We start from the raw sequence: 60,948 nt of genomic DNA, 5'->3' as shown, positions 1-60,948 counted from the left end.
TAGATAGATAGATAGATAGATAACTAGACAGATAGACAGACAGACAGACATACAGATTTGTTGTTTTTGCATTAACTGCCAGACATGCACCACAAAGAGAAATGGCGTGTAGATTGTAACAAGACATCCTCAGATACTCAGCGGCTCTCTCACAGGTCGTCTCCTGTCGTTCACAGATAATAGACCTGAGCAAGACACTGCTGGGTCAAGCGGCATTCGAGACACTGATGAAATTGACATTCTACGGTCAGTTTGTGGCTGGAGAGGACCACAAGTCCATCAAACCCCTGATTCGGAGGAACATGGCATTCGGAGTGGGAGCCGTGCTGGACTACAGCGTGGAGGAAGATCTCTCAAAGGAAGAGGCCGAGACTAAAGAAATGGAGTAAGTGTTTTTGTAATGCGTCACTGTGTTATAATGCAAACTCCACACAGAAAGGACCTAGACCTCACCACCTGGGAATCGAACCCAGACTTAATTCTGTCTTGAAAATATGTTTCTTACATTTACTTTGACTTTTATTTGATTGCAGACAGGATGAACCTGAGATAGTTCATGTTTTATCTGCTCAACTTCATTTCATTCATTAATTAATAAACATCCATTCCTGCATTTCAGGCCTGCAACACCTTCAAAAAAAATTGGGACGAAGTGTTTCAGCTTTTATTTTGTCCCATTCTTCCTGCAAACAAGTCTTAAGATGTGCAACAGTACGGGCTTGTCGTTGTCGCAAAATTCTCCACACATTCTCTATTGGGGACAGGTCAGGACTGCAGGCAGGCCAGTCCAGTACCCGTACCCTCTCCTCCGCAGACATGCCTTTGTAATGTGTGCAGCAGATGGTTTTGCATCGTCTTGTTGAAAAATGCTGGACGTCCCTGGAAAAGACGACGTCTTGAAGGCAGCACGTGTTGTTGTAAGATCTCAGTGTGCTTTTCTGCATTAATACTGCCATCACAGAAGTGTTAATGACCTTTACCAAGGGCACTGACACGCCCCATACCATGACAGACCCTGGCTTTTGGACGTGTTGCTAATAACAGTCTGAATGGTCCAGAGCACACTGCGTCCATTTTTTCCAAAAAAGACCTGGAATGCTGATTCATCTGACCACAATACACATTTCCACTGTGTGATGGTCCATCCTAGATGCCTCAGAGCCCAGAGAAGTCGACACCGCTTCTGGACATGGTTAACATAAGGCTTCTTTTTTAAGGTTTTGCTTTTGCACCAAACCATGATTACAATCACCTGTTTAGAATCACATAATTATTTAGTTTTTTCACCTCATTACTGGCCCTAAATCGCCCCCGTCCCAACTTTCTTTGGAATGTGTTGCAGGTTTGAAATGCAGGAAGGGATGTTTATTAACAAATGAAATGAGGTTGAGCAGATAAAACGAGAAACATTTCAGGTTCATCCTGTCCGCAATCAAATAAAAGTCAAAGTAAATATAAGGAGCACTGTGTTTTTATATTATTTGCATTTTCCATCCTGTCCCAACTTTTTTTTATTTGGGGTTGTACCAAAATCAGAACCAATTTTATAATCAGCCCTATACACACACACACACACACACACACACACACACACAAAGCCACCATGATGAATAACATGAGCTCTACCAGGTAACTCTACTGGCCTGGTGCACCCAAAACTTTCAGACAAACTTCACTACACACTGATATACAGCATAATAACCCCGGTCCTAAAGGTGTAGCGCTGAGCCATTTTCATACTAAAGCAGCACACATCTGAGGTGCAGTAAAAGCGGGATGTGAATAATAAGGTCTGAGAGTCGAGGGTGCAGTTTGTTCAGGCATTATAAAAATCACTCCCATCTCCTCTGAATGTTCTAACACTTCAGTGAGTAGTAATCACAGCATATGTAGAAAACCCTCATGACAGCAACCAGCAGTTTTTGGGTCATTATGAAGATTCCCCCATGTTTTCGACTGCACACAAACGCTGTTACCTGCCAACTGAGCTGGCACTGCAGACGGGTAATCTCACTTGGCTGAACGGATGCTAGAAACGTGATGTGCGTTGGCTTCTCTGGTGCCAACCTGTGGCTATTAAACATGCTGGAATGTTGCTCAAGGGACAAAACAACAGGCAAAGTAATGAGGACCAAACTACAGCTGGAAATGAATAGAGAACTGAGACCTGCTGCTCATGTAGTTAATGCCTACTGCACCCGGCTGGCAGAAATCTGGGCTTTTAACACACAATCTATTCAGATTTAACACATGGTGCGGAAAATACTACAAGTAGTATAAGGAATTATACTTCCATCTAGGGACCCCAGTCTGTTATCTGTTCTCCACCACACTTCACATCCGGCATTATGCATTTAGACAGGTAGTGTTTATGTATCTGCAATATCCAGACTGGTATGACATTACTTAGGTGTTATTTACTAATCCAAAGAAGGTATTTTCAGCGCAAAGGTCCAACAAGTGGCATGCTTTACACCAATGTAGCCAACACACTCACCCACTCACTCACTCACTCACTTTCTAAGCCACTTATCCTAATCAGGGTCGTGGGTGGGAGGGTGTTGGAGCCTATCCCAGCTTTCAATGGGCACAAGACACAGATAAACATCTTGGACAGGGCGCCAGTCCATCGTAGAGTAGACACAGAAATACTCACACACACACTTATACCCAAAAAAGCTACCGTGCCGCCCATAGCCAACACCTATTTTACCATTGATTACCGTGCGGCATGGTGGCTTGGTGGGTAGCATTGTTACCTCACAGCAAGAAGGTCCTGGGATGTTACTGTGTGCCTTGCGCCCATTAAAAGCTGGTATAGCTTGGTATTCTCTTGGTGTGATGGTGCAGTATGAGATCCTAAGTTGCTGGAGGTCCAAGCTGATGGAAGTCCAATACAAACTCACACCAATGTCTTAAAAGCTTTCCTTGGCCATCTTGGGGGGTGGAGACTGACTGAGATCAACACAGGATCAGCCGGTGGTTAAGTCAAAATACTCTATAAAGTTGCTAATCAGGGGTCCTGGATGGATGGTTTGATGTAAAGGTTTTGTGAGAAAGCAATGGTTGCTGATTGGTTCTGAGTGACCATTGGTGTTCTGGGTGAAATTGTGACCCCTGCTCTTCATTCCATACATCTTACACAGCAAAATAGAGGAAATATAATGAAATTATAATGATAAATGAGAAGGCCTGGCCTTTAATTATTATTTCAATCCATCCAATAGTATTTACTAGGGTTTGGGTCACTGCTTTGTGCAGATTACAGGAGTTCCTCCACACCTAACCATCAAACCATGACTTTACATCCATATGGAATAGGTAAGGGCCTTTGGTTGGCCTTTCCAAATGAGTGCGGTACAGCCTTTAAAAACACACACTACATAAACAGCACAGGAATATTTTAGCTACACATGGTCAGAGAGATTCTAGTCTCTACAGTCCTGCTGTAGTACCCGTATGAAACTACAGAAGGCACTCATCCACCACTGAGCCAGGCCTGAACCGCAGCGTTTATTGGAAATGCTTTTTACGAGCACTGTAGACCCAGGCTGACCGCCGGCTAATAAAAGCTAATTTATGTTCATCATGGGAGAGTCCGTGCTTCTATCAGTATTGCATTACAGTGCAACCCGGCGGGCTACGTAACCATGTTACATGGAAGTGAGAGCTCAGCTTTTCAGCATTACCAAGAGTGCAATAGTGAGAGGATGGAGAGTGTGGCATCTGCTGCTGATTTGGCATCTAGGATCTGCTGGTCATTTTGAAATAGATTGGAATTTTTTTTGACTGCATTACCTTATTAAAGCACTTGTTAGAAACATGTGCGGTGTTTTATTAAACTATTCTATTTCTCACATCCTCAGAGAGTTCTTTGCCATGAGGTGCCATGTTGAATATCCAGTGGCCAGTATGAGAGAATTGTACCCAAAACACCAAATTTTAACAGCCCTGCTCCCAATTTACACCTGGGACCTTGACACATGACACCAGGGAGGGACAACGACACATTTGGGCACAATTTGGACATGTTCACTGTGGGGTGTACTCACTTATGTTGCCAGCCATTTAGACATTAATGGCTGTGTGTTGAGTTATTTTCAGAAGACAGTAAATCTACACTGCTATACAAGCTGTACACTGACTACTCTAAGTTATATCCAAGTTTCATGTCTATAGTGTTGTCCCATGAAAAGATATAATGAAATATTTGCAGAAATGTGAGGGGTGTACTCACTTTTGTGATACACTGTATATACAGTATATATACTGTATATCCACTTACCATAGAGAAGCACTTTGTAGTTCATCTGTTTCTCTACATGCTCTGTTAGCCCCCTTTCATGCTGTTCTTCAATGGTCAGGACCCCCACAGGACCACCACAGAGCAGGTATTATTTAGGTGGTGGATCATTCTCAGCACTGCAGTGACACTGACATGGTGGTGGTGTGTTAGTGTGTGTTGTGCTGGTATGAGTGGATCAGACACAGCAGCGCTGCTGGAGTTTTTAAATACCGTGTCCACTCACTGTCCACTCTATTAGACACTCATACCTAGTTGGTCCACCTTGTAGATGTAAAGTCAGAGACGATCGCTCATCTATTGCTGCTGTTTGAGTTGGTCATCTTCTAGACCTTCATCAGTGGTCACAGGACGCTGCCCACAGGGCGCTGTTGGCTGGATATTTTTGGTTGGTGGACTATTCTCAGTCCAGCAGTGACAGTGAGGTGTTTAAAAACTCCATCAGCGCTGCTGTGTCTGATCCACTCATAGCAGCACAACACGCACTAACACACCACCACCATGTCAGTGTCACTGCAGTGCTGAGAATGATCCACCACCTAAATAATAAAAAAGTATGTAGAGAAATAGATGGACTACAGTCAGTAATTGTAGAACTACAAAGTGCTTCTATATGGTAAGAGGAGCTGATAAAATGGACAGTGAGTGTAGAAACAAGGAGGTGGTTTTAATGTTATGGTTGATCAGTGTTTATTTGCTGTGCAATTGTTTACCATCAGATATAAGCCGAGCTAAAAGTAGCTGATTTTGGAGCATGAGTGCTTATCTTTCACAGCAGGCTCTAAGCCCATGGTGATTTAAAGGTTGTGGTGAGTGGCATTCATGTCCCAGCAGCTTTAAATGATAGACCCCTTTTTTAAGGGTTTTTTAATTACATCTGACCATCCTGAAAAACTTCCTCTTAGTCTAAGGTGGACGTTTGACTTTTCTCATTAATCCTAGCACAAAAACCAGAGCTGGGATCTCTTATACATCGTATCGAGTCTCAGCTCTGACTGCCGGTTGGGCTGAGCGGCCACATGAACAACGATTGGCCTGTTGTTCAGATAGGGGTGGGATTAAGCCGGATAGGGTCTCTCTCATAACTAAGGCAATTATGACCTCTGCTGGAGATGGGAAAAGAGTGCTGTCAGAGTGTGTCTCTCCGTACACAGTGTTGATCTGCTTCACACACAAAGTGTAGGTGACAAGATGCATACAGCTTCTGCCCACGTGTCAGAGGGGCATGGGTTAGCTTTGTTCTCCTCAATCAGAGTGGGAATCGGCATTGGTGGAGAGGAAGCATGACACAATCAAGCAATTTGATGTGCTAAAAGGGAGAAAAAGGGGAAAAAATGCATAAACAAAATATATAAAAACTAGAACTTAGGCTTGAACTATTCATTCATAGCGTGTTTTGTCGTGTTTTGTCATATACTCCTCTGTTAATTGCTGATTTTGTATTAAAAACATAAAAAATCTTGATCACAGACCATCAATAAAACGTGTTTTAAGCATAAACGCTGGTCACCGCCCAGACAGGATTTACAGCTAAGTGGAAATATTTTATTGTTGTGGTTAAACCAGTACTCACAAACTACCCCAGCATAAAACCAGCACTGACCATCTTAGTCCATCAATAGATCAGTATTTGGCCATAATGAACAACAGTTTCACGTTCAATTGTTGCGTGAACCATTTTGATGCGTATCTCTTTCCTTCTTTTCTATTAGATCGTGTGTATCAGCATCAGAAAAAGAAAACCCTGGTGAGTGTCAACTTATGTCATATTCCACACTGTGTGGGTATAAGCTGTCAGGTTGTATATTTGTGAAGTGATAATGTGCGCTATTGGGCTTGAGTATGAAGACACCTAACCATGAGCTGGTTGGACATTTTATTTCGAAAAGGAGTTGGCTTTTTTGACTTAAGAGCTTCAGCTCTTCTCAGTAGACATGTGTGTGAGAATGTGTGCACATGAAGTTAAAAGGTGCATTAAACATCAGGCACTGATGTTAAATGATGTTAAAGACCTGGCTCACAATCAGCGTTCCAGTTTTACCCAAAAGTGTTTAATGGGTGTAAGGTCAGGGCCCTTTTCAGGTCACTGGAGCTAATTCACATGAAAAGTCAATCCATCATGTAATAATTATTAGGGGCACATTACTGCTGGAACTGTAAAAAGTCTTCCCCAAACTTTTATGTGCCTGGTAGCAATGTGTGATGCTGAAACATCTAAACTCAAACTGGGTTGTCCAAATGACATAATAATAATACACCGATCAGCCATAACATTAAAACCACCTCCTTGTTTCTACACTCACTGTCCATTTTATCAGCTCCACTTACCATATAGAAGCACTTTGTAGTTCTACAGTTACTGACTGTAGTCCATCTGTTTCTCTGCGTGCTTTGTTAGCCCTCTTTCATGCTGTTCTTCAATGGTCAGAACCCCCACAGGACCACCACAGAGCAGGTATTATTTAGGTGGTGGATCATTCTCAGCACTGCAGTGACACTGACATGGTGGTGGTGTGTTAGTGTGTGTTGTGCTGGTATGAGTGGATCAGACACAGCAGCGCTGCTGGAGTTTTTAAACACCTCACTGTCACTGCTGGACTGAGAATAGTCCACCAACCAAAAATATCCAGCCAACAGCGCAACAGCATGGGCAGCGTCCTGTGATCACTGATGAAGGTCTAGAAGATGACCAACTCAAACAGCAGCAATAGATGAGTCTTGTAGTCTCTGACTTTACATCTACAAGGTGGACCAACTTGGTAGGAGTGTCTAATAGGGTGGACAGTGAATGGACACGATATTTAAAACCTCCAGCAGCGCTGCTGTGTCTGATTCACTTATACCAGCACAACACACACTAACACACCACCACCATGTCAGTGTCACTGCAGTGCTGAGAATGATCCACCACCTAAATAATACCTGCTCTGTGGTGGTCCTGGTGAAAGCAGGGTAAAAAGGTATGTAGAGAAACAGATGGACTACAGTCAGTAATTGTAGAACTGCAAAGTGTTTCTATATGGTAAGTGGAGCTGATAAAATGGACAGTGAGTGTAGAAACAAGGAGGTGGTTTGAATGTTATGGCTGATCTGTGTAATATAAAGACAGTGTGTTGGGTGGCATGATGGAACGTTCGGTAGAGTAGTTAGAATGGTACTCAGATCTTTGGTCACTGTTTCTGAAGAGTTTGGCATGTTTTCCCAGTGTACCTGTGGGTTTACTTCTTGTTTTTAAATCTTAAATCTCCAAAAACACACAATTAGAGGATCTAGCTGCTTGGCTCTCGTGTGAACGAGTACATCATTGAGTGCCCTGTGTTGGATTGATGCTCTGTTCAGGGTCAGAGAGCATTCCTCCCCTCCCACACATTCAGTGTTTCCAAGCAGTGGGAACTAGATAGATCTGGATGAAGATGTTATTAAAGATGAATGAGTAAATAAATGAAGTTTGTTGTTTAGATACCACCAAGCCAATACTTATATTTATATAACTTGTATATTTATATGAATAAATAACTGAATACATGAATAAATAAAACAGCACATGCAGAAATGAGCCGTCACTATATTTTGTGATTGATTTAGTCATGATTTGTCGTAAACTCATCTGGTAATTGCTGATTTAGTGTTCAAAACACAACAAATCTTGATTATTGACCATCAATAAAACGTGTTTAAAACATAAATGCTGGTCCACTGCCTTTTCACACAGGATTTACAGCTAAGCAGAAAAATTTTATTGGTGTGGTTAAGAGCTTTCTAGAACCATAAACCGGTGCTCACAAACTACCCCAGCATAAAATCAGCACTGACCAGTTTAAACCAACAATAGATCAGTATTTGGCATTAAAACCACCAATCCAATACTGTAACCCCCCATAAATAAATTAATAAACAAACAGCACATTCAGAGAGGAGCCATCACTAAAACACAACACAACAAATCTTGATCAATGACCATCAACAAAGCTATAATTTTTTATTGTGGTTTCAGTATGATTTGTCTATATTGTAGGGTGGCACGGGGGCTTAATGGGTAGCACTGTTGCCTCACAGCCAGAAGGTCCTGGGTTCGATCACCAGGTTGGGCGGTCCGGGTCCTTTCTGTGTAGAGTTTGCATGTTCTCCCTGTGTCCGCATGGGTTTCCTACGGGTGCTCCGGTTTCCTCGGGGTAGTTATAGCCTAGCTGTTAAGGTTCTGGGCTAGTAAGTAGAAGGTTGCTGGTTCAAACCCCACCACCGCCAGGTTGTCACTGTTGGGCCCTTGAGCAAGGCCCTTAGCCCTTAGCCCTCAATTGCTTGGACTTTATACTGTAAGTCGCTTTGGATAAAAGCGTCAGTTAAATGCTTAGAATCTAAATCTCCCACAGTCCAAAGACGTGCAAGTGAGGTGAATTGGAGACACTAAAGTGTCCATGACTGTGTTTGACATAACCTTGTGAACTGATGAACCTTGTGTAATGAGTAACTACAGTTCCTGTCATTAATGTAACCAAAGTGTAAAATATGATGTTAAAATCCTAATAAACAAACAAAATTGTCTATATTGTAAAGACCTGAACTGAAAACATGCAAACCCATATCTGTTGTGGTTTCAGGAGCGGATCATCGGGAGAGGAAGTTCACTGCCCATAAGAAGTTTGGTGATCGGCGACACGGAGTGACGAGCGCTCGCACATATTTCTACGCTGATGAAGCCAAATGTGACCAGCACATGAAAACTTTCATTAACTGCATCAAAGCATCAGGTGACAATCACGCAACCAGGATGTTCCATATCATTAACATTTGGAATAAATTCACACAGCACGTCAAAGTGCTTCAATGTAAAGCTGCACATTCATGTTTTTAAACACGCTAGCACACCAGAGCTGACATTTGGAACTCGTCGGTTCGAAACTCAGCTCTGCCATCCAGTTGGGCGGCTACATGAACAACGATTGGCTGCTGTTCATACAGGGTGGGAAGCCGGACCAGGGTTCTTCATAACTGATCCAGTTACGACCTCTGCTGGCTGGTTGATGGCGTCAACACAGAGTCGAGGGATAATGCGTTGTCAGCGTTGACAAAGCTGATCCGCATATGAACTCGCCTCGTGCAGGTGAAAAGATGCAGTCGGGTACTGCACACGTGTCGGGGGGGGGGGACGTGTTTCAGTCTCGCTCTCCTCAATCAGGGTGGAGATCAACATCAGTAGAGAGGAAACGTAATGCAATCAGGTAATTGGATACGACTAGATTGGGAGGAAAACTGGGAAAAATGCAAAATGAAATACTAAATAAATAAATAAAAACAAAAACTGTTGACCTAGAAGTCAGACTTTCAGTCTAATGAAATAAGATAAAGAGACCAACTCACATAAGAGTATAACATGCTGCTTATTGCTAATATATTGCCACTAAATTGCCAATAAATGTCTATTTCTTAAATTAAAATACAATTAGGGTGGCTCGGTGGGTAGCACTGTCGTCTCACAGCAAGAAGGTCCTGGGTTCGATCTCCAGGCGGGGCGGTCCGGGTCCTTTCTGTGTGGAGTTTGCATGTTCTCCCTGTGTCTGCGTGGGTTTCCTCCGGGAGCTGCGGTTTCCTCCCACAATCCAAAAACATGCAGTCAAGTTAATTGGAGACACTGAATTGCTCTATAGGTGAATGGGTGTGTGTGTATGTGACTGCCCTGCGATGGGTTGGCACCCCGTCCAGGGTGTTACTGTGTGCCTTGCGCCCATTGAAAAGCTGGGATAGGCTCCAGCGCCCCCATGCGAACCTAATTGGATAACCGGTTAAGAAAGTGAGTGAGTAAAATACAACTACATATTTAGCATAGGAGTCTTAATTATGGCTGTTCAAAGAATTTGGGGGGATGTTCACATGACGTGATTGGCAGAAAGACTGTAACTGTGTTTTTTCAGTCTTACGAAGATGTCTTAAGTTGGCCATTGCACCTTTAGATATGATGTTTGTTCACTTTTCAGAAGACAATTTTGCATGCAGCGTTTTGTGTATTATAAAACAAGGTCAAGTAAAGCAAAATAAATAAAAATATGTAATTAAATTCTCCTTAAAAGAAAAAAAAATCATGTATAGAGGTGGCAACCGGAAAAAAGGAGAAAATAATATTAAAGATTATGCAAATAAATGTGTCTTTATGAAGAAGACACAGAAAATGCATCTTGTCTAATCTAAAACTTATTACTGCACCAAAATGAAATATGTGAAATATTAAATACCAGGACTGTTTTTCAGACACCACAAAAGTAATAATTAAATAATAAACTGAATGTAAATTTATAAATAAATAAATAACACCATGGTCTGTTATGCTAACCCAGCACAGAATCTCACCTGTGCTTCCAGACGACCTGGTATCAACACAGACATGACTGGCTATGTCTAAGGGGGTGAACAAAGCGCTGTGATGGGTTGGCACCCTGGACAGGGTATTTCTGCCTTGCGTTTGTGTTTCCAGGTGGAACCAGACCTGCTGAGATCCTGACCAGGATAAAGTGGTTGATAAAAAAAAGTATATATATATATATATATATACAGTATATCAAAGATACAGAAAATAAACAACTATAAAATCTATGAAACACAGCCAGTGTTTGATTGCACTCATATATTATTACAGCATTTATAGACCACATTTTGGTCCTCAGGTGGAAGTTCTGTAGACGGTTTTTCAGCCATTAAGATGACTGCACTGGGACGTCCACAATTCCTGGTAAGAATGAGATTTTTGATTAAAACTAAGTTGGTAAATTTCGTTGGCTTTGTACTTGTACTATGCATTTCGTTACTTTGTACTTGTACTATGCACAATGACAATAAAGTTGAATCTAATCTAATCTAATCTAATCTAATCTAAATGCAGCACCTTCTTATACTCCGTCTCTCTGCTCTGTAGCTACAGTTCTCTGAGGTGCTGGTCAAATGGAAACGTTTCTTTAGTTTTCTGGCAGCGCAGCAGGGGAAAGATGGCCGAGAAGTGCTGGAACAGAAACTGGACCTGGATCAGCTACAGGTACAGACCGGGGTCATCCTGGGGTCACTAAGTCTGGAGGTGACAACCAACTGACAATCAATCACAAACTCACTCATTTTCTTAACCGCTTTATCCAGTTAGTCGCAGGGTTGGGGGGTGGGGTGGCACACAGTAACACCCTGGACGGGGCGCCAGTCCATCGCAGGGCAGACACACATACACACACACCCATTCACCTGTAGGGCAATTCAGTGTCTCCAGTTAACCTGACTGCATGTTTTTGAACTGTGGGAGGAAACCGGAGCTCCCGGAGGAAACTCGCACAGACATGGGGAGAACATGCAAACTCCACACAGAAGGGACCTGGACCGCCACGCCTGGGGATCTAACCCAGGACCTTCTTGCTGTGAGGCGACAGCGCTACCCACCGAGCCACCGTGCCGCCCAATCGCAAACTCGTTCAATTTTAAAAAAATGCAAGTAGGTGGATTGGCAGGGAGTGGGGCTGATTGGGGTTCAGTTCAGCCCCCTTTTAAGCACATACTACCAGAAGCAGAGCCTCTCAAGCAGTCATATAGTTTTTATAAGAACATTATATTTTGATTTAATCAAATTCAAAGAGCGGAGGTTCTGAGATTTTAAGTTTGCTAATGCTCAAGGACTCCACTACACCACAGTGAGTGTCACTATATCTGAATTTACACAATTTGGAAACTTAGCCAAAAAAAGCTAGAATATACAAAAGGGGTTTTAGCGTTCTGCTAAAATTTCAGATTCTCATCCAGAAAGTTAATAAAGACTCCACAAAAATATTTATAGTACTGCAAATTTAAACTGTTCCAGAGACTTGGGTTCAAACCTTCTGTATACCTCGATTAGGCATAACATTATGACCACCTTCCTAATATTTGGTGTAATATTGTCCCACTTTTGCTGCCAAAACAGCCCTGCAACTGTGATGCACTGTGTATTCTGACACCTTTCTATCAGAACCAGCATTAACTTCTTTAGAAATTTGAGCTACAGTAGCTCGTCTGTTGGCCACACTGGCCAGCCTTCGCTCCTCACGTACCACTGTTCCTTCCTCGGACCACTTTTGATAGATACTGACCACTGCAGACCGGGAACACCCCACAAGAGCTACAGTTTTGGAGATGCTCTGACCCAGTGGTCTAGTCATCACACTTTGGCCCTCGTCAAACTCGCTCAAATCCTCACGCTCGTCCATTTTTCCTGCTTCTAACATCAACTTTGAGGATAAAATGTTCACTTGCTGCCTAATATATCCCCCCCACTAACAGGTGCCGTGATGAAGAGATAATCAGTGTTAATCACTTCACCTGTCAGTGCTCATAATGTTATGCCTGGTCGGTGTAGTCAATGTTTTTTAATGCATCTACTGTAGATTTAAGGACTGTATTGATTAAATAATAATGCCTTGTGATGGCTTGGCACCCTGTCCAGGGTGTATTCCTGCCTCGGTGCCAGTGCTTCAGGGTGGCTCTTGACCCACTCGACCATGATCACGCAATGCAATCTGACATAAATAGAAATATTTGCCCTACCAAATGCCTTTTATTACATATTGCATTACTCAACCTTCATGGCAGTGCAGATGGTAGAGTGGGTGCTGTACACAAACATGGGTCCTAATGATCTGAGTTTGATTCTGGTTTTTGGCCACTGTGAAGAGCATGAGTTTGCTAAGTTTGCTTTCAAAAACATGCAAAAGGTGGAATGCATACATGAGCACATTTAATATGTGATACCCTTTCCCTGCCTTGTCACCAGTGTATCTGGCTGGTGTCAGATTCACTGTGAGCCTGACCAGGATGAATCAGTTAGTAAAAATGTGAATCATAGCATTAGTGTCTGCATCTGTTCTCTCCTGCAGGCATGTTTGACTAAACTGGGAGCAAAAGGTGACATCTGTGACTGGTTGACCAGTGAGAAGCTGTGCTCATCAGGGTGAGAACTCAATCCTAAGCATCCATCATTAAACAGTGTAAAGAAAGGCTCAGCCAAAGGTTCCCTTAGTATCACACCTAATGCTCTTTAACACGCTGAGAATAATCAGATACATTTGAATTAGAAGTAGTAGAGACTTAATAATTTGGCTTTTTCAGATTCTATATGTATAAGACAGGTGTGTGAATGGGTAGATGTTTTAAAGTGTGTGTGTTTGCCACACAATGTGCACACAAGTTAAACCTGGGTGCAAAAGGGTCTTCCAAATGGACAATGAGCTCAAGTATACCTTCAAACTTTTTGGCTAAATAACTTAAGGACAACAAAGTGAAGGTAATGAAGTGTCCATTATAAAGCCCTGACCTCAGTCCCATGGAAAATACATGGACAGAACTGAAAATCATGTCCGAGCAAGAAGGCCTACAAACCAGACTCAGTTACATTCGTTCTGTTGGGATGAATGGACCAACTTGAGCTCCCCAAAACATTTGACCCAAGTTAAATAAATTAAGGTCAACACTTCCAAATACTGACCGTGTATGTAAGCTTAATAAGATATGATAAAATAAATAAAAGGTGAAATAATTCACAAGTTTCACATTCTTAAAATGTAGTAGTTATCCTTACTGACCTAAGACAAGGAACACATACTTGGATTAACTGTCAAGAATTGTGAAAAACTGAGTTTAAATGAATGTGGTAAGATGTATGTGAACTTGGAATGTGACCGTAGCTGTAGTATATGAGACGGCATTTGGAACACAAAAGCTCTCCTCTGCACCGTGTGCAGCCTGATACAGCAAATTTCATGCTAATACATTCTGTGAATGTGATGCTTCTCATCAATTTCATGTTTTATATCCCCATTCTCATTGGGATGGGGGAAGCCTTTCACTTTGTACATTTATAGTATAATGTACAATATAATAGTCAGGCAGTTTCACACTCTGATATTAAGAAATCAGGTACCAATCAGAGACATTACTATGACCATGTGGTAGACATCTCTCAACCAACTCAACTTGGCCATTAAGGCAACCTCAAAGGACAGCAATTTGTACATATAAATACTGATAATGATCCCACTTGTTCTTTGTCAGTTAATTTGGGATTTTATATAGATATGTGTGTATAAAATAAAAACTGATATATATGGAATGAAAATGATATATATGGAATGAAACTTATTATATATGGAATGAAAACTGATATACAGTATATATATATATATGGAATAAAACTGATATATATATAAAATAAAACTCGATATATATGGAATGAATACTGATATCAGTTTTTATTTTATATATATATATCGGTTTTCATTCAATCTATATCTGTTTTCATTTATATATACAGTATATATACAGTATATCGAATGAAACTGATATATATAGAATAAAAAGATATATATATATATATATATATATATATATATATATATATACAATATATCGGTTTTCATTCCATATATATCAGTTTCATTTTATATATATCGAGTTTCATTTTATATATATCTGTTTTCATTTTATATATATCAGTTTTCATTTTGTATATATATTTATATATACATATACACATATGTGTATTTAGTGTCAAATTATATCATAACATCTGTTAAGGACAGACCTGCGATTACACCATAACATCGTCAATCACAAAAGCATAATGCTTGCATAATTAATGGTGGCAACGTTTTGATGTAATAAAACACCGTTCAAAGAGAAGAAGGAAAGTTTCAAGCAGTTTGTGGCTTATATAAAAGAGAACAACTTGTGTATATCCAGGGCATTATTTAATACCATAAAATAATTTCACATTTTTAGTTTGCATTTATGACTCTTAAAACATAATAAATAATTAGATGAAGCAAGCTAAAGCTACAATGCTTTGTCAGAGCTAAATTGCTAAATAAACCAAAACTGAGAATGCTTCCTTTTTACTTTTTCAGTCCAAACTTGGTCTAATTGGTGTGAAAAGAAAATACACATTTATAGACTGCTTAATATTGTACTAGAGCAAAAAGCTAACTAGCTTCTAAAAGGTTAAAATAAGTTTTAAAATGCTTTAAATAGTTATTTTTTAGTTAGTAATCAGATCAGATTTGTTAGTAATCAGATCACCACTGCCAGGTTCCTGCTGTTGGCCCCTTGAGCAAGGCCCTTAACCCTCTATTGCTTAAACAGTACACTGTCACAGTACTGCAAGTTGCTTTGGATAAAGGCGTCTGCCAAAATGCCTAAAACGTGACCTATTACAGGGTCGGTTTTTGCTTTAACCTACTTCAGGTGGTTCATGTGGTAGCTGGATGGTTTGGTTTAATGTGTAAACACTGCTGAGAAATGGGTATTTTCCTCTTATTATGCCAACTTTGGCAGTGTACAGACAATAAAACAATTATTTCATATAACAAAAAGCCACATTAACACTCAAGCACAATGCTGGATGGATTCTTTTTTAATTGTTGTACTTTGTACCATTTCAGTTGTGGAACTATCTAGCATGCCAAGAAGCAGCTTGGACAGATTGGCAGTGAATGCAAATTTTATGTGTAAAACAGCGCATATATTCAGAGCTAATTGAAGGAGTGAATTGCACTTCTGAAACTTGAAAATAATAATAATAATAATAATACATTTTATTTATATAGCGCTTTTCAAGATACTCAAAGACGCTTTACATAAGACAAATAATCAAAACAAATACGTACATACACCATACAAATCATAGTACAAAATCAAAATAGTACATCAACATCAAGAATAATTAAGATAAAAACAAAGAGAGCAGCATAAGACAGTTCATTAAAAATTAGCTAAATTATGAGAGAGAACAACAAATATAGAACAATTTCTTAAAATTAGACAGAAACAGGACAGATTTACATGCAATCAGGAAACTGAAAACTTTACAAGTTTTAGGATCTAGGACTTCACATTTCTGTCGTGATCTAAGTATAAAAACTATTAAAAAGAATAGCAAAAATAAAAGCATTTATTTTGTGTTGTTACAAGTTAAATGCCACTCTGAATAGATGAGTTTTGAGAAGTGACTTGAATTTGGACAGGTCAGGACAATCTCGTAGGTGTTTGGGGAGAGCATTCCATAAAGATGGAGCAGCTATGGAAAAGGCCCTGTCACCCCAGGTCCGGTGCTTGGTCCTAGAGGGTATGGACAGTAGGTTAGCCTCAGAAGAGCGAAGGCTACGGGAGGGAATGTGCTGATGGAGCAGGTCGGTGAGGTAGGATGGGGCCTGATTATGGAGAGCTTTGTGAGTGAATAGAAGAATTTTGAATTGAATGCGTTGAGCAACGGGAAGCCAATGAAGTTTTTGGAGAACAGGTGTAATATGATCACGGGAGCGAGTATGAGTAAGGAGGCGAGCAGCTGAATTCTGGATATACTGAAGTTTTTTTAGGATTTTGTTAGATGTACCATAAAGGATGCTATTGCAATAATCAATTCTGGATGTAATAAAAGCATGAATCAAGGTTTCGGCGGCAGAAAAGGAGAGTGATGGACGTAGACGTGCTATGTTTTTTAGATGAAAGAAAGCAGTTTTGGTGATGTGATTTACATGGCGGTCAAAAGAGAGGTTGCTATCAAAAATTACACCAAGATTTCGGATGTTAGAAGACGGAGACAAAGTGTCATTATCAATGGTAATTTGAAAATTTTTTGTGGTTTTTGCCAGGGTTGTAGGACCTACGATGATCATATCTGATTTTTCACAGTTTAATTTGAGGAAATTAGCTTTCATCCACAATTTCATTTCAGTGATGCAATTTGTCAGAGTGGAGTGAAGTTCAGTATTAATGGATTTGGAGGAGATGTAAAGCTGAATATCATCAGCATAGCAGTGGAAATGTAAACCATGCCGACGTATGATGTCACCAAGGGGGAGCATATAAAGAATAAACAAAAGGGGACCTAACACTGAGCCTTGGGGAACGCCTTGGGACAGTGGAGCAATGGCAGAACTACAATTGTTGATATTAACAAACTGTTGTCTGTTTATGAGATATGACCTTAACCACAAAAGGGCAGTACCAGTGATGTTGACAGAGGATTCAAGGCGGGACAGAAGAATGGAGTGATTAATGGTGTCAAAAGCTGCAGTAAGATCAAGGAGGACGAGAATATTAATTTGTCCAGAGTCTGAGGAAAGAAGAAGGTCATTTGTGACTTTGAGGAGGGCTGACTCAGTGCTGTGCTGGGGGCGGAAACCAGACTGAAATGATTCAAATAGATTATTGGAATTTAGGTGATCTTTGAGCTGTGAGGCAACAACACGTTCCAGTATTTTCGACAGAAATGGAAGATTGGAAATGGGCCGAAAGTTACTCATAATGTTAGAGTCAAGTCCAGGTTTTTTAAGTATGGGAGTAACAGCAGCCAATTTGAGTGATTGAGGGACTGAGCCAGAACTAAGAGAGGAATTGATTATCTCTGTGATAAGTGATGAGATAACTGGAAAACAACCCTTAACAAGTTTTGATGGAGCAGGATCCAAAACACAAGTGGAGCTTCGCATCCCTGTTAAGATCTCAGATAGGTCCAAAAGAGACACAGGTGAGAACTGAGACAGAGGCTGGGTAATAAATTGAGATGAGATAGGCGGAGAAACAGAGATGACAGGGGAAACTGTCAGAAAATTGTGGATATTCTCAACTTTTGTTTGAAAAAATGAGAGGTAAGAGTTACACTTGTCAACTGTAAAGGAATTGGTAGTATTGTCAATTGGTTTGAGAAGTTTATTTATTGTGGAAAAGAGAGTCTTAGGATTTGTTGATCCAGCATGTATGAGTTCGGAATAGTAAGTGGATCGGGCTTCCGTAAGAGCGTCTTTGTAATGTTGAAGATAATCAGAATAAATCTGATAATGTACTGTTAGACCGGTTTTCTTATAAAGTCTTTCAAGCTGGCGTTTACGGGATTTCATTTGGTGAAGCTCAATTGTGTACCATGGTGCGGAATGACTAAATGAAACAAATTTGGTTCTCAAAGGAGCCAGCTCATCAAGACATGAGGCGAGTATGTCATTATAGTAATCGACAAGGTCAGATGAATTACTAGACAGTACAGGACAGACAGACATCTTTTTAACAAGAGAATCTGAGAAAGCAGAGGGAGAGATATATTGAAGATTCCTGAAGGATATTTTACGTTTAGCTCTAGTGATGGGCCTAGTGACCTCAATGTCCATGATGATTGTCAAATGATCAGAGACAGTAAGGTCATGGCTGGACGGCTGATGAACTAGGACACCAGTAGAGCAGACAAGGTCAAGAGTATGACCTTTTTTATGAGTTGGAAAATGTATATGTTGTGTGAAATTAAAACACTGTAACAATTCCAAAAATTCCCTGGCAAATTTACAGTTGTTGTCATCAATATGGATGTTAAAATCACCCATAAGCAGTACAGAGGATGAGAGGGCACTAAGCTGGGTTAAAAAATCTGAAAAATCAGAGAGAAAGGAAGCGTTTGGCTTTGGCGGACGATAAACTACAGCAGTGACCAGAGGAGTAGGCCCTGACAACTTGAAAGCCAGGTGTTCAAAAGAAAGAGCAGCAGGAAAAGACAAAGTGGTTATTTTAATATCATCCCTATAGACTGCAGCAACACCACCACCTCGCCCTTCCATACGAGGTTCATCAATATACGAGTATCCCATTGGCGTGGTCTGATTTAACGTAAAATAATCCAAGGGTTTATGCCAAGTTTCAGTGAGACAGAAAAAGTCTAGTTCACTGTCAGATATAAATTCACTGAGTACAGTACTTTTTGTGTTGAGTGAACGAACATTAAGCAATGCCATTTTCAAGTGGTATTGTTGTGTAGTTGGCTGTGAGGAACGAGGAAGAGAACGGAGATTTGCTAAGTCCACTCCGCGTTTCCCATCCCACTCCGTGGACAGCGTTGTCATGGAGACTACACCGCTACTGGTGTGCAAGGCAGCAGCGCTCTGATGACGTGTTTGCGGAGCGACAGTGCGCACGGCTGACCAGAAGGATGGAATAGCGTTACCGTTTCGAAGATAAACAAGCTTTCTCCGGGAGCCCCTGTGAATATAACGAGGCCGGCGAAGGAGTCCAAGCTGTTTGATGACTGAAATACACGATGGAGTAGTGCAGTTGTTGAACTTCATCAGCTGGTCAACGGAATAGTTCAACATCGTGCCGATCCCAGGAAAACTCATCCACCGTTCACCACCGGCCGCAGACGCGATGTACAGTAGAAAGAACAAAAAGTATCAAAAGCACAAATAAAAGTATCAAAAGTAACATAAAAGAAATAGATCCACAAGGTGTGTAAAAAGATGAAAACGAAAAACGATAAAAATACAATAAAATACGGTAAAATACGGTAACGGTAGCGGCAGCCAAATGCGCCAGCGTCCACCATCACCATGGCAAAATGATGATTAAACGCGAGGCAAACTAAAGCCCCAGTGCCAAGTACCAAGTGCGGGCTAATTTGTACAGTAATTTGGTCAGTACAGCAAATGGAGAGTGATTTTAATCTTTCAGGTCCAAAGTCTATCTTACAAAGTGTCACAGAAAAGTACATTTCTACTGTAACTGCCGGTTTAAACATCACTGTATCAGCTAAATACTGAAACCTATTTAGAATAATCTACATAATAATAGTCTCCAATCTTTTAACTTTGTTGGGTTGCAAATGCCAGCTACCACCTATCAGCCCACCAGCAAGGTACAACCAAACTAAACTGTCAACCTCAGAGAGATAAAGAAAGCTTTTGTTAATGACACCCAGCTGCTTGTTGTTCCTGCAATAATGAGGACTAAACTCTGATTGGTTGGGTATGGAGGTCTGCTCAGGTAATGCAAAAGCTGAAGGACCCACCCATAATTTCTACCCAAGCCTCTTCCTAGTGTGGTTTGCGATTTTAACACATTTAGAAGTTCATTACCTGTCACGTTATATGAAATCATTTACAAATATCTTGTCCGGTGTAATATGACACACTGGGGCTGGCATGTGTATTCAGTGTCAAATTATATCATAAGATTATATAAAATGACAGACCTGCGATTAAACCGTCACGTCATCAATCACAAAAACATAATTCTGTTGATTTATCCTACCAATCGAGATGCCCTACTGAGCATGCACACATCTGTTTCAACTCGTTTAGGGAAACACATTTAATTTTGTGCTATAATAACATATAGATCTATCGAGATGTGCTGCCTATAGTGTATGATAACATACAGATCTATCAAAATGTGCTACCACTACTTATAATAAGATAGGCATCTATTGAGATGTGCTTCCTATAGTTTATGATAAGATATATTTATTTATCAGGATTTTAACGTGTTTTACACACTTTGGTTACATTAATCACAGGACAGGTAGTTACTGGCTACTCAAGATTCATCAGTGTAAGTCTTTAATGTCAAACACAGTCATGGACAATTTTGTATCTCTAATTCACCTGACTGTACGTCCTTGGACTGTGGGAGGACCTGGACCGCCCCACTTGGGGACTGAACCCCTGACCTTCTTGCTGTGAGGCGACAGTACTATCCCCTGAGCCAACAGATGGATATAGACCTATTGAGATGTGCTACCTATAGTATATAATAAGATACAGATCTATCGTGATGTGCTGCCTGTAGACTAGTTTTAATAAGCATAATTCGATAAAACGTACAAATATTTACTATATCTATAAATTTGCTATGGTAGGACATTTCGATAAGGTAGGACAAATTGACAGAACACCGGCATAATGGATTAATGGTGGCAATGTTATGACATAATAAAACACCATTTAAAGCGAATAAGGAAAGTTTGAAGCAGTTTGTGGCTGGATAAAAAAGAACAACTAGGAATGCCAATTCTTTAAAGTAAACATACGGTAAGAAGGATATTTTCCTCTCCGTTAGCATCGGAACGGTCAGACTTACCTCAGTAAAGTGGTACATAATTTAATGTAAATAAGTTAATATTTTAAACGATAGCTTGTTGAATAACATGTTCATATAACCAAGTCACAGTGTAGTAGCTGTTAGCTGTAGTTGTGTTATCCTCTGCTGTCTAATACTGGTTGATTTCTCCACTCTTCTCTGCTCTGATTAACTTCCTTCATCCAAAAACATGTCCAAGATGGATGTGAGTGAATGATTGAGTGAGTAAATGTAAAATTATATCCTGCGATTGTCTGGCGCCATGGCAAAAGAGTGTATTCCTGACATGAGCCTGCTGATTCCGGGACCTGGTGCAGAATAAAAGGATTCATAAAAGATAAATGAGTAAGTAAATGTGATAGAACAGTTTGACAGTGTTACCTGTTGGTAAGTCACAGACTAAAGACTGTTAGTTATTAGTGGATCTGATTTCTCATCAGTTCTTATGATGTGTACGATATCCTGAAGTGCTTTTTACTGTACACACAAATATTGAGGCTGAATTTGTATCTTTTCTCTCATATAAGAACCATCGACATGCTGGACTGGTACAGTCTGATCGATGAGAGAACGAAGATATCCGATCTTCTAGTGGTCCCCAACCTCAAAGTATGTGCCAGCAAGACACCGATATCTTAAGTGGGGCTGAAATAAAGAGAATTATCAAATTTATTTATTTATTTTGCCATTTACTGGCCATCACAAGCCCAGAGAAGCTCTTTGACAGTTTGACAGTAATTAAATTTAAGGTAGACCACCAGACCACCCTGCGTTTTTAATGCATACGCTTACTGCTACCTGCTGTCATGAAATTACAAGAAGTCTTTGTCAGGTAATCAGAATGAAAAATGTGAATATATTTTAATAGGGTGGCACAACGAAGGGATGCACCATAGAACGAAGAACAAAAGTTAAAACAATAGTATGACTTGTCCATCCCATTGTTGCCTCTGTGCTTTGTTGAGGTATGCAAATATTTTTATACCTGGTGCCAAATTATCTGTAACGCTGGGCTAGGACAGAGCAAGGGGGCGGACACACACGCAGAGATGTTATTAACAAAATGTTTAATAATAACAAAACAAGACAAATGAACACAAGTCCACACAATGCTAAACATACTAAGCTAAATGCTAAGCTAATCTAAACACATGAACATAAACCTGAACCCTAAGCTAAACAAGAATTAGACTAAGACAAAACATGAACAAGAGCATAGACTAGATAAGAGCATGGACTGATGGACGGACGGACGGATGGACTGACTAACAAGAGCATAGCATAACAAACCAAACCAAATTAAATCAAAAGATACCAAACCAACATGACAAGCGCAAGGTCATATGCCTCCTTATATGGGTGCACCCAATCAGCAGAAGACCAATCACAAAAAAGGGGCGTTGGCTCAAGACTGTGAGCTCTCCCAGGGACAAACTCCACATGCTCAGGGAGCACAGAAAGGCTGCATTCGTGACATTATGACTAAGAGGACGTGACCTACTGTATGTGTTGTCTCATATTTATACTCTAGCACCCCTGCCCATATTTTCGTGGCTTGAGATCTACGATTTTTAGTCGACTGGTCATTGTGATCAACTTTTAAATGCGCTTCAGTTCCAATATCGACATTCAGCATTACAGGGCAAGTGACTGAAAAATCACACTGACCTTATTCTGATGATTTGCTCTCGAATGGTGTCAGTCAGATTTATGTAGTCTGGACAGTAGCTGCTGATGCCAATTCTCAAGCAGCTTCCAAGTGTTCATCAGTAAACGTGGGCCGATATTTAGACTTAATTATTTTCATGTGGAAAAAGGCTGATTTACACAGGTAGGTTGATCCAAAAATGCTGTGAAATATGTGGCACATTTTCATACGTTTGGATATTTTTCCTCATCCAGCAAGTTCCAAAATTGTCCAGCAGAGGCGCTCGACTTCATACAAATGTCAGATTCAAAGTTAAAATTTCTCTGTCAGCTTCTTTATTTTATCTGCATTTTATATACTGCCCCAACATTTTCTGATTTGGGGTTGTTCATTTAATTACAACTTTTATTTATTTAATATTATTAGTTGTTGAGCTAACTGACCATTTCTAACCCATTTTTACCAGAGGTGCCGATTTTCTGTGTTTTACCAGTTATAACCTTGACTTGATCTTTAAGTTCCATTTTTCTCTCCCTGGATAAAACAGACAGGCCAGTTGGAGCCTCTTCTGAGGAAATTTACAGAGGAAGAGGAGAAGCAGATGAAGAGGATGCTCCAGAGACTCGATGTACTGGCTATAGTGAGTCTCGGGGAAGAAAGCTGTGTTTTTCAACCGCTTAAGGGTTTTACACAGCCCCTTCATGCTTGTTATAGGTCAACAGGTTCTGCTCCGGTGGTTCGGCAGCCAGGCTGATTTGCTGGGGAACAAGGGAACAATGGCCACAGGGTCAGGGCGGTCTGTTATTACAAGTCAGCGGGAGGTCAGGAGTAGTTACCTCTCGGCCTGTGCGCGGCGAGGATTACAGAGCGGGTTCTGAACACAAGGTCACAGCGACTGCATTATCCAGGAGCCAATTTTAATTTACTAGGAGAAATCAATTAATAATGTACAAAATGATTAAAAATGAACCAGTCGATGGCATTTCAGAAATTAATTGCATTTCCTTTTAAAGTGCTTGCAGACCTGCAGCTAAACCCATCTTGTCGTTAGACTGGCTTTAACAAGATGTAAAATAACTGTTCTTTACATGGTTACTTAACCTTTATGTTCCTTTGGGGTCAGAAATCTACAGTACATTAATAAAAGAATGACAAATCCTATTATCTTATAATGGTATACACCGATCAACCATAACATTAAAACCACCTCCTTGTTTCTACACTCACTGTCCATTTCATCAGCTCCACTTACCATATAGAAGCACTTTGTGTATTTCTCTACATACCTTTCACCCTGTTTTTCAATGGTCAGGACCCCCACAGAGCAGGTTTTCATTAGGTGGTGGATCACTCTCAGCACTGCAGTGACACTGACATGGTGGTGGTGTGTTAGTGTGTGTTGTGCTGGTATGAGTGGATCAGACACAGCAGCGCTGCTGGAGTTTTTAAACACCGTGTCCACTTACTGTCCACTCTATTAGACACTCCTACCTAGTTGGTCCACCTTGTAGATGTAAAGTCAGAGACGATCGCTCGTCTATTGCTGCTGTTTGAGTTGGTCATGTTTTAGACCTTCATCAGTGGTCACAGAATGCTGCCCACGGGGCACTGTTGGCTGGATATTTTTTGTTGGTGGACTATTTTCAGTCCAGCAGTGACAGTGAGGTGTTTAAAAACTCCAGCAGCGCTGCTGTGTCAGATCCACTCATACCAGCACAACACACACTAACACACCACCACCATGTCAGTGTCACTGCAGTGCTGAGAATGATCCACCACCTAAATAATACCTGCTCTGTGGTGGTCCTGACCATTGAAGAACAGGGTGAAAGCAGGTTAAAAAGTATGTAGAGAAACACATGGACTACAGTCAGTAATTGTAGAACTACTAAGTGCTCCTATATGGTAAGTGGAGCTGATAAAATGGACAGTGAGTGTTCAAGCTTTCCTTTTTGTCTTTATAGAGCTTGCTTTGTGTGATAAGGGGCACAGTCATGCTGGAACAGGAAAGGATCTTCCCTAAACCGTTGCTGCAATGCATATCATTTTCATTGTGGAATTGATTTATTACACCTGTAAGCAAATTAAAAGGGGTAAAGTGAGTCCAGATGTGAGGGCAGTTGTAGCCTAGTGGTTAAGATACTGGGCTAGTAATTGAAAGGTCACTGGTTCAATCCCCACCACTTCCAGGTTGTTGCTGTTGGGCCCTTGAGCAAGGCCCTTAACCCTCAATTGCTTGAACAATATACTGTCACGGTACTGTAAGTCGTTTTGGATAAAAGCGTCTGCTGATGTTTTATGGAGAGGCGGTGGTGATTCTGCCAAGGTGCTGAACTATTGATCAGAAGGTCACAGTTTAAGCCCCATCACTGCCAAGTTGCCACTGTTATTCCCCCGAGCCCATTTTTCTTGATTACTTGCATTGCCGCCTCGGATAAAACATATCAGCGTCTGTTTAATTGTGTTAAATGTGTTGCTTAGCACGCGGTGGAGAACGGCGTGAGGTTGATGGTGGACGCAGAGCAGACCTATTTCCAACCCGCCATCAGCCGCCTGACTCTGAAGATGATGCGCATTTTCAACAGAGACAGACCTGTCATCTTCAACACCTACCAGTGTTATCTCAAGGTTAATCACACACCCACTGACATTCACTCACCAGCACACACACACACACGGGTGAAAATAAAGAACAATATATTAATATGAATAGGCTAATATAGTCTGGGGCTTCATTTGTAGATGTAATCTATGAGGACTGAAGGAAAATGAGATCTACTCTGCAGTCTGTGCTTCAGTAATGGTTCTATAATACAAGTATGTGGTGTTTGAGAAGGCTGTGGAGGGTGCTTAAGGTCATTCGCAGGTCCATCACCATGCTTGAATAACTTAAATCAGGGCTTTTCATATTTTTTCCAAGCGACATACTTTTGTCCATGATTTTTACTGTGACCCAGGCAACACAAATGATGCATCAAAACAAAACACAAAAATAAATATAATTAATTAATATAAATGGTGGCAATCTGGTCCCACTGTGGTTTACGATGTAACATAAATCCTCCACAAGGGGGCATGTGTGGAGGGAAGTTCATTATGTGTTTATGTGCCTGTTAAAAGGAGTTCATTTAACTACTATTATTTTTATCTTCAACCCATTTTTTTTGGCTTGTGACCCACCCAGGGTTTGAAAACCCCTGACTTAAATAATACATTATATAAACATCCTGAAATTAAGGAACTTTAGCAAAGAATATTTGCACCATAGGGTGCACCTGGTCCCATTATTACATATCAACCACTGTACAATATTTCATCAAGCATAAATCCTTCCAGATGTATAAAATCTGATAAAAATGGACCTATTACTTATAAGCATATAATGATGGGTCATTCAGTTATGTACTATTGTTGATTTGATGTATTTACGAACCCCCTACTTGACCTCTTTGAAACTCTGTTAGTTGTCTCATTCTGCTATACTAAATGGTAAGCATATAGTCTTTATTTAAAGCTTTACCACCTATTACGATACAGCATCATATCCTAATAAAATGGCACATATACATTAAAGAAAGACAAGTACACACGCCTGAAACCATAAAAGAAATTCTTACACAAGACAACACAAGAAGCCGCTCAGGTGGCACAGCAGTAAAAACACACACTGGAACCAGAGCTGGGATCTCGAATACATCGTATCGAATCTCAGCTCTGCCTGCCGTCTGAGGCTGAGCGGCCACATGAACAAAGATTGGCCTGTTGTTCATATGGGCGGGACTAAGCCGGATGGGGTCTCTCTCTCTCATGACTGGTGCAATTATGGCCTCTGCTGGCTGATTGATGGCGCCTGCACAGAGATGAGAAAAGAGTGCTCTCAGGGTGTGTCTCTCCGTACACAACGCTGAGCTGCACTGCACTTGTCAAAGTGCAGGTGATGAGATGCATACGGCTGCTGCCCACATGTCGGAGGGGGTGTGGGTTTGCTTCGTTCTCCTCAATCAGAGCAGGGATCGGTATTGGTGGAGAGAAAGCATGATGCAATCGGGCAATTGGACGTGCTAAAGGGAGAAAAAGGGGAGAAAATGCATAAAGAAACTATATAATGAAACTATAAAATGGGCACAAAATATAAATACAAGATAAAATAAGCAGACAGAATCATAATACCTATCGTGGCATAAAATGACGTTAAACATGGCATTAAAATCCCAATAAATAAATACATTTACAGCTACACTGTCATGTAATTAACAAAAGGGGTGCACAATTTGGGCAAAAGCATCTTTCTACTATACAGCCAAAGTATGTGGATGACCTTCCCCTCAAGAGCATGTCCATAAACTTGAACTTGGACACCGTTTTCTGGCTAAAACCACATTTATGCCTCTGCGAAGGCTTCTCGTGGATTTTGGGGTGTTTTTGAGGGGCAAAAGTTAATTCATTTGGGAGGACAGGATGAGAATGTGGATGTAGATGAGAATGCCTGGCTCACAGGGCTCTGTCCAGACTTAGTCATGGTGGAAACAGCCTTCCCTAAACTGTTGGCATAGGGTTGGAAGCATGTTTTTGTATAGTTGATTTTATACACCTGTTAAACCCTCTGAACTCAATAATTAGCAGGAACATCCACTAACAGTACCTTTGGCCATGTGGTGTATTCTTACCAAGGGTGCTCAGGTGGCACAGTGGTAAAATATGCCAGTCAACTACTGCTTAGATCCAAGGTTCGAATCTCACTAGGCTATCAGCCGGTCAGGCATCTTTACAGACGTGGTTAGCTCTGTCTTATGGTGGACTTGTTAGTGTCAGTCCAAAATCCTTAAAAATAAGAAGGGTTGTGTCAGGAAGGGCATCTGGTGTAAAACTGAACCAAGTCAGATATGGGGACCAAAATGTGGCACTGTGGTGACACCTAACAGTACAGGAGCAGCCAAAAGATGATGAAAAAGAGTATTTTTTAAAAGAATTGCAGTTGTGAACATTCTGTTCCTGCAGGAAGCCTTTGAGAACGTATGTGTGGACGTGGAGCTGTCCAGGAGGGAGGGCTGGTGTTTTGGTGCCAAACTGGTAAGAGGGGCGTATATGAACCAGGAGAGAAGCAGAGCGAAGGAGATCGGGTACGAAGATCCTATCAACCCAGACTACGAATCCACAAGCCACATGTACCACAGGTCTGCATAACTTTACTGTCACAACAGTGCTGTTAAATCCTTAATTCTGGTTTGCACTATATGGTCAAAAGTATGTGGACACCAGACTATGAACTTGTTGGACATAACATTATACAACCACTGGCATTAATATGAAGTTGTCCCTCACCTTTCCACCCCGATTGCAGTTTCTGATCCTCTAATGAGTTTTTCCAGAAGCTTTTGGAGTGTTTCAGGAATTTAAAAGGTCAGGCAATGATGTTGGATGAGCAGGCCTCACTCACGATAGCTGTTCCAATTCATCCCAAAGATGTTAAGTAAGGTTAAGACCAGGGCTCTGTGCAGGATACTGTAGTTTACATTTACATCTTCAGCATTTAGCAGACACTTTTATATCCAAATTGACTTACAGGACTGTGACTGTATATTGTCTAAGCTATTGAGGAGCTAGTTTGCTTAAAATGCTAACTCTGTGCAGATGTTTGGACTACGTACTGGAGGAGATCGGGAGGAATGGAAGAACCAGTGTGATGGTGGCATCGCACAATATCGACACAGTGAAGCACACCATCCAGAGGTACACATACACATTTGGATTAGCTCTGATCCTAGTGATCTCTTTACATAGACACATTTTACATCATTCTACACTCCTGAGAAGAAGCCATGTCTAAATTCTTAAAGGCCTTAAAATGCTCTTACTGAGGCGCCTTAATTCTGAGTGACAATCTGACTGAATAAGCTTAGTAAGATAAAACTGTGGTGACGTAACTTGTGTCTAAATAATCTGCCTTAAGTTTGATGTCTTATTAGAATCCTCTCTACATGGGCAGCTGATCAGGTAGGCAGTAGGCAGCCAGGCAGCTCACCAGGATTTCAGACAGACCCATGGACTCCACAAGACATCTGAAGGAATCCCACTGCTCTGTGTCCGGCTCAAATGGCAACATTTAATTTGTTCCTGACAGACAGACAGACAGACAGACAGACAGACAGACAGACAGATAGATAGATAGATAGATAGATAAATAGACAGACAGACAGATAGATAGATAGATAGATAGACAGACAGACAGACAGACAGACAGACAGACAGACAGACAGATAGTTTATTTATCCCAAAGGAAATTATTGAAAGTTTTTAATAAACAGAAGTATGCTGTTCACATTTTGGAAGATGATTCTTATGTTTTGGCTCAGCAGTGTATAACACACACACACACACATACACTTTCTTCACCAATAAGAAATGTTCTGTGCCCTGAGTAAAGTAGTTCTGCCCGAGTCTCAGCAATCAGATCCTGCGATTTATCACCGGCGGCAGCTATTAGATCAAAGAATTTTCTAAATAAGCCGGATGAAGCCGGATGATAGATGCTACCCGGCGAGGCGGTTATAGTGTGCAGGAGCGTCTGGTGAGTGCTAATCTCGTGATGCGATGGTTCCTTTAGGGTTCCACTCCATTTCCCAGAGCGCATGTCACTGACAGAGTCACCGGTGTTTAATAAAACCTCTGGGACGATGGTGGCCTAGTGGGTAGAGCTTTGGGCTATCAATTGAAAGGTTGAAGGCCTGAATCCTGGCTCTGCCATGCGGCGCTTCTAACCCTCTGAGCTCCGGGGTTGGTGTACATTGGCTGACCCTGCTGTCTGACCCTCGCTTCTTAACAAGTCGGGATATGCAGAAGGAGAAACTCTAGATTGTCTCTCTCTGCGTCCGAAATCGCATACTTATATTTACATTTTCAGCATTTAGGAGTCGCTTTTATCCAAAACAACTTACAGTACTGTGACAGTATACAGTCTAAGCAATTAAAAGTTAAGGGTCTTGCTCAAGGGCCCAACAGTGGCAACAGGGGAACAGTGGGGCTTGAACCAGTGACCTTCCAATTATTAATCCTGTACCTTAACCACTAGGCTACAACTGCCCCGATATGCAAAAGCAGTATGTGAATGTGGGTGGTGAGTCCGAATATGTAGTATTTAAATTCATATCCTCAGTGCCACCCAAAAAACACTCACTGAATGCACACTAAACAGGGTTCACCTCTAGGTAGGTGGAATTTTGTTTGTTTGTTTATTAGGATTTTAACGCCATGTTTTACTCTTTTGGTTACATTCATGACAGGAAACGGTAGTTTATCTTCACACAAGATCCATCAGTTCACAAGGTTATATCCAACACAATCATGGACAATTTAGTGACTCCAATAAACCTTAACTTCATGTTTTTGGACTGTAGAAGGAAACCGGAGCACCCGGAGTAAACCCACGCAGACACGGGGAGAACATGCAAACTCCACACAGAAAGGACCTGGACCACCCCACCTAGGGATCGAACCCAGGACCTTCTTGCAGTGAGGTGACAGTGCTACCCACTTAGCCACCGTGCCGCCCTGACACCCAAGTACCTGGAAGAAGCTCATTACAAACAGTGACCAAAAATGAGAATCAAACCTGGGGTCTCCGGGTCTCATGTTGTTGTGTGGCACCCACTCTACCAGCTTTGTCACCAAGCTATTCCAAATTGTGTTGAATGCAGTTAAAGTGCAAGTGGGATGCTCTAGCAGATGTGTGACTACTTCTATACTTCTGTGCTCAGAGCTTGAGTGTGTTTATCTCCAGTCTGTCATGACAAAGCAGATGAATGGAAATCTTGCCTAGTCAATGCATTTTTGGCAGTACGACCATGTTTATGACGCATGAGTATCGTGTCTAATGAAAGTGCAAACAGATTCAGTTCAGATTCAGACTAATTTGTAGGCATTTTCGACCCCTTCGAGAGTACAGATGTATAAAATGATTGTGGTTCAACAGGATTGTGTTTGCACCGTTTGTCTCACGATGTGATCCTAGCTTTATTGTTGCTTTTTTGTTTATAGGATGAATGAAATGGGACTTGCACCCACTGAGAAGAAGGTTTATTTTGGCCAGCTGCTGGGAATGTGCGACCAGATCAGCTTTCCTTTAGGTATCTTCAACACATACACACACACACACACTGTTATGCAGGTAACACCGTCCACCTCTGGGCTTCTGTGTTTTCCACTCGTTTATGAGATTGGATCCTAGCAAATAAGGGTTCTAACATCTAAAGACCTTCATCTATCTCACACTCCTCCACCCTACACCCTGTAGATTTTATGCCCACAGGATCGTACCATACGTTGCTATTTCTATCATTTCTATCAACATACAGTGTGAAACGGTCCAGATATGGACTCCAGAAGACATCTGAATGGATCCTGTGGTATCTAGTTCCAGAAAATTTCCATTTTACATGTACATTTTCGGCATTTAGCAGACGCTTTTGTCCGAAGCGACTTACAGTATACAGTCTAAGCAATTGAGGGATAAGGGCCTTGCTCAAGGGCCCAACAGTGGCAACCTGGCAGTAGTGGGGCTTGAACCAGCAACCTTTGGATTACTGGTCCAGTACCTTAACCACTAGGCTACAACTGTCCATAAGGATTTAGGAGAAAGCTTGTTGGATTACACCTGTTAGCAACTGTTGTGGCTGAAACACATGAATTCAATACTCTGAAGGGGAGTTGTAGCCTAGTGGTTAAGGTTCTGGACTAGTAATCAAAAGGTTGCTGGTTCAAGCCCCACCACTGCCAGGTTGCCACTGTTGGGCCCCTGAGTCCGAAAATGTAAATAAAGGGGTGTCCCAATACTTTTGTCCATATAGTGCACTTCAACTAGTTTATCATAGTTGATCATAAAAATTTGGCCCATAAGTCACTCACATTGATCATGTAAACTACGAGTAACTACCATCAGCCCAAAATGTAACACACCCCTAACAGTCACATGCACTTTTTTGGGTTCTAATGTTTTGGCTCATCATTGTAACAGTTATATAACAGGTTTGTTTGTGTGTGTTTGTGTAGGTCAGGCCGGTTTCCCGGTATATAAGTACGTTCCGTACGGCCCGGTGAACGAGGTGATCCCGTACCTGTCCCGCCGAGCTCTGGAGAACCGGGGGGTGATGAGGGGGGCGCAGATGGAGAGAGAACTACTATGGAAGGAACTCGTACGCCGCATCACCACCGGAGAACTGTTCTATGTTTCGACTCTGTAAAATTAAAAGTCGTGTCTTTCACTATAATATTCACTGTGTGGTCAAAAGTATTTGGACACCACGTCTAACATGACTCGAATGTTACCATGAAGACACGGTTTGATGTGAAGGAACTCGAGAGGCATGAGAACCATGACCACAGCCCTATTAACGACAATGGGATGCATTGGAACATCGATCGCAAGCCAGGCTTTCTCATCCAGTGTCGCTTTGATTAAGTGGGTGCAAAGAGGAGGTGACATATTAGTACCTATGATTTTGAGACAGGAACTCCAACAATCATGAAGGGTGTCTACATACTTTTGGCCATAAAGAATAAGACCCATGTTAAAGCAGCCATGATGTCATTATGCTGTAATAGACTTATATATATATATATATATATAGACATATATATATATATATATTTTTTTTAATGTCTCTTAAAGGGAACCCCTATTGGCACACAGCTGGTAGTGTGGGTGGCACACAGAAAAACACACCCAGAGTGTCACGTGGGAAGAAAGGGACACAAATGCAGAAGCAAAATTATATAAAAAGGTATTTTATTAATTTATTAAGGACAACAGAAAAGGTAAACAGCTAACATAAAACAGAACAAAAAGCAGTCGGAAACTCCGATGGGGACTGCAAACGCAGCTAAATGAAAAATGCCAAAACCGAAACTAAGAAAGCGGGACGCGAACCCGGGTCTGAGGAGTGACTGCCGGGAGCGTAACCACTGCGCTATAGCTGCGCAGAAAAAGGGAGCGCGCGAGCGCCCAAAGCGCTCCGAAGAGAAGGTGGAGGAGGGAACCTCCGCAGAGCGCTAGCCCCAGCACAGCGGTAGGCTAGCGCGGGTCTTGATCGGCGTGCTGTGGGTCGCGGAGCTGAAGCACCCCGATCTGAAACAAGAGAAAAAACAAACGAGTAAAGTTAGGCAGGTACCGAATGCGGATTCGTACCGGGGCTACTACCAGCGCTGAAACACAGCGCTGAGTGAAACTGCTAATGCTAATGTTAGCGTTTAAAGAAACAGCAATACGAAAACTGCCCAGCAACTATAAGAAAGTTGGGCAGCTGTAGACTGTGGATTCGAACCAGGGATGTTGGCGTAACTACCGCTTGCTTTCCGGAGTCGCCACCCAGCGGTTGGAGAAGCCAATGTTCAGATTAACTAATGGCTCTGAGACCAAGGATACTACCAGCGTTGATAGACAGCGCTGAGTGAAACCGCTAATGCTAACCGCTAGCGCTTAAAGAAACAGCAGTTCGAGGACTGCGCGGCGTCGCACCACACTAGTTCTAAGAAGTAGAAAGAAAATCCTGACTACCTCAAACCTTGCGGTTTTACGCACCCTAATGGCCTAGTGCCACCAGGGGTACCACCTACGGCTACAAACAGTGTGGACGAGCTGCCACAAGAGACCAAAAACAAACAAAGGTGCGACACCCGCTGCTGTGTGGAGCTGGCTTAAATAGTCAGCTCCACAGCTGCGGGTGATCAGCACTAATTGGGAGGCCTGATATAAGAGGCCTTTGTTTCCTGAGCTCTGTAACGTCTGTTTCGCTGGGAACCCGGGGCACGTTCACCAGCTACCACAGACCTCGTTATACAGAGGACTTGGGTTTGATTGACACCTTCGGTTTTTGTCTGTAGAGTTGAGCATGTTCTCCATGTGTTTGTCATAGATCTTTATTTATTGAATGTATTATTTATTTATTAGGTTCTTCTTCACTTTTATTTGACATTAATCAGCAGCCTGGATTTTTTAGTTAAAACTGATTCTTAATAAATTAAAAATATTTAATTTTTGTATCTGAACGTCTGTTTTTTTCATCTGAAGTTGAAAAAAGGAAGATTTCCAATTTCCTTTAAAGAACACAGTGTCCACTATTAGAAAACCTCAGCTTAAGCTCAACTAATCCTTTCATTTGATGTCCAGCTGCTCTCCGCTTTACAAACAGCTATCACCTGCTCATAGTACCAAACTATAAATCCAAATAAACAGAAAGAAGCTTGGAAAACTACACTGATCAACCATAACATAGACCTTCATCAGTGGTCACAGGACGCAGCCCACGGGGCGCTGTTGGCTGGATAATTTTGGTTGGTGGACTATTCTCAGTCCAGCAGTGACAGTGAGGTGTTTAAAAACTCTCCACTCATACCAGCACAACACACACTAACACACCACCACCATGTCAGTGTCACTGCAGTGTCACCCTGAAGAACAGGGTGAAAGCAGGGTAAAAAAATATGTAGAGAAACAGATGGACTACAGTCAGTAATTGTAGAACTACAAAGTGCTCCTATATGGTAAGTGGAACTGAAAAAATAACTAGTGGGTGTAGAAACAAGGAGGTGGTTTTAATGTTATGGCTGATCAGTGTATATAGACAAAAGTATTGGGACATCCCTTCAAATTTTTTAATTCACATGTTTCAGCCATAACAATTACTAACAGCTGTAACAAATCAATTATGTACAGAAAATTATGTTCTGCAAATTTGCAGCAACAGTTTAGGGAAGGTCCTTTCCTGATCTAGCATGACTGCACCCCTGTGTACAAAGCAAGCTCTATAAAGACATGAAGAAAAGCTTGATTTAAAGAAACTCCTGACCTCAGCCCTACTGAACAGCTCTGGAATGAACTGGAACATCAATTGCAATTCTCTTTTGACTGAATGGACACAAATCCTCACAGATATACTTCAAAGTCTTGTGAGAAGCCGTCTCAGAAGAGTAGCTGCTGTTCTAGAGGTCACTTTATGTTAATACTATTTGTTTTTGAAATGAGACGTCCAACATGCTTGTGGTCAGGTGTCCAAATACTTTCTGATAAGTTGGTTTACTACTATTATTTTCGGCATTTAGTAGACGCTTTTATCAAAAGCGACTTACAGTACTGTGACAGCATACTGTCTAAGCAATTGAGGGTTAAGGACCTTGCTCAAGGGCCCAACAGTGGCAACCTGGCATTAGTGGGGCTTGAACCAGCGACCTTTGGATTACTAGTTCAGTACCTTAACCACTAGGCTTCTTCCCTTTTCTACGTTTTACTCCTCTTCATCTCCGGGCCTCCTCCTCCTCCTCCTTCACCGCCGCCGTCTCTCTGCACCATTACTCTTTCCTGCTCCTCCAGCGCTCCGTCATCCATCTTTCCGGCACCTTTACGATGCTGACAGGGCTCCCTAAAATGTCAGAGCACCCAAACGAGTTTGCTGCCTGTGTTTATACACCGCCATCATTCTTCATCTACGGCGGCAATCATGAGCGTGGCCCAGGCGGCGATAAAGAACCCTGTCAACATTACGCTCTTAACGATGCTAATTCATGAACAACAAAGCGTTGACTTAATCATCTACATTACAGGCTAAGTTTATTAAAGTGAGTATTGAAATTTTTTTCCTTAGAAATTCAACAACTGGGTCATTTTTTACCAAGACAAAGAACTACCTAAATAACGATTTGACAGAGTTAATAATTAAACATCAGTCAGTTTTGGACTAAAAATAATGAAAATGTGTCATGAATGTGCAGTAGGGCTGTTGAAGCTTCTCCTTGCGGTCATACACATCCTCCACTCTGCAGGGGCTTTGTTACAAACTTAAAAGCATACTGTATAATTAATCCCATTTTGTGGATTTTATACACCTGTTAGCAATGATGGGCTTAAACACTGAAACTCAGCTGTAGCTTAGTGATTTAGGTACTGGACTAGTATTCTAAAGGTCACTGGTTCAAGCCCCACCACTGCCAGGTTGGCACTGTTGGACCCTTGAGCAAGGCCCTTAACCCTCAACTGCTTAGACAATACACTGTCACTTTGGATAAAAGCGTCTGCTAAATGCTGAAAATGTAAATGTAAACTCAACAATTAGTCGTGGTTTTGAGATACTTCTGGGTCTATAGTAGCTCAGCGGTTAAGGTACAGGACTAGTAATCAGAAGGTTGTTGGTTCAAGCCCCACATCTGCCAGCTTACCACTGTTGGGTTCTTGAGCAGGGTCCTTAACCCTAAATTACTTGCACTGTATACTCTCATTTATAAGTCGCTTTGGATAAAGGCATCTGCAGCTGTTTTTGTGACACACACACACACACACACACACACACACGTATGTTTAGATCATTCTACATCACCAGATTAATTATATTTCTGGCAGGTCCTCCTTATTCTTCTGTGTGGCTTCTCTGTGCTCTGGGTTGGTTTGACTGCAAACAAGCATTACAGTTGAAAAGTCCAGGAAATTCTGGACAAATTTTAGAAATCAGATTAAAAAATTGATCTTTTAAAAGTCTGGCACAGCGGGATATTCCGCTAGCACACCAGCGCAGAGATTCTTAAACTCGGCGTTGCCACCGGTCAGCTGGGCGGCATCTAGCGGGCATAATTGGCAGTGCCTGCAGCAGAGACTAACTGGCCACCGTGTCTGCTGGGGTGGGATGAACGGACTTGATCAGCAGATAGCGAGGCACCTGTGTAGAATGCATGGGCGAAAAGAAGGGGTCCGCTAAGGACTGCGCACGGGTCGGAGGAGGCGTGAGCAGAAATATACTCTCCTCAAATGCAATCGGGGATCCCCCAGCAGCGGAAGACAGATTGACTACTCTAAATCGAGGGAAAAATGGGAGAAAATGCATAAATAAAATCTTTAAAAAAGTCAAAGCAATTTCTAAAGAACTTCAGGTCACATGACCATTGCCCAAACACTTGTCTATAAGTACAAAGTCCATGGAACAGTAGTCTTAATGCCAAGGTTGGGGAGAAAACCCAAAATGTCAATTTTTAGACCAAATTTGTCTGGAAATATGTCAAATTTGATCCACTAAAAACAGCATCAGTCCAAGCATGTGCTCCCGGAAAGGTGGGCGTGGCACGTGCACATGAGTTCCGAGTTCTGAGGCAACACAAATAATGCATCTAAACAAAACGCAAAACAAATGATACTTAATTAATTAAAATGGTGGCAATCTGGTCCCACTGTGGTTTACAAGATGTATTGTAAAGCCTTCACATAGGGACAAATGTGGACAGGTTAATTTTGTGTTCATGTACCTGTTAAAAGTCGTTTATTTAATTATTATTATTTTTTTCAGTTCATCTATAATCGGAACAAATTCAATCAGATTGAAGGAAATCTTTGCATGCACACACAGCCAGTAACCAGAAGTATATCTGGAGGAGAAAAGGTGCGGCGTTCAAACCTGACAGCGGTCCCGGTGGTATTTCTCTCTGCGGCTGTTTTGCTGTCAGTTGACCTGGTACAATGGAGAAAGTGGACAGAATAATAAAAGAGAACGATGACCTCCAAAAACTTGAATCTGTAATGGAGCAGGGTGTTGCAGCGAAATACTGACCCAAAAATACAGGGATTGGACAAAATAACTGAAACACCTGGTTTTAGACCACAATAATTTATTAGTATGGTGTAGGGCCTCCTTTTGCGGCCAATACAGCGCCAATTCGTCTTGGAAATGACATATACAAGTCCTGCACAGTGGTCAGAGGGATTTTAAGCCATTCTTCTTGCAGGATAGTGGCCAGGTCACTACGTGATGCTGGTGGAGGAAAACGTTTCCTGACTCGCTTCTCCAAAACACCCCAAAGTGGCTCAATAATATTTAGATCTGGTGACTGTGCAGGCCATGGGAGATGTTCAACTTCACTTTCATGTTCATCAAACCAATCTTTCACCAGTCTTGCTGTGTGTATTGGTGCATTGTCATCCTGATACACGGCACCGCCATTGGATGCACATGGTCCTCCAGAATGGTTCGGTAGTCCTTGGCAGTGACGCACCCATCTAGCACAAGTATTGGGCCAAGGGAATGCCATGATATGGCAGCCCAAACCATCACTGATCCACCCCCATGCTTCACTCTGGGCATGCAACAGTCTGGGTGGTACGCTTCTTTGGGGCTTCTCCACACCGTAACTCTCCCGGATGTGGGGAAAACAGTAAAGGTGGACTCATCAGAGAACAATACATGTTTCACATTGTCCACAGCCCAAGATTTGCGCTCCTTGCACCATTGAAACCGACGTTTGGCATCGGCACGAGTGACCAAAGGTTTGGCTATAGCAGCCCGGCCGTGTATATTGACCCTGTGGAGCTCCCGACGGACAGTTCTGGTGGAAACAGGAGAGTTGAGGTGCACATTTAATTCTGCCGTGATTTGTGCAGCCGTGGTTTTATGTTTTTTGGATACAATCCGGGTTAGCACCCGAACATCCCTTTCAGACAGCTTCCTCTTGCGTCCACAGTTAATCCTGTTGGATGTGGTTTGTCCTTCTTGGTGGTATGCTGACATTACCCTGGATACCGTGGCTCTTGATACATCACAAAGACTTGCTGTCTTGGTCACAGATGCGCCAGCAAGACGTGCACCAACAATTTGTCCTCTTTTGAACTCTGGTATGTCACCCATAATGTTGTGTGCATTGCAATATTTTGAGCAAAACTGTGCTCTTACCCTGCTAATTGAACCTTCACACTCTGCTCTTACTGGTGCAATGTGCAATTAATGAAGATTGGCCACCAGACTGGTCCAATTTAGCCATGAAACCTCCCACACTAAAATGACAGGTGTTTCAGTTATTTTGTCCAACCCCTGTACATTAAAACTGGTTCTGGAATTGCTAATTCAAATAAAATTAAGCTTTTGGAATGTCTGAACCGTAATTTTAAAAAAAATTACTGAGCTAGACTTAGTTGGGGAAAAGAATATGAGGGGAAATACACTGATCAGATTAAAACCACCTCCTTGTTTCTACACTCACTGTCCATTTTATCAGCTCCACTTACCATATAGAAGCACTTTGTAGTTCTACAATTACTGACTGTAGTCCATCTGTTTCTCTACATGCTTTGTTAGCCCTCTTTCATGCTGTTCTTCAATGGTCAGGACCCCCACAGGACCACCACAGAGCAGGTATTATTTGGGTGGTGGATCATTCTCAGCATTGCAGTGACACTGACATGGTGGTGGTGTGTTAGTGTGTGTTGTGCTGGTATGAGTGGATCATAAACACCTCACTGTCACTGCTGGACTGAGAATAGTCCACCAACCAAAAACATCCAGCCAACAGCGCCCCATGGGCAGCGTCCTGTGACCACTGATTAAGGTCTAGAAGATGACCAACTCAAACCGCAGCAACAGATGAGCGATCGTCTCTGATTTTACATCTACAAGGTGGACCAACTTGGTAGGAGAGTCTAATAGAGTGGACAGTGAGTGGACACGGTGTTTAAAAACTTCAGCAGTGCTGCTGTGTCTGATCCACTCATACCAGCACAACACACACTAACACACCACCACCATGTCAGTGTCACTGCAGTGCTGAGAATGATCCACCACCTAAATGATACCTGCTCTGTGGTGGTCCTGTAGGGGTCCTGACCATTGAAGAACAGGGTGAAAGCAGACTAAAAAGGTATGTAGAGAAACAGATGGACTACAGTCAGTAATTGTAGAACTACAAAGTGCTCCTATATGGTAAGTGGAGCTGATAAAATGGACAGTGAGAGTAGAAACAAGGAGGTGGTTTTAATGTTATGGCTGATTGCTGTATAAACTGAAATGTATTTATTTTAATATTAGACTGTTAAATGCGGTGCTTTAATAATATCCTTCTCATAAAGATTTCATGTTGAAGAATAAATGATATACTGTATCTGCATATGAAAGTGTGGTTAAGTGTTTTTTGTTTTTTTTCCACCAGCAGAAGGAACCTAACCGCTGGCCTCTAATAAGCAGCTATTGTTTCATGTAATGGATTTTCTTTATCTTCTGGTTCACAGGCCGGTACGTCCCTCATGCCAAGACGTCTTCGGTGGGCATGGAGTGGGCGCTAAAATGAGCTTTGTGTATGGCTGAAGTGCTGAAATGAATTCGGGGGTCTCGCAGTGGGTAAAACGTGATACTCGTGTATCACTGCAACTTGTTCCTTGTTCCTCTTTTGTTTCTGTAATTACTTTGTGTTTCTCTGAGGAGTTTAATAATTATAAATTGAAACAACAATGGTCGTGTCCACATAAAAATGACACTAAATGGGTATTTTGGGCTGGAATGAGCCTTTATAGTACAAGAAAGGGGCAAAATTAGATAACAGAAGGTATTTATTTATATTTTTTACATTTTGGACAGGATCTAATGTTCACTATATGGGGAAAAGTATTGGGACACCCTTTCTGTTTTCGAATTAATCTGTTTCAGCCACAACGATGCTAACAGGTGTAATAAATCAATTATATTAAGAAATAATCTTTATAAAGCACGCTCCATAAAGACACAAGGAAAAGCTCTATTTACAACTTTCTTGACCAGTATCAGTAGTCTCTTTCAACTGAATAGGCACAAATTCCCACAGACATACTGCAAAGTCCTGAGAAACTCTCTGAAAAGAGCGGCTGTTGTTCTAGCTGAAAGGATCACACAGAGGTCACTGTATTTTAATACTGTTTGTTTTTTTAATGTAGGCAATTGTAGCCTGGTGGTTAAGGTGCTGACATAGTAATCAGAGGGTCGCTGGTTCAAGCCCCACCACTGTTAGGTTGCTGCTGTTGGGCCTGTTGGGAACAATACAAATAATAGTAATAATAATAATAATAATAATAATAATAATAATAATAATAATAATAATAACACTAGTAATAGTAATAATAATAATAATAATAATAATAACAACACTAGTAATAGTAATAATAATAATAATAATAATAATAACACTAGTAATAGTAATAATAATAACAACAATAATAATAGTAATAATAATAATAATAATAATAATAATAAAAATAATAACAATAACAATAACCAACAATAACAACAACAATAATAATAATAATAGTAACAATAACAATAATAATAATAATAATAATAACAATAATAATAATAATAGTAACAATAACAACAATAATAATAATAATAGTAACAATAACAACAACAACAACAACAATAATAATAATAATAATAGTAACAATAACAACAATAATAATAATAATAGTAACAATAACAACAACAACAATAATAATAATAATAGTAACAATAACAACAACAACAATAATAATAATAATAACAGCAGTAATAATAATACACCGACCAGGCATATCATTATGAGCACTGGCAGGTGAAGTAAATAACACTGATTATCTCTTCATCACGGCACCTGTTAGTGGGGGGGATTTATTAGGCAGCAAGTGAACATTTTATCCTCAAAGTTGATGTTAGAAGCAGGAAAAATGGGCGAGCGTCAGGATCTGAGCGAGTTTGACGAGGGCCAGATTGTGATGGCTAAGACAACTGGGTCAGAGCATCTCCAAAACTGCAGCTCTTGTGGGGTGTTCAGTGGTCAGTATCTATCAAAAGTGGTTCAAGGAAGGAACAGCGGTAAACCGGCGACAGGGTCATGGGCAGCCAAGGTTCATCGATGTATGTGGGGAGCGAAGGCTGGCCTGTGTGTTCCGATCCAACAGACGAGCTACTGTAGCTCAAAATGCTGAAGAAGTTAATGCTGGTTCTGATAGAAAGGTGTCAGAATACACAGTGCACTAAAAAAGGGGGACCAACACAATATTAGGAAGGTGGTCATAATGTTATGCCTAATTGGTGTAAATAAACAACCACAATAATAATGATGGCACCAAACTTGTCCAGCATAAAGTCCTTTGAGTCACCTACTTGACTTTAATCAGACTACATTTCATTAAACACACACAGACACACACACACACACACACACACACACACACACACACGGTAGTGAATCTCCAGATCTGCCGTGTATAATTCTGCAATTATAGAATCTAGTCTGAGCCAAACACTGAGCTGCACTGCTTCTGCTTTTTAATCATGTAATGATGATGGTTGGAGGGGTGTTTACTGTAACAGCACTCATCAACCCCATGTGTCTTCATGGAAGGATGTGTGTGTGTGTGTGTGTGTGTGTGTGTGCACAACGCTGATCAAATTCCACATTGCTGATGTACTGATCCTTAACAAGAAACAAGTATTTGCAGATTGAAAAGCACAACTCCACTTCATATGCTGAATTTTACATACTGAGAAATATGGGATGTGCGTCTGCGCATCCGGCGTAAAAACTGTGCCAAATCCCGCCGGCGACCGCTAAAAAGGGAAGAAGCCGGAAATGCCGACCCCGTAACCGAAAAACGGGACAAAAGGCTGAGGAACAAGAAGATGGGATGTGCGTCTGCGGTGGGAGCTCAGTGCTTAAGGACCTGGACTAGTAATCTGAAGCGGCATGGTGGCTCGGTGGGTCACCTCATAGCAAGAAGGTCCTGGGTTCGATTCCCAGATGAAGCGGTCTGGGTCCTTTCTGTGTGGAGTTTGCATGTTCTCACCGTGTCTGTGTGGGTTTCCTCTTAGGCAGTTGTAGCCACTGATGTCACGTAACGCGTTACTTAGTAATGCGTTACTCTAATCTGACCACATTTTTCAGTAACTAGTAATCTAACGCGTTACTATTTCCAATCCAGTAATCAGATTAAAGTTACTTATCCAAGTTACTGTGCGTTACTATTTTTGTCATTTTCCTTAGTAAGGAGCTTTCTTTTTGCGTCTCCGGAATCGCATACTTAAGGCCTCAGCATACTTCCAGCGAAACTAAATTCGCGAGCGTTGCGCGAAGCCGAACGCGCCTTCGCAAGCTTACAAACTGGCATACTTCTAGCGGTTTCGTTTTGCCTGTCGCGTCTGCTCCACAGCTGCAGGTGACGCGGTGACATTTATAATGTAGTGACAACCGAAAAACGATGGCTGTGTCCAAAATCGCATAGTTAAATTAGAGGTAGTGCGCACTGCTTGCCGGTACAGAAGTTAGCTCTTTTAGTACGCAAGTGTGTTGTGTTCGCATACACAAAAAATGCTGCCCAAGCAGTAAATTATTCGGATATTTTTCGTGTACTGCTTAATAAATGCTTAATGCTTAAAAATGATTAATAACTGCATACTTTTCAGTATGAAAGTAGTGATTTCGGACGCAGCCCGACGGGACGTGATGACGTAATATCACCATAGTCACCATAGTTACAGACTCATTACAAAACCCACTCGCCAAAATTTAGGATATTTATCGTCTTTTTGTTATTTATTTGTCTTTAAAAAAAATTATTTTATTTATCTTACTTACACTTGTGAACAGAGAACTCTTTTTCCGCGTCTTTCTTGTTTCTTATTCCGCTTCAATCGCCTACGCAGCTCCAGTTGCATTACGGCAGCTGCTGAATGTAACTAATAAAGTAACTTGTAATCTAACTTAGTTACTTTTAAAATCAAGTAATCAATAAAGCAACTAAGTTACTTTTTAAAGGAGTAATCAGTAATCAGATTACTTTTTCAAGGTAACTATGCCATCACTGGTTGTAGCCTAGCGATTAAGATACTGGACTAGTACTTAGAATGTTGCTGGTTCAAGCCCACCAATGCCAGGTTGCTGCTGTTGGACTCTTGAGCAAGACCCTTAACCCTCAATTGCTCAGACTGTATGCTGTCACAGTACTGTAAGTCGCTTTGAATAAAGGTGTCTGCTAAAAGCCGAAAATGTAAATGTAAATGAAGGTCACTGGTTCAAGCCCCACATCTGCCTCGTTGCCACTGTTGGGCTCTTGAGAAAGGCCCTTAATGCTTAAATGCTCGGAATGTGTTGGAATGGCATGTCCATAACCAAACTGTTGGACACATAGTGTAGAGCATATGTGAATTTACAACTAAACTATTCATAATATCATAATACAAGCAACAAGAGACAGAAAGCTGATCCATCTGTACAGCCAACCATCACAAAGTGATGACGGTGTAATGACTTCTTCTGCATGTTTATGTATTTATTTATTAATTTTCAAATATCCTGGACATGGTGCCAGTCCAACACAGGGCTTTTACCACCATCCCAGACGTAGCCATTCATGTCTGTGTAGACACCCGTCTGGTCAATACCACCGCTGAGATTCAAACCCAGGTCTCAGCAGTCGTGGGCTAGTGTATAATAGACCGCCGTTACCTTCACTAAAAACTTTCTTTCTTTGGACTAAATGATGGATGATGGAGAAAACGGCTCCTGCTTCTCACCTCGGCTTGTTTTGTACCTGGTTTCTCTCGCCTGCTTCATTCAGCAGTTAAAAGGCTAAAACAGGTCAGACCTGTGTGACGGCCGTCCTTTTAATTGAATGACCTAAAGGTACTGAGCCGTGTTGATAGAGCTCCAGAATCAGGACCTGGTGCCCTCGCTGACCTTTGAGGACAAATTGGAAGGAACGGGTGAAACTAGGAAGACTAATCTCAAGTTAAATCCTCAAATATTAAGCTTCATAAATTAATTAATTTATAAATCATTTGTAGGTATTTATAGTGCTGAAAGTCCAGGATGAAGAAGAAAACTGGATCAGAACGTCTGCTCTAGACTTTCTACAACCCCAAATCAGAAAAAGTTGGGACAGTATGGAAAATGCTAATAAAAATACAGAGTTTCTTACATTTACTTTGACTTTTATTTGATTGCATAAACCAGAGATTTATTATTAAACATCCATTCCCACATTTCAGAATTTCACACATTCCAGAAAAAGTTGGGACAGTAAAGCATTTACCACTTTGTAATGTTGCCATTCCTTTTCACCACACTAGTTTTGGCACTGAGGAAACCAAGTGATTTAGTGTTTCAGCTTTTATTTTGTCCCGTTCTTCCTGTCTTAAGACGTGCAACAGTACAGGCTTGTCGTCGTCGCATTTTTCGTTTCACTATATATATATATATATATATATATATATATATATATATAGTATATATACATTGTTTATGCATTTTCTCCTTTTTAGCACGTCCAATTGCCCGATTGCATCATGCTTCCTCTCCACCAATGCCGATCCCCGCTCTGATTGAGGAGACCGAAGCTAACCCACACCCCCTCCGACACGTGGGCAGCAGCCGTATGCATCTTATCACCTACACTTTGACGAGTGCAATGCAGCCTAGCTGCGTGTACGGAAAGACACACCCTGACAGCACTCTTTTCCCATCTCTGTGCAGGCGCCATCAATCAGCCAGCAGAGGTTGTAATTGCATTAGTTATGAGAGAGAGACCCCATCTGGCTTAATATCCCACCCCTATCTGAACAACAGGCCAATCGTTGTTCACGTGGTCGCTCAGCCTCAGCCGGCAGGCAGGTTCCAGCGTGTGTTTTACCACTGCGCCACCTGAGCGGTGAGGTACATTGCTTTTAAACATTTCATTCATTTTATTACGCATCTTTGCTCATCAATTTCCTGGATGCTGCTTGTGTACCAAATCATGATTACAGTCACCTGTTTGGAATCACATCATTATTTAGTTTTTTCACCTCATTACTAGTCCTAAATTGTCCTCGTCCCAACTTTTTTTGGAATATGTTGAAGGCCTGAAATGCAGAAATGGAGGTTTATTAACAAATGAAATGAAGTTGACCAGATAAAACAAATATAAATATCTCAGGTTCAGTCTGTCTGACATCAAATAAAAGTCAAAGTAAATGTTTTATTTGCATTTTCCATACTGTCCCAAAATTTTCTGATTTGGGGTTGTATAATTTGGCTAATAAGCGACGGACGTTAATGAATGATCGGTGTCTGTGTAAGTGTGAAAATGCTAAATAACCTCGCTGACAATATAACAAAAAGCATCACGTCCACTCGGCAGCGTATTGACAGTTTGGTTGTAATAAATGTTGGGGATGTGCCGTGAGCATCAGCATTCTCTGGAATTAATTACTTTTATTATTTTGTGTTTCGACAGGGATGTAAAGCTCCTCTATAATTCAATTTTAGTGGCTGGAGAACTCGGCCGTTCATGATAGGAATGCTAAAACAATGAGTCTGACGATATCTGCCGAACCACACTCCCGTCCTTTCTGTTTATGATTGATGACGGAGGCTTTTTAGCTGCATGAAACGACGGGCGCTTTATTTCACTTTTTAAAGAGTTTAAGTGATGCAGAAAAGGCGAGCGGCTTCGAGGAACTCAGAGTGGAAACCTGATTTATTAAGACCCAAATGCAGCTCTTTAGAGTGTGTGTGTGTGTGTGTGTGTGTGTGTGTGGTTAACGGGCACGACAAAAACACCAAAATATGAAGAATAATATTTAAATGAGGATTCTGATTTTATTAGGCATATTTTAATATCCAAGGCATATCCAATTCCCTCAGTAAATATTGTTATATATACAGTATATATATATATATATATATTTTTTTTTTCTTTTTTTTTTTTTCTTTCTGCATTTTCTTCCTTTATCTATCTTTTTAGCATGCCCAATTGCCCCATTGCATCATGCTTCCTCTCCACCAATGCCGATCCCTGCTCTGATTGAGGAGAACGAAGCTAACCCACGCCCCCTCCGACACGTGGGCAGTAGCCGTATGCATCTTATCACCTGCACTTTGACGAGTGCAGTGCAGATCAGCGTTGTGTACGGAGAGACAAGCTTGAACAATCTGCTGCTGACCCACGTAAGCTTCATGCTATCTTTTCCTCTCTTCTGAACCCTCCTCCTCCTCCCCCATCTGCCTCTCTTACTGCTACTGACTTTGCAACATTCTTTCAGGACAAGATTGACAAAATCAATCAATCCTTCTCTCCGACTGACCCACTTTCAACTGACCCTCAACCCACCAACACACTCACCAGCTTCACCCCTCTCACCATGGATGAGGTTACACAGCTCCTCTCATCCAGCAATCCCACTACATCCACACTCGACCCTATACCATCCACCATCCTTAAAGACATCTCACAGGACCTAATCCCCTTCATCACACCCATCATCAACAACTCCCTGACTTTTAAGAAGGCTCAGGTCATTCCCCTTCTCAAGAAACCTACACTAGACACTACAGACATTAACAACTACAGACCTGTCTCACTCCTCTCTTTTCTATCCAAAATTCTTGAACGTGCTGTCTATAACCAACTATCTGCCTTTCTCACTCAGAATGACCTCCACGATCCGTACCAGTCTGGCTTCAAGGCAGCACATTCTACGAAAACAGCACTTGTAGCTGTTACTGAGAAGCTTCATGCAGCCAAAGCAGCCAAACTGTCATCTGTCCTTATTCTTCTTGACCTCTCTGCAGCCCTCGACACAGTGAATCACAGCATTTTCCTGTCCACTCTCTCCAACCTTGGAGTAACTGGTTCAGCATGGCAATGGATGGCCTCCTACCTCGAAGGGCACTCCTACCAAGTGTCATGGAAGGGATCCATATCTCCCACATGCACTCTCTCAACCGGTGTTCCTCAGGACTCTGTACTTGGCCCACTTCTTTTCTCTATCTACACCCGCTCTCTGGGTAAGGTCATAGCCTCCCATGGCTTCTCCTACCACTCCTATGCAGATGATACTCAGCTCGTTCTGTCATTTCCTCCTTCAGACACACACGTCTCAGCTCGCATCTCATCCCTCAGGGAATGGTCTTGGCACCGTTCCTCTTCACCCTGTACACGGCTGACTTCATGTACAGATCACCGGACTGTCACCTCCAGAAGTTCTCTGATGACTCAGCGATTGTCGGACTTATAAACAATGACGAGGACAGCGAGTACAGAGAACTGATCCAGGACTTCATGGACTGGTGTCTGCAGAACCACCTCCAGTTAAACGTGGGGAAGACCAAAGAACTGGTGGTGGATTTCCGCAGGTGCAGACCCACCTTGTCACCGGTAAACATCCAGGGAATGGACATTGAGAGAGTGGACTCTTACAAGTACCTGGGTGTTCACCTCAACAACAAACTGGACTGGTCAGTTAACACTAACGCACTTTATAAAAAAGGTCAGAGCAGACTCTACCTACTCAGGAGACTGCGGTCATTTGGAGTGCGGGGGGAACTCCTGAGGACTTTTTTTGATACAGTGGTGGCATCAGCCATCTTTTATGGAGTGGTATGTTGGGGCAGCAGCATATCTACAGCGGACAGGAAGAGACTAGACAAACTTATTAAGAGGGCCGGCTCTGTCCTGGGGAGCCCCTTAGACCCAGTGCAGGTGGTGGGAGACAGAAGGATGTTAGCCAAGCTGGCATCCATGCTGGAGAACGACTCCCACCCCATGCATGAGACTCTGGCAGCACTGGGCAGCTCCTTCAGTAACAGGCTGCTTCACCCTAAATGTGTGAAGGAGCGGTATCGCAGGTCCTTCCTTCCTGCTGCTGTTAGACTGTATAACCAGCACTGCTCCAGACAGATCACGCACACACTCTAAATCATTCATTATTCATAACAATGTGCAACTTCTTCTTCCCCATGTAATTATTACAATGTGCAATGTGCAATATGTGCAATATTTTTTTCCCATGTGCAATTATTGTTTGTAATTATTTGTAAATATTTAGTTTTTTTCAGAGTTTTTGACTTTTTATTATTATTATTGTTATACACTGTACTTTTTATTGTCTATTTTTTGTACTGAGTGCTGTACTGTCCCTTCGCTGCTGCAACACTGTGAATTTCCCCACTGTGGGACTAATAAAGGATTATCTTATCTTATCTCAGCATGTCTGTGAGATATCTCACAATGGATGTCAGCTCATCATCTAAAACTTAATCCCAGCAAGACAGAGATGTTGCTCATTCTCGGAGATCAGTCTCCAACCCAGGACCTAGTCATTTCTCTTGATGACTCCCAGATCAGACCATCTGATAAGGTACGAAGCCTTGGCGTTGTCCTGGATAACCAGCTGACCTTCTCTCCTTAAAAAGCCAACATGACAAGATCGTGCCGGTTCCTCCTGTACAACATCAGGAAGATTCGGCCATTTCTCTCCAGGGAAGCTACCCAGATTCTGGTCCAATCACTTGTAATCTCACGGTTGGACTACTGCAACTCCCTCCTGGCAGGAGCTCCCATGTCCACTATTAAACCCTTGCAGCTCATTCAAAATGCAGCTGCCCGTCTGGTTTTTAACCAACCCAAACACTGCCACATCACCCCACTGCTGCGTTCTCTTCACCGGCTTCCTGTAGCTGCACGCATTCAGTTTAAAACACTGATGCTCGCCTACAAAGCCAAAAATGGACCAGCCCCAAGCTACCTTCGGGGTCTAATCAAACCCCGCTCTGTACCACGCAACCTCCGAGCCTCTAGTCTCGCTCGACTTGAGCCTCCACTCAGGACTAAAGGAAGACGAGCATCAAGGCTCTTCTCTGTTCTAGCACCCAAGTGGTGGAATGAACTTCCTCTGTCTGTCCGAACATCTGAGTCTCTTGCTGTCTTTAAAAAACGATTAAAAACCCACCTTTTTACTAAGCACTTAAGCTGACTTGCACTTATTTACTAACATTTTATTTCCATTTCCAAAAAAAAAAAAAAATACACTTTGGTCCTAACAGGTTTCAGCAGATTTGTGTTCTTGAACTGTTGTTTACTTAAACTTGAGAAATGAAATGTTCACTATGGAAGCACTTCTGTAAGTCGCTCTGGATAAGAGGATCTGCTAAATGCAGAAAATGTAAATGTAAATGAGACACACCCTGACAGCACTCTTTCTCTCATCTCTGTGCAGGCGCTATCAATAAGCCAGCAGAGGTCGTAATTGCACCAGTCATGAGAGAGACCCCATCCGGCTTAGTCCCGCCCAATCGTTGTTCATGTGGCCGCTGCGCCACTTTCTCGACCAACATCATTAAATGCTCTTTTGTTCAAAGGAGTCCAAATTCTCACAGACATACTTCAAAATCTTGTGAGAAGCCTTTTCAGATGAATTAGGACCAATACTAGCGACACTACATCAGTGTCTGACCTCACAAATTCAGAATGGAGGCTGTTATAGTAGCAAGGTGGGGTGTGGGGGGTCTTTGGGGGCTTTGTATGCTTTAGATATTAGGATCATATAAAATGGGAACATGCAGGGAAGGGATTAAACCCAGGTCATAGGACCCATACTGCTGTGTAACACCCACATTCCAGGCACTGTGAGAGAGCATCAGAAACTGCAGTTAACATGAACCATAACTGCACTGCAGCAGGCGGACATTTGGGGGCGCTGTGGTATTTCTGCTTCAGCCTTAAACCCACAAGGTTTCAGTGTTGCAGGATGGTTCACACATATCAGATGATTAGGACTGAGCCGTGTAAACGGACAGGGAGGTGCATGATGGGAAGTGTAGCACACAGCAATCCCGTGATACAGCAGTTTAATCTCAGCACTTAACAGAGGAATAAACACGTCATCACGTGTCTGTCACATGGACGGATGGAAAGATCAGCCGTCCACGTGATGGTGGGAAACACAGACGTCCCTCCACCTTCTCCAACCTTTCAGTGGAAACTGAACTGCAGCTGCTTTGTCCACTGGCCACAGATTCAGCACTAAAAGTTTCAGTTGTGTGGTATCCATGATTTGCTCAGTTCTTCTGTCAGTCGTCTCTGTTAGAGGTCTCCACAGCGGGTCGTTCATCTCCATCCTGCTCTGTCCTGAACATCCTTCTCTATTACACCAACCACCTGCACATCCTCCCTCACCTCATCCATATAAACCTTCTCTCTGGCTTCCTCTCCTCCTCCTGCCTGGTGGCTCCATCATCAGCACCAGACTCTCATGGATCATCTAGTAAAATAAATGAATAAATAAATGAATAAATAGTAACAACACAACAAATAGTAGTACTATAATTGTAATAATAATAATACAAATAATAATAATAAAAATAATAATAATTATAATATTAATAATAATAATAAAAATATTAATAATAATGATAAAAATAATAATATTTAAAATAATAAAACAAATAAAAAAATAATTATAAAATAATAATTATAATAATAATATTAGAAATAATAATAATAATAATAATACAAATAAAAATAATTATAATAATAATGATAGAAATAATAATAATAATAATGATAATAATAATAAAAAATTATAATGAAAAATAATAAAACAAATAAAAAAAAAATTATAATAAATGATAATTACGATAATAATAATGATAATAATACAAATAAAAATATTAATATAAAATAATAAAGATAATAATAATACAAATAAAAAAAAAATAATAATACAAATAATAATAATAATAATAATAATAGTAATAACAACAGTAAAAGCACTAACAACAACATATTGTTAACATGTAAATATTACAAATAATATAAATACAGTTAAAATCAGTATAATTTAATCTGATCTGTATTAACAATAACTGAACACACATGATTCATTCTCTTGATGCTTAAACCTTTGGAAGGTCAAGGGTTCAATCTGTATCACAGTCAAGCTGCCACATAAAGCAGATGCTCAGACTTTTATTACTTAAATTGTTTACTGTATGAATATGATGTACGTGGTTTAATTTTAACATTTTTATGTGTGTTTGTTTTTCTCCAAGAGTTTAGGTGTGAGAGCTGAATCTTATCAGTTATAACATCCAGAATCATTTCCACTCTCTCCATGCAACAAGCCACATGTAGAGGGGTTTGATTTGATGCATCCTATTCCATCGTCTGTCCCAGCGTCTCTTTATCTCGGAGTCTTTGAGGAAACACACGCGACACATCAAAATCTCTCTTTGCTTCCGTTATCTTTGAAGGAACTCAACAGCCACATGCATCGCAGCTCCTAGGAGTTCAGTCCGATAAAGATGCAGCACAAACACTTACTTAATCTCAGAGAGTTCTTCATTTTATATTCCCGTGGCATCAAGAGTGCTATCTGAAGTCTTTTAGATAAGAAATGCTGGTGGAAACCAAGGTGAAAACAACAGTGACTTTGACCAGGACTGGTACTGTGGTGGATAGAAAAAGTATTGGGACGCACTTTCTAATTTTTGGAATTCATGTGTTTCACCAACAACACTTGCTAACAATAAATAAAGTGTAATAAATAAATTATATGAAGACAATTAGATGCTTCGAACTTTGCAGCAACAGCTTAGGGAGGGCCCTTTCTTGTCCCAGCATATATATAAGCTAAATAAAGGCATAAGGAAAAGCTTGGGTTAAACAAACTCCTGCACAGAGTCCTGACCTCAGTCCCACTGAATAGCTCTGGAATGAACTGAATCATCAACATCAGTGCCCAGTTTTGATGAAATGGGCACAAATTCCCACAGACATGCTTCAAAATCTTGTGAAAAGCCTTCTCAGAAGAGTGGCTGTTGTTCTAGCTGAAAAGTTCACTAGAGGTCCATCTCTATCTTAATACAGTTTGTTTTTGAAAAGAGATGTCGCTTGAAACAAGCTCATGGTCAGGTGTCCATATACTTTTGGTCATATAGTTGGTCATATAAAACAGGTTTCCCTTGATCTAGGTTTAAGAATGTCCTCAAAAATCCTGAAACGTTTGTCAAAGATGAAGTGCTAGCTCTAGAGCTTATACATAATCTAGAACTACTTTCTGGTTTTAGAATCTGAGGTGAGGGAAACAGTAAACCAGGGTTTGTCAAGCGACCCACATGTTATCCATGATTTTTACAGCGACCGAGCCAACGCAAACGATGCAAAACACAAAACGAGACCTAATTAATTAGTAAAATTGGTGGCAATCTGGTCCGACTGTGGTTTACAACATATAACGTAAAGCCTCAACAAGAGGGTGTTTGTGTACAAGTTCATCCTGTTAAAATTAGTTTATTTATTTGTTATTTTTTTTCTCTTTGACTCATTTTTTGGCTCGCAACCCCCAGTCTGTGATAAACCCTGCAGTAAAGTGCTCACTTCATAGGTTTGAGCCCCAGTGTACCACAAGACCCCACAAAGGCTGGAAGCTGATTGTCCATGTATAGATATCAGGTGTCTGTGGGCTCTTTGGATTTTCTTTTATTACCATTTGTTTTTGAAATCAGACGTCCAACAGGCTCGTGGTCGGGTGTCCAAATACTTTAGGCCATATAGTGGACGTATGTGCCTCTCTGGTATGCTGGTTTATTAATACAATTACTGACTGTTATACTTCGTCACCCGCTTTGATTAACTGTTGCTAAATCAAACATTAAAATGAGCTTTTTAAAGACTACTTTTTAGTCTTTATCATCTCTGAAACACCAACTAAGGCTTTCTTGACCAACATCAAATTAAATCATGTGACCAAACAGTGAATCCGGTGACGTCACTGGCACGAGAGCGGCTTCGTTTCGTATTGTATGGCATCTTTGCATTGCATTGCATCCCACCGTAATAATCTGCCGTGGCCCCTGCACCCTTTTGCTAAATCCTTCAGCTTATGCTGCGATTTTAATCTCAGATTGAGGTTTAAATAAAAATGAGGTTACAACTAACATTAGTGAGGAATAACAAATCCCACACTGGGAAAATTAGTAGCGCTGGTGGTGCTTCAGCTTGCCAAAATTGAAACCGGTGACGCAAACAGCGTGACGTTACCAGTCCATGAGTCTTTTAGATAAGAAATAGGTTCAAACGGTGAAAGCGAAGTGTGAAAAACAGTGACTTTGACCAAGAGATGCTGTGGATACCAAAAGAAAAAGTAATAATAATAATAATAATAATAATAATAACAATAAAAGTAATAATAATAATAATAATAATAATAATAATAACAATAACAGTAATAATAATAATAATAACAATTATAATAATAATAATAGTAATAATAACAATAATAGTAGTAATAATAATAATAATAATATAGTAATAATAATAATAACAATAACAATAACAGTAATAATAATAATAATAGTAATAACAATAACAATAATAGTAATAATAATAATAGTAATAATAATAATAATAATATAGTAATAATAATAATAATAATAAAATAATAGTAATAATAATAATAACAATAATAGTAATAATAATAATAGTAATAATAATAGTAATAATAACAAACCAAAAGCATGACAAAGTCAAAAAGGCCTCAACTGAGGGATCCACAGCTGCTCCCTTAAATGCCTTGAGCATTACACCTGAAATGAGGAGCAGCTGTGGATCATTAGCTTCATTGACCAAAATCACTGAGAAGGGGTGTCAAGGCTTGAAGAATCTCAGTTTAAAGAAACTCCAGTGTCCTGCACACAGCCACACTGAACAGCTCTGGAATGAACTAGAACATCAACTGAGGCTTTCTTAACCAACATCAGATTTAATCATGTGACCAAACAGTGTGACGTCACCAGTCCATAACCCTTTCTTTCTCTCATTTGTGTAATAATAAATGTGTATAATACTCTAAATGCCATAAACAAGGCATTAATAATAATGTTAGAAACACAGTTCCTGGGAAGCTCAGGTGGCGCAGCGGTAAAACACACTAGCACACCAGAGCTGACATTCCGAACTCGTCGGTTCGATTCTCAGCTCTGCTATCCGGCTGGGCTGGTCGCCTACATGAACAACGATTGTGAGGGAGGGAAGCTGAATAGGGACCTCATAACTGGTGCAATTACGACCTCTGCTTGCTGATTGATTGCGTCAGCACAGAGTTGAGGGATAATGTGATCAGGGTGTGGCTCTCCGTACACAAAGCTGGTCTGCATATGAACTTGCCTTGTGCAGGCGAAAAGATGCAGTTGACTACTGCACACGTGTCGGATGGCGTGTGTCAGTCTCGCTCTCCTCAATCAGGGTGGGGATCAGCATGATGCAATTGGGTTAACACCTGAAATTTTAAAATATCTGGAAATGAACCTGTTTGCTCACATCCATACACCATATAGTTTAACTAGTATATAATACAACCCAGTGTACCTTTTTATAAGTGCTGTTTCATTCTGTTCCTCGTTTCCATGAAGCACATGATGTGCACTATATTTGGGCAGTATGAATATAAGATGAGACATAGCTGTGCCATCTAGACCAAAATATAAACTGCTGTGCAAAGGAAAAAGCAGAAATAACTTAATAAAAATAAGTAAAGAATTTGAATATAGAACGGCAGGCCATTTTTGACTTGTATTTACATCTCAAACGTCAAACAACAGTCACTTGTTAGCAGTTAGCTTGCTGTCTGCTGGTCATACACTAGTCAGCCATAACATTAAAACCACCTCCTTGTTTCTACACTCACTGTCCATTTTATCAGCTGTACCGACAAAAACAGTTACTGACTGTAGTCCATCTGTTTCTCTACATACCTTTTTAACCTGCTTTCACCTTGTTCTTTAATGGTCAGGACCACCACAGAGCAGGTATTATTTAGGTGGTGGATCATTCTCAGCACTGCAGTGACACTGACATGGTGGTGGTGTGTTAGTGTGTGTTGTGCTGGTATGAGTGGAGACACAGCAACGCTGCTGGAGTTTTTAAATACCGTGTCCACTCACTGTCCACTCTATTAGACACTCCTACCTAGATGGTCCACCTTGTAGATGTAAAGTCAGAGACGATCGCTCATCTATTGCTGCTGTTTGAGTCGGTCACCTTCTAGACCTTCATCAGTGGTCACAGGACGCTGCCCACAGGGTGCTGTTGGCTGGATATTTTAGGTTGGTGGACTATTCTCAGTCCAGCAGTGACAGTGAGGTGTTTAAAAATTCCATCAGTGCTGCTGTGTCTGATCCACTCATACCAGCACAACACACACTAACACACCACCACCACCACGTCATTGTGGACTACAGTCAGATGGACAGATGGACTACAGTCAGTAATTGTAGAACTATAAAGTGCTTCTAAATGGTAAGTGGAGCTGATAAAATGGACAGTGAGTGTAGAAACAAGGAGGTGGTTTTAATGTTATGGCTGATCGGTGTATAGTGTAGCTTTGTCCATATCGTGTAATAATAAGAAATATAATAAGATTTTCTGCTATATGGCTTGCAGGCATTTTTATAAGACAAATTTAAAGAGAAGAATCAGTGGCACATGAAGTCAGTTTTAGAAACTAACAGAGAAGCAGGTAGAGATATGCTAAAGCCCCTAGCATGTGATGAGCACAGATGGTTTACACCAGCAGAGTGAGAATTTAGAAAAAAGTGAGAGGGTGAAGTGTACTTAGCATAACTAGCTCAACTCAACAGCTCTCGAATGAGCTGAGTCTCATTATGTAGCTTAAACAATGGCTCAAATTTATTCTCACTATCATAAATCCACAGAATTATGCAGAACAGTTATACAGACACGGGTCAAGAGCTTCAGCTCATGTTTACATGAAACAAAAGAAAAGGTCGGGCAAGTCAAGCATTGTTTCTACTCAAAATCAGAACAAACGAATGAGCAAAAAACATCCAGTGAGCGGCAGCTCTGCAATATGTTGGAAACACTTGCACACACACTATATACAGTGTATCACAAAAGTGAGTACACCCCTCACATTTCTGCAAATATTTCATTATATCTTTTCATGGGACAACACTATAGACATGAAACTTGGATATAACTTAGAGTAGTCAGTGTACAACTTGTATAGCAGTGTAGATTTACTGTCTTCTGAAAATAACTCAACACACAGCCATTAATGTCTAAATAGCTGGCAACATAAGTGAGTACACCCCACAGTGAACATGTCCAAATTGTGCCCAAATGTGTCGTTGTCCCTCCCTGGTGTCATGTGTCAAGGTCCCAGGTGTAAATGAGGAGCAGGGCCGTTAAATTTGGTGTTTTGGGTACAATTCTGTCATACTGGGTACTGGATATTCAACATGGCACCTCATGGCAAAGAACTCTCTGAGGATGTGAGAAATAGAATTGTTGCTCTCCACAAAGATGGCCTGGGCTATAAGAAGATTGCTAACACCCTGAAACTGAGCTACAGCATGGTGGCCAAGGTCATACAGCGGTTTTCCAGGACAGGTTCCACTCGGAACAGGCTTCGCCAGGGTCGACCAAAGAAGTCGAGTCCACGTGTTCGGCGTCATATCCAGAGGTTGGCTTTAAAAAATAGACACATGAGTGCTGCCAGCATTGCTGCAGAGGTTGAAGATGTGGGAGGTCAGCCTGTCAGTGCTCAGACCATACGCCGCACACTGCATCAACTCGGTCTGCATGGTCGTCATCCCAGAAGGAAGCTGACGCACAAGAAAGCCCGCAAACAGTTTGCTGAAAACAAGCAGTCCAAGAACATGGATTACTGAAATGCCCTGTGGTCTGACGAGACCAAGATAAACTTGTTTGGCTCAGATGGTGTCCAGCATGTGTGGCGGCGCCCTGGTGAGAAGTACCAAGACAACTGTATCTTGCCTACAGTCAAGCATGGTGGTGGTAGCATCATGGTCTTGGGCTGCATGAGTGTTGCTGGCACTGGGGAGCTGCAGTTCATTGAGGGAAACATGAATTCCAACATGTACTGTGACATTCTGAAACAGAGCATGATCCCCTCCCTTCGAAAACTGGGCCTCATGGCAGTTTTCCAACAGGATAACGACCCCAGACACAACCTCCAAGATGACAACTGCCTTGCTGAGGAAGCTGAAGGTAAAGGTGATGGACTAAACCCAATTGAGCACCTGTGGCGCATCCTCAAGTGGAAGGTGGAGGAGTTCAAGGTGTCTAACATCCACCAGCTCCGTGATGTCATCATGGAGGAGTGGAAGAGGATTCCAGTAGCAACCTGTGCAGCTCTGGTGAATTCCATGCCCAGGAGGGTTAAGGCAGTGCTGGATAATAATGGTGGTCACACAAAATATTGACACTTTGGGCACAATTTGGACATGTTCACTGTGGGGTGTAATCACTTATGTTGCCAGCCATTTAGACATTAATGGCTGTGTGTTGAGTTATTTTCAGAAGACCCATGAAAAGATATTTGCAGGAATGTGAGGGGTGTACTCACTTTTGTGATACACTGTATATACATATATACAGTATATAACACTCATATTTAACTACTAATATCCTTCATGTTAACTGGAACCAGGGCTAAATCTGATGCTCACTGGATGTTTTTTTGCTTGTTTGTTTTTTTTGTTTTTGAGTGGAAACCCTGGTTGATCGACTTGTCCGACCTTTTCTCTCTCCCTCTCTGTCTATATACATACACGTGTACAGTACAATGACATTATTTATTTGCATGTCTCAACTTCTTTAGGACCCCTGGAGCCAAGGTAGTTAAGGGCCTTGCTCATGGGCCAGACAGTGGCAGGATTAGAACCCACAAACCACTATTTGGTAACTTACAGCTTTACCCACTAGGCTATCGCTGTCCCATGTATTTTAGTCATCATGTCATCCTGATCAGTGTCAATGAATCAAATATTTATCTACCCCTTCAATCCCCCACCCACCCCCACACACCCCTCACTGCACATATTACAGACTCACCCCCTGTGGTAACTTTCCACAAGACTTCAAGAGTCTGTTTTAGAAATCTGTCCTCATTCAGTCAGCTGAGCATTTGTGAGGCTTGTCTCTTGTCACATTTCACATGCCATCCAGAAGGAACCCACGTGGACACAAGACAAACGTGCAGGGCTACTCTCAGACAGTGACCCACATTGCTGCGCAGCACCCACACCACCAGCTGCACCAGTATTACAGAGACAAACACTGAGAGAAGCCTGAAATCATCACTGTTTGTAGACTTTGCTAATAAATAATAGTTTTGTTTTATTAAACGCTGTATCCTGGAAATCCCTGAACCAAGAGCCACCTACTCAGAGACAATCATGTCTGTGTACACGGCCGGCCGATAGCACCGCTGAGATCCAGAGAGCATAACAGACCTCTGCGCCACATGAACGCCTGATGTAATGGTCCAGAAATAAAAGTAATTATTGATTTAATAAAAAAAAACCATCAGATTTTCTGCCACTTTGACAGTTTAGTAAAAGACCCAATCTGCATCTCAGCCGACGGTCTGTGGGGTACCGAGCCCAAGAAGCGCTGGGTAAGGAATTGTGGGTCAGTCTTTATCACTCTTTGTCAGGTCTAATATTTAAACTCACAACCCTTTGGTCATTGATATAAAACCTTTGGCACAAAGCTACCATCAGCCTGGCACAGTGAGACATTTCTGCATTATATATATATATATATATATATATATATATATATACAGTATATACTGATCAGCCATAACATTAACACCACCTCCTTGTTTCTACACTCACTGTCCATGTTATCAGCTCCACTTACCATATAAAAGCACTTTGTAGTTCTACAATTACTGACTGTAGTCCATCTGTTTCTCTACATACCTTTTTACCCTGCTTTCACCCTGTTCTTCAATGGTCGGGACCCCCACAGAGCAGGTATTATTTAGGTGGTGGATCATTCTCAGCACCGCAGTGACACTGACATGGTGGTGGTGTGTTAGTGTGTCGGTCCACCTTGTAGATGTAAAGTCAGAGACGATCGCTCATCTATTGCTGCTGTTTGAGTTGGTCATCTTCTAGACCTTCATCAGTGGTCACAGGACGCTGCCCATGGGGCGCTGTTGGCTGAATATATTTTTGGTTGGTGGACTATTCTCAGTCCAGCAGTGACATGTTTAAAAAGCTGCTGTGTTTTATCTGGCTGGAAAAGAATATCACACATATTGTTTTTTGAAATGGGACGTCCAACAAGCTCATGGTCAGGTGTCCAGATACTTTCGGCTATATAGTGTAGCAGCTTCTAATCCATGGAAGGACCTGTTTTTCTCTTAAACCTTTGGGTTTTTTTCAGTTTTCTAAGTATATATAAGTTTATATGTTTCTGGACACTAGTAAAATGATTATGCAATGATACATTGAGTCTAAATGCTGTAATATGTATAATAGAAATTATAGCCAGACATTAAAATATGATTTTTCTCCCTCTATTTTTATTTTACTTTGAAAGCAACACAACAGATTTGCACGGATGTAAAGTGCAGAAATAAACTAGGGAGGGGCGTCGCCCCCTGCGGACCTGCCACTTCACACATGCTTCATTACCATCATTTGTTAACACATTCAATATCCAAGGCTGCTAAAATCTGCTTGACTGACTTCAGTCTACCTGCGATTCTCCAGCACGTTCTCCTTAATCGTTGTGTGTGTAGCATTCACGTACGGTTTGGCAGAGTTGCCCGAGAGTGACAGGTTGTCCTGATATACGTCTCTGTGTAGGATGCCCGAATGCCCGGGCATCGTCCTCCTTGGGGAGCCAGCGCTATTTTAGGGTTTTATGTGCAAGCGCGATGTACTGCTGAAATTTTTAGCGTGGAGCGAAGCAGAGAGCAGCTGAATAAACACACGTGAGTCTCGGGGAACTGGCGGCCAGGCAGTCTTCCAAGCATGAACAGTGAATTTCTAGAGCAAATGTGTTCTAATGATTAATGATGCTTATATTATTGAGCAGCTGCCAATCTGCTTCCACTCATAAAAGCCTAGAAAGATTTACATCCCCTGAAAGGGAGTCTGGGACATTTTAGACATGTAAAGCCAGGACGCCGTGATGCATAAATCATAGATTGGCGATGACTAAGCGTCGGTGATTCATTCATTTATCTCAGCTTGATCTCACACTGGTATGACAGAAGGGGTGGCCAACCATCGAACAAATATTATTTGGGTGGTACGCAGCTAGTCTAGCTGTTCTTTTTAGCATTCTTGGCAATTTTAGCCAGCGTAGATACCTAAATAAAGCAGTCTCATGGGTCATGCTGACAAAAAATAATGAATTTTGACATGGCACTGTCAAAGATGCCATCAGTCCATAAACTCAGCGCCAATTACTGCCCTTCTAGATCAGTGGCGGCTGCTGGTCTTTCAAAGAGGGGAAGCTCATTGTCGGCTTACATCATAAAATTTGTCAATTTATTTACACATAAATTCTGCCCTCTGTTCCTGTTACAAGAAAATGGCCTGAAATGGGTTGCAGTTTGTCTTTCGACTTCACTCTGCGATGGGACTGAAGCTCCCAGTGATTAAGTGACTAATGAAGTGTATTGCTTTGGCAATACGAATGTCCCTATTTGTCATGCCAATAAAGCTTCTTTTGAGTTTGAGTTTGAGTTTGAGAAGTGACGGT

At 41.3% G+C, this 60,948-nt stretch overlaps 1 protein-coding gene across 1 annotated transcript; it reads left to right on the top strand.

The window, feature by feature from the left end:
* Positions 1-212: 212 nt before the first annotated feature.
* Positions 213-32,104, top strand: prodhb (proline dehydrogenase (oxidase) 1b). Its single transcript, XM_063017907.1, has 13 exons — positions 213-385; positions 6,016-6,050; positions 8,902-9,051; positions 10,960-11,024; positions 11,208-11,324; positions 13,180-13,253; positions 21,721-21,802; positions 23,389-23,481; positions 25,323-25,469; positions 27,840-28,015; positions 28,473-28,571; positions 30,876-30,964; positions 31,887-32,104. The coding sequence occupies exons 1-13, from the start codon at positions 228-230 to the stop codon at positions 32,075-32,077; spliced, it is 1,476 nt and encodes a 491-aa protein (XP_062873977.1). The 5' UTR covers positions 213-227; the 3' UTR covers positions 32,078-32,104.
* Positions 32,105-60,948: the final 28,844 nt, after the last annotated feature.

The sequence above is a fragment of the Trichomycterus rosablanca genome, chromosome 21, assembly GCF_030014385.1.
Source record: "Trichomycterus rosablanca isolate fTriRos1 chromosome 21, fTriRos1.hap1, whole genome shotgun sequence".
Taxonomy (NCBI): domain Eukaryota; kingdom Metazoa; phylum Chordata; class Actinopteri; order Siluriformes; family Trichomycteridae; genus Trichomycterus; species Trichomycterus rosablanca.
The sequence above is the reverse complement of the archived record's forward strand: the minus strand, read 5'-3'. Positions and strand labels throughout refer to the sequence as shown.

Bases quoted from the DNA above. Each gene is read 5' to 3' on its own strand.
- prodhb (XM_063017907.1), top strand. From the start codon at position 228: ATGAAATTGACATTCTACGGTCAGTTTGTGGCTGGAGAGGACCACAAG. The intron at 25,470-27,839 runs GTTAATCACACA...CTGTTCCTGCAG, and splicing joins CCTACCAGTGTTATCTCAAG to GAAGCCTTTGAGAACGTATG. The intron at 28,572-30,875 runs GTACACATACAC...TTTTGTTTATAG, and splicing joins GTGAAGCACACCATCCAGAG to GATGAATGAAATGGGACTTG.